The following is a 72,089-nucleotide window of genomic DNA, read 5'->3' as shown; positions in this document are numbered from 1 at the left end:
TAGATCTACTAAATGAATGAATTAAGTTTGTTTCATTGAATCAATGATTGAAGGATTATTCAATGAATGGATGAACGCAGTTTGATTCATTGAATTAATGAACGCAGTTTGATTGAGAATATATAATAATAGTTTCTTTCATTGTATCAAAGAGTAACGGTTGATTCATTGCATCTGGAATTGAATTTTGATTCAATAACGGAATGAATGCAGTTGTTTTCATTGATTGAAAGCGTAAAGCTCGAGACATTGAATAAATGATAGAAGGTCTACTAATTCCATTTAGCAGGTACAGTTTGTTTGATCGAATGAATGAGTTAAGCTAGACGTATTGAATGAATGAAAAAAAGCTCTTGTCATTGTATAAATACGTGCAGTGTGTTTGTGCAATGAATTTGTGCAGTTTTTTTCACTGAATAAATGCTTTAAGCTCATGGCATTCCACGATTGGCAGAACCCATACTGTTTCGATTACACGTGTTTTACTGAATGGATAAGTGCAGTTTGCTTCATTGAATTAATGAACGCAGTTAGATCCACTAAATGAATGAATTAAGTTTGTTTGATTGAAGGATTATTCAATGAATGAATGAACGCAGTTTGAATCATTGAATTAATGAACGCAGTGTGATTGACAAAATAAAAGAATAGTATATTTCATTGAGTCAAAGAGTAACGGATGATTCATTGCATCTGGAATTGAAGTTTGATTCAACAACGGAATGAATGCATTTTGTTTCATTGAGTGAATGCGTTCAACTCGTGGCAAGGAATGAATGATAGAAGCTTGAAGTGAACACTGAAAGTTTGCTTGATTGAAAGAATGAGTTCAAATTGACACATTGAATGAATGAGTGATGTCTATTCTTTGAAATCATGCGTAACATTTATTGAATTGAATGAATGTGTGTAGTTTGTTTCATTGAATAAATGCTTTAATCTCATGGCATTCCACGATTGGCAGAAACCATACTGTTTCGATTACACGTGCAGCGTGTTTTGCTGAATGGATAAGTGCAGTCTGCTTCATTGAAGGAATGAATGCAGTTAGATTCACTAAATGAATGAATTAAGTTTGTTTCATTGAATCAATGATTGAAGGATTATTCAATGAATGAAGGAACGCAGTTTGATTGAGAAAATAAAAGAATAGTTCCTTTCATTGTATCAAAGAGAAACGGTTGATTCATTGCATCTGGAATGGAAGTTTGATTCAATAACGGAATAAATGCAGTGTTTTTCATTGATTGAAAGCGTAAAGCTCGAGACATTGAATAAATGATAGAAGCTCTACTAATTCCATTTAGCAGGTGCAGTTTGTTTGATCGAATGAATGAGTTAAGCTAGACGTATTGAATGAATGAAAAAAAGCTCTAGTCATTGTATAAATACGTGCAGTGTGTTTCAAAGAATGAATGTGTGCAGTTTGTTTCACTGAATAAATGCTTTAAGCTCATGGCATTCCACGATTGGCAGAACCCATACTGTTTCGATTACACGTGTTTTACTGAATGGATAAGTGCAGTTTGCTTCATTGAATGAAAGAATGCAGTTAGCTCTACTAAATGAATGAATTAAGTTTGTTTCATTGAATCAATGATTGAAGGATTATTCAATGAATGAATGAACGCAGTTTGATTCATTGAATTAATGAACGCAGTTAGATTGAGAATATAAAATAATAGTTTCTTTCATTGTATCAAAGAGTAACGGTTAGTTCATTGCATCTAGAATTGAAGTTTGATTCAATAACGGAATGAATGCAGTTGTTTTCATTGATTGAAAGCGTAAAGCTCGAGACATTGAATAAATGATAGAAGCTCTCCTAATTCCATTTAGCAGGTACAGTTTGTTTGATCGAATGAATGAGTTAAGCTAGACGTATTGAATGAATGAAAAAAAGCTCTCGTCATTGTATAAATACGTGCAGTGTGTTTGTGCAATGAATTTGTGCAGTCTTTTTCACTGAATAAATGCTTTAAGCTCATGGCATTCCACGATTGGCAGAACCCATACTGTTTCGATTACACGTGTTTTACTGAATGGATAAGTGCAGTTTGCTTCATTGAATTAATGAACGCAGTTAGATCCACTAAATGAATGAATTAAGTTTGTTTGATTGAAGGATTATTCAATGAATGAATGAACGCAGTTTGAATCATTGAATTAATGAACGCAGTGTGATTGACAAAATAAAAGAATAGTATATTTCATTGAGTCAAAGAGTAACGGTTGATTCATTGCATCTGGAATTGAAGTTTGATTCAACAACGGAATGAATGCAGTTTGTTTCATTGAGTGAATGCGTTCAAATCGTGGCAAGGAATGAATGATAGAAGCTTGAAGTGAACACTTACAGTTTGCTTGATTGAAAGAATGAGTTAAGCTTGACAAATTGAATGAATGAGAGATGTCTACACTTTGAATTGACACGAAACATTTATTTCATTGAATGAATGTGTGTAGTTTGTTTCACTGAATAAATGCTTTAAGCTCATGGCATTCCACGATTGGCAGAATCCATATTTTTTCGATTACACGTGCAACGTGTTTTACTGAATGGATAAGTGCAGTTTGCTTCATTGAATGAAAGAATGCAGTTAGCTCTACTAAATGAATGAATTAAGTTTGTTTCATTGAATCAATGATTGAAGGATTATTCAATGAATGGATGAACGCAGTTTGATTCATTGAATTAATGAACGCAGTTTGATTGAGAATATATAATAATAGTTTCTTTCATTGTATCAAAGAGTAACGGTTGATTCATTGCATCTGGAATTTAATTTTGATTCAATAACGGAATGAATGCAGTTGTTTTCATTGATTGAAAGCGTAAAGCTCGAGACATTGAATAAATGATAGAAGGTCTACTAATTCCATTTAGCAGGTACAGTTTGTTTGATTGAATGAATGAGTTAAGCTAGACGTATTGAATGAATGAAAAAAAGCTCTTGTCATTGTATAAATACGTGCAGTGTGTTTGTGCAATGAATTTGTGCAGTTTTTTTCACTGAATAAATGCTTTAAGCTCATGGCATTCCACGATTGGCAGAACCCATACTGTTTCGATTACACGTGTTTTACTGAATGGATAAGTGCAGTTTGCTTCATTGAATTAATGAACGCAGTTAGATCCTCTAAATGAATGAATTAAGTTTGTTTGATTGAAGGATTATTCAATGAATGAATGAACGCAGTTTGAATCATTGAATTAATGAACGCAGTGTGATTGACAAAATAAAAGAATAGTATATTTCATTGAGTCAAAGAGTAACGGATGATTCATTGCATCTGGAATTGAAGTTTGATTCAACAACGGAATGAATGCATTTTGTTTCATTGAGTGAATGCGTTCAACTCGTGGCAAGGAATGAATGATAGAAGCTTGAAGTGAACACTGAAAGTTTGCTTGATTGAAAGAATGAGTTCAAATTGACACATTGAATGAATGAGTGATGTCTATTCTTTGAAATCATGCGTAACATTTATTGAATTGAATGAATGTGTGTAGTTTGTTTCATTGAATAAATGCTTTAATCTCATGGCATTCCACGATTGGCAGAAACCATACTGTTTCGATTACACGTGCAGCGTGTTTTGCTGAATGGATAAGTGCAGTCTGCTTCATTGAAGGAATGAATGCAGTTAGATTCACTAAATGAATGAATTAAGTTTGTTTCATTGAATCAATGATTGAAGGATTATTCAATGAATGAAGGAACGCAGTTTGATTGAGAAAATAAAAGAATAGTTCCTTTCATTGTATCAAAGAGAAACGGTTGATTCATTGCATCTGGAATGGAAGTTTGATTCAATAACGGAATAAATGCAGTGTTTTTCATTGATTGAAAGCGTAAAGCTCGAGACATTGAATAAATGATAGAAGCTCTACTAATTCCATTTAGCAGGTGCAGTTTGTTTGATCGAATGAATGAGTTAAGCTAGACGTATTGAATGAATGAAAAAAAGCTCTAGTCATTGTATAAATACGTGCAGTGTGTTTCAAAGAATGAATGTGTGCAGTTTGTTTCACTGAATAAATGCTTTAAGCTCATGGCATTCCACGATTGGCAGAAACCATACTGTTTCGATTACACGTGTTTTACTGAATGGATAAGTGCAGTTTGCTTCATTGAATGAAAGAATGCAGTTAGCTCTACTAAATGAATGAATTAAGTTTGTTTCATTGAATCAATGATTGAAGGATTATTCAATGAATGAATGAACGCAGTTTGATTGAGAAAATAAAAGAATAGTTTCTTTCATTGTATCAAAGAGTAAAGGTTGATTCATTGCATCTGGAATTGATGTTTGATTCAATAACGGAATGAATGCAGGTTTCTTCTTTGATTCAAGCGTAAAGCTCGTGACATTGAATAAATGATAGAATCTCTACTAATTCAATTTAGGAGGTGCAGTTTGTTTCTTCGAATGAATGAGTGAAGCTAGACGTATTGAATGAATGAAAATAGCTCTAGTCATTGGATAAATACGTGCAGTCTGTTTCAAAGAATGAATGTGTGCAGTTTCTTTCATTGAGTGAATGCTTTAAACTCGTGGCAAGGAATGACTGATATAAGCATGAAGTGAAATTGTGCAGTTTGTTTCATTGAGTGAATGCGTTAAACTCGTGGCAAGGAATGAATGATAGAAGCTTGAAGTGAACACTGAAAGTTTGCTTGATTGAAAGAATGAGTTAAGCTTGACAAATTGAATGAATGAGAGATGTCTACACTTTGAATTCACACGAAACATTTATTTCATTGAATGAATGTGTGTAGTCTGTTTCACTGAATAAATGCTTTAAGCTCATGGCATTCCACGATTGGCAGAAACCATACTTTTTCGATTACACGTGCAACGTGTTTTACTGAATGGATAAGTGCAGTTTGCTTCATTGAATGAAAGAATGCAGTTAGCTCTACTAAATGAATGAATTAAGTTTGTTTCATTGAATCAATGATTGAAGGATTATTCAATGAATGAATGAACGCAGTTTGATTCATTGAATTAATGAACGCATTTAGATTGAGAATATAAAATAATAGTTTCTTTCATTGTATCAAAGAGTAACGGTTAGTTCATTGCATCTAGAATTGAAGTTTGATTCAATAACGGAATGAATGCAGTTGTTTTCATTGATTGAAAGCGTAAAGCTCGAGACATTGAATAAATGATAGAAGCTCTCCTAATTCCATTTAGCAGGTACAGTTTGTTTGATCGAATGAATGAGTTAAGCTAGACGTATTGAATGAATGAAAAAAAGCTCTCGTCATTGTATAAATACGTGCAGTGTGTTTGTGCAATGAATTTGTGCAGTTTTTTTCACTGAATAAATGCTTTAAGCTCATGGCATTCCACGATTGGCAGAACCCATACTGTTTCGATTACACGTGTTTTACTGAATGGATAAGTGCAGTTTGCTTCATTGAATGAAAGAATGCAGTTAGCTCTACTAAATGAATGAATTAAGTTTGTTTCATTGAATCAATGATTGAAGGATTATTCAATGAATGAATGAACGCAGTTTGAATCATTGAATTAATGAACGCAGTGTGATTGACAAAATAAAAGAATAGTATATTTCATTGAGTCAAAGAGTAACGGTTGATTCATTGCATCTGGAATTGAAGTTTGATTCAACAACGGAATGAATGCAGTTTGTTTCATTGAGTGAATGCGTTCAAATCGTGGCAAGGAATGAATGATAGAAGCTTGAAGTGAACACTTACAGTTTGCTTGATTGAAAGAATGAGTTAAGCTTGACAAATTGAATGAATGAGAGATGTCTACACTTTGAATTGACACGAAACATTTATTTCATTGAATGAATGTGTGTAGTTTGTTTCACTGAATAAATGCTTTAAGCTCATGGCATTCCACGATTGGCAGAATCCATATTTTTTCGATTACACGTGCAACGTGTTTTACTGAATGGATAAGTGCAGTTTGCTTCATTGAATGAATGCATGCAGTTAGATCTACTAAATGAATGAATTAAGTTTGTTTCATTGAATCAATGATTGAAGGATTATTCAATGAATGGATGAACGCAGTTTGATTCATTGAATTAATGAACGCAGTTTGATTGAGAATATATAATAATAGTTTCTTTCATTGTATCAAAGAGTAACGGTTGATTCATTGCATCTGGAATTGAATTTTGATTCAATAACGGAATGAATGCAGTTGTTTTCATTGATTGAAAGCGTAAAGCTCGAGACATTGAATAAATGATAGAAGGTCTACTAATTCCATTTAGCAGGTACAGTTTGTTTGATCGAATGAATGAGTTAAGCTAGACGTATTGAATGAATGAAAAAAAGCTCTTGTCATTGTATAAATACGTGCAGTGTGTTTGTGCAATGAATTTGTGCAGTTTTTTTCACTGAATAAATGCTTTAAGCTCATGGCATTCCACGATTGGCAGAACCCATACTGTTTCGATTACACGTGTTTTACTGAATGGATAAGTGCAGTTTGCTTCATTGAATTAATGAACGCAGTTAGATCCTCTAAATGAATGAATTAAGTTTGTTTGATTGAAGGATTATTCAATGAATGAATGAACGCAGTTTGAATCATTGAATTAATGAACGCAGTGTGATTGACAAAATAAAAGAATAGTATATTTCATTGAGTCAAAGAGTAACGGATGATTCATTGCATCTGGAATTGAAGTTTGATTCAACAACGGAATGAATGCATTTTGTTTCATTGAGTGAATGCGTTCAACTCGTGGCAAGGAATGAATGATAGAAGCTTGAAGTGAACACTGAAAGTTTGCTTGATTGAAAGAATGAGTTCAAATTGACACATTGAATGAATGAGTGATGTCTATTCTTTGAAATCATGCGTAACATTTATTTAATTGAATGAATGTGTGTAGTTTGTTTCATTGAATAAATGCTTTAATCTCATGGCATTCCACGATTGGCAGAAACCATACTGTTTCGATTACACGTGCAGCGTGTTTTGCTGAATGGATAAGTGCAGTCTGCTTCATTGAAGGAATGAATGCAGTTAGATTCACTAAATGAATGAATTAAGTTTGTTTCATTGAATCAATAATTGAAGGATTATTCAATGAATGAAGGAACGCAGTTTGATTGAGAAAATAAAAGAATAGTTCCTTTCATTGTATCAAAGAGAAACGGTTGATTCATTGCATCTGGAATGGAAGTTTGATTCAATAACGGAATAAATGCAGTGTTTTTCATTGATTGAAAGCGTAAAGCTCGAGACATTGAATAAATGATAGAAGCTCGACTAATTCCATTTAGCAGGTGCAGTTTGTTTGATCGAATGAATGAGTTAAGCTAGACGTATTGAATGAATGAAAAAAAGCTCTAGTCATTGTATACATACGTGCAGTGTGTTTCAAAGAATGAATGTGTGCAGTTTGTTTCACTGAATAAATGCTTTAAGCTCATGGCATTCCACGATTGGCAGAACCCATACTGTTTCGATTACACGTGTTTTACTGAATGGATAAGTGCAGTTTGCTTCATTGAATGAAAGAATGCAGTTAGCTCTACTAAATGAATGAATTAAGTTTGTTTCATTGAATCAATGATTGAAGGATTATTCAATGAATGAATGAACGCAGTTTGATTCATTGAATTAATGAACGCAGTTTGATTGAGAAAATAAAAGAATAGTTTCTTTCATTGTATCAAAGAGTAAAGGTTGATTCATTGCATCTGGAATTGATGTTTGATTCAATAACGGAATGAATGCAGGTTTCTTCTTTGATTCAAGCGTAAAGCTCGTGACATTGAATAAATGATAGAATCTCTACTAATTCAATTTAGGAGGTGCAGTTTGTTTCTTCGAATGAATGAGTGAAGCTAGACGTATTGAATGAATCAAAATAGCTCTAGTCATTGGATAAATACGTGCAGTCTGTTTCAAAGAATGAATGTGTGCAGTTTGTTTCATTGAGTGAATGCTTTAAACTCGTGGCAAGGAATGACTGATATAAGCATGAAGTGAAATTGTGCAGTTTGTTTCATTGAGTGAATGCGTTAAACTCGTGGCAAGGAATGAATGATAGAAGCTTGAAGTGAACACTGAAAGTTTGCTTGATTGAAAGAATGAGTTAAGCTTGACAAATTGAATGAATGAGAGATGTCTACACTTTGAATTGACACGAAACATTTATTTCATTGAATGAATGTGTGTAGTTTGTTTCACTGAATAAATGCTTTAAGCTCATGGCATTCCACGATTGGCAGAAACCATACTTTTTCGATTACACGTGCAACGTGTTTTACTGAATGGATAAGTGCAGTTTGCTTCATTGAATGAAAGAATGCAGTTAGCTCTACTAAATGAATGAATTAAGTTTGTTTCATTGAATCAATGATTGAAGGATTATTCAATGAATGGATGAACGCAGTTTGATTCATTGAATTAATGAACGCAGTTAGATTGAGAATATAAAATAATAGTTTCTTTCATTGTATCAAAGAGTAACGGTTAGTTCATTGCATCTAGAATTGAAGTTTGATTCAATAACGGAATGAATGCAGTTGTTTTCATTGATTGAAAGCGTAAAGCTCGAGATATTGAATAAATGATAGAAGCTCTCCTAATTCCATTTAGCAGGTACAGTTTGTTTGATCGAATGAATGAGTTAAGCTAGACGTATTGAATGAATGAAAAAAAGCTCTCGTCATTGTATAAATACGTGCAGTGTGTTTGTGCAATGAATTTGTGCAGTTTTTTTCACTGAATAAATGCTTTAAGCTCATGGCATTCCACGATTGGCAGAACCCATACTGTTTCGATTACACGTGTTTTACTGAATGGATAAGTGCAGTTTGCTAAATTGAATTAATGAACGCAGTTAGATCCACTAAATGAATGAATTAAGTTTGTTTGATTGAAGGATTATTCAATGAATGAATGAACGCAGTTTGAATCATTGAATTAATGAACGCAGTGTGATTGACAAAATAAAAGAATAGTATATTTCATTGAGTCAAAGAGTAACGGTTGATTCATTGCATCTGGAATTGAAGTTTGATTCAACAACGGAATGAATGCAGTTTGTTTCATTGAGTGAATGCGTTCAAATCGTGGCAAGGAATGAATGATAGAAGCTTGAAGTGAACACTGAAAGTTTGCTTGATTGAAAGAATGAGTTCAAATTGACACATTGAATGAATGAGTGATGTCTATTCTTTGAAATCATGCGTAACATTTATTTAATTGAATGAATGTGTGTAGTTTGTTTCATTGAATAAATGCTTTAATCTCATGGCATTCCACGATTGGCAGAAACCATACTGTTTCGATTACACGTGCAGCGTGTTTTGCTGAATGGATAAGTGCAGTCTGCTTCATTGAAGGAATGAATGCAGTTAGATTCACTAAATGAATGAATTAAGTTTGTTTCATTGAATCAATGATTGAAGGATTATTCAATGAATGAAGGAACGCAGTTTGATTGAGAAAATAAAAGAATAGTTCCTTTCATTGTATCAAAGAGAAACGGTTGATTCATTGCATCTGGAATGGAAGTTTGATTCAATAACGGAATAAATGCAGTGTTTTTCATTGATTGAAAGCGTAAAGCTCGAGACATTGAATAAATGATAGAAGCTCGACTAATTCCATTTAGCAGGTGCAGTTTGTTTGATCGAATGAATGAGTTAAGCTAGACGTATTGAATGAATGAAAAAAAGCTCTAGTTATTGTATAAATACGTGCAGTGTGTTTCAAAGAATGAATGTGTGCAGTTTGTTTCACTGAATAAATGCTTTAAGCTCATGGCATTCCACGATTGGCAGAACCCATACTGTTTCGATTACACGTGTTTTACTGAATGGATAAGTGCAGTTTGCTTCATTGAATGAAAGAATGCAGTTAGCTCTACTAAATGAATGAATTAAGTTTGTTTCATTGAATCAATGATTGAAGCATTATTCAATGAATGAATGAACGCAGTTTGATTCATTGAATTAATGAACGCAGTTTGATTGAGAAAATAAAAGAATAGTTTCTTTCATTGTATCAAAGAGTAAAGGTTGATTCATTGCATCTGGAATTGAAGTTTGATTCAATAACGGAATGAATGCAGGTTTCTTCTTTGATTCAAGCGTAAAGCTCGTGACATTGAATAAATGATAGAATCTCTACTAATTCAATTTAGGAGGTTCAGTTTGTTTCTTCGAATGAATAAGTTAAGCTAGACGTATTGAATGAATGAAAAAAGCTCTAGTCATTGTATAAATACGTGCAGTCTGTTTCAAAGAATGAATGTGTGCAGTTTGTTTCATTGAGTGAATGCTTTAAACTCGTGGCAAGGAATGAATGATATAAGCTTGAAGTGAATGTGTGCAGTTTATTTCATTGAGTGAATGCGTTAAACTCGTGGCAAGGAATGAATGATAGAAGCTTGAAGTGAACACTTACAGTTTGCTTGATTGAAAGAATGAGTTAAGCTTGACAAATTGAATGAATGAGAGATGTCTACACTTTGAATTCACACGAAACATTTATTTCATTGAATGAATGTGTGTAGTTTGTTTCACTGAATAAATGCTTTAAGCTCATGGCATTCCACGATTGGCAGAATCCATATTTTTTCGATTACACGTGCAACGTGTTTTACTGAATGGATAAGTGCAGTTTGCTTCATTGAATGAATGCATGCAGTTAGATCCACTAAATGAATGAATTAAGTTTGTTTGATTGAAGGATTATTCAATGAATGAATGAACGCAGTTTGAATCATTGAATTAATGAACGCAGTGTGATTGACAAAATAATAGAATAGTATTTTTCATTGAGTCAAAGAGTAACGGTTGATTCATTGCATCTGGAATTGAAGTTTGATTCAACAACGGAATGAATGCAGTTTGTTTCATTGAGTGAATGCGTTCAACTCGTGGCAAGGAATGAATGATAGAAGCTTGAAGTGAACACTGAAAGTTTGCTTGATTGAAAGAATGAGTTCAAATTGACACATTGAATGAATGAGTGATGTCTATTCTTTGAAATCATGCGTAACATTTATTTAATTGAATGAATGTGTGTAGTTTTTTTCATTGAATAAATGCTTTAATCTCATGGCATTCCACGATTGGCAGAAACCATACTGTTCGATTACACGTGCAGCGTGTTTTGCTGAATGGATAAGTGCAGTCTGCTTCATTGAAGGAATAAATGCAGTTAGATTCACTAAATGAATGAATTAAGTTTGTTTCATTGAATCAATGATTGTAGGTTTATTCAATGAATGAATGAACACAGTTTGATTGAGAAAATAAAAGAATAGTTTCTTGCATTGTATCAAACAGAAACGGTTGATTCATTGCATCTGGAATTGAAGTTTGATTCAATAACGGAATGAATGCAGTGTTTTTCATTGATTGAAAGCGTAAAGCTCGAGACATTGAATACATGATAGAAGCTCTACTAATTCCATTTAGCAGGTGCAGTTTGTTTGATCGAATGAATGAGTTAATCTAGACGTATTGAATGAATGAATAAAAGCTCTAGTCATTGTATAAATACGTGCAGTGTGTTTCAAAGAATGAATGTGTGCAGTTTGTTTCACTGAATAAATGCTTTAAGCTCATGGCATTCCACGATTGGCAGAACCCATACTGTTTCGATTACACGTGTTTTACTGAATGGATAAGTGCAGTTTGCTTCATTGAATGAAAGAATGCAGTTAGCTCTACTAAATGAATGAATTAAGTTTGTTTCATTGAATCAATGATTGAAGGATTATTCAATGAATGAATGAACGCAGTTTGATTCATTGAATTAATGAACGCAGTTTGATTGAGAAAATAAAAGAATAGTTTCTTTCATTGTATCAAAGAGTAAAGGTTGATTCATTGCATCTGGAATTGAAGTTTGATTCAATAACGGAATGAATGCAGGTTTCTTCTTTGATTCAAGCGTAAAGCTCGTGACATTGAATAAATGATAGAATCTCTACAAATTCAATTTAGGAGGTGCAGTTTGTTTCTTCGAATGAATGAGTTAAGCTAGACGTATTGAATGAATGAAAAAAGCTCTAGTCATTGTATAAATACGTGCAGTCTGTTTCAAAGAATGAATGTGTGCAGTTTATTTCATTGAGTGAATGCGTTAAACTCGTGGCAAGGAATGAATGATAGAAGCTTGAAGTAAACACTGAAAGTTTGCTTGATTGAAAGAATGAGTTAAGCTTGACAAATTGAATGAATGAGAGATGTCTACACTTTGAATTCACACGGAACATTTATTTCATTGAATGAATGTGTGTAGTTTGTTTCACTGAATAAATGCTTTAAGCTCATGGCATTCCACGATTTGCAGAAACGATATTTTTTCGATTACACGTGCAACGTGTTTTACTGAATGGATAAGTGCAGTTTGCTTCATTGAATGAATGCATGCAGTTAGATCTACTAAATGAATGAATTAAGTTTGTTTCATTGAATCAATGATTGAAGGATTATTCAATTAATGGATGAACGCAGTTTGATTCATTGAATTAATGAACGCAGTTTGATTGAGAATATAAAATAATAGTTTCTTTCATTGTCTCAAAGAGTAACGGTTGATTCATTGCATCTGGAATTGAAGATTGATTCAATAACGGAATGAATGCAGTTTTTTTCATTGATTGAAAGCGTACAGCTCGAGACATTGAATAAATGATAGAAGGTCTACTAATTCCATTTAGCAGGTACAGTTTGTTTGATTGAATGAATGAATTAAGCTAGACGTATTGAATGAATGAAAAAAAGCTCTTGTCATTGTATAAATACGTGCAGTGTGTTTGTGCAATGAATTTGTGCAGTTTATTTCACTGAATAAATGCTTTAAGCTCATGGCATTCCACGATTGGCAGAACCCATACTGCTTCGATTACACGTGCAGCGTGTTTTGCTGAATGGATAAGTGCAGTCTGCTTCATTGAATTAATGAACGCAGTTAGATCCACTAAATGAATGAATTAAGTTTGTTTGATTGAAGGATTATTCAATGAATGAATGAACGCAGTTTGAATCATTGAATTAATGAACGCAGTGTGATTGACAAAATAAAAGAATAGTATATTTCATTGAGTCAAAGAGTAACGGTTGATTCATTGCATCTGGAATTGAAGTTTGATTCAACAACGGAATGAATGCAGTTTGTTTCATTGAGTGAATGCGTTCAACTCGTGGCAAGGAATGAATGATAGAAGCTTGAAGTGAACACTGAAAGTTTGCTTGATTGAAAGAATGAGTTCAAATTGACACATTGAATGAATGAGTGATGTCTATTCTTTGAAATCATGCGTAACATTTATTTAATTGAATGAATGTGTGTAGTTTGTTTCGTTGAATAAATGCTTTAATCTCATGGCATTCCACGATTGGCAGAAACCATACTGTTTCGATTACACGTGCAGCGTGTTTTGCTGAATGGATAAGTGCATTCTGCTTCATTGAAGGAATGAATGCAGTTAGCTCTACTAAGTGAATGAATTAAGTTTGTTTCATTGAATCAATGATTGAAGGATTATTCAATGAATGAATGAACGCAGTTTGATTCATTGAATTAATGAACGCAGTTTGATTGAGAAAATAAAAGAATAGTTTCTTTCATTGTATCAAAGAGTAAAGGTTGATTCATTGCATCTGGAATTGAAGTTTGATTCAATAACGGAATGAATGCAGGTTTCTTCTTTGATGCAAGCGTAAAGCTCGTGACATTGAATAAATGATAGAATCTCTACTAATTCAATTTAGGATGTGCAGTTTGTTTCTTCGAATGAATGAGTTTAGCTAGACGTATTGAATGAATGAAAAAAGCTCTAGTCATTGTATAAATACGTGCAGTCTGTTTCAAAGAATGAATGTGTGCAGTTTGATTCATTGAGTGAATGCTTTAAACTCGTGGCAAGGAATGAATGATATAAGCTTGAAGTGAATGTGTGCAGTTTATTTCATTGAGTGAATGCGTTAAACTCGTGGCAAGGAATGAATGATAGAAGCTTGAAGTAAACACTGAAAGTGTGCTTGATTGAAAGAATGAGTTAAGCTTGACAAATTGAATGAATGAGAGATGTCTACACTTTGAATTCACACGAAACATTTATTTCAAAGAATGAATGTGTGCAGTTTGTTTCACTGAATAAATGCATTAAGCTCATGGCATTCCACGATTGGCAGAAACCATACTTTTTCGATTACACGTGCAACGTGTTTTACTGAATGGATAAGTGCAGTTAGCTTCATTGAATGAATGCATGCAGTTAGATCTACTAAATGAATGAATTAAGTTTGTTTCATTGAATCAATGATTGAAGGATTATTCAATGAATGAATGAACGCAGTTTGATTGAGAAAATAAAAGAATAGTTTCTTTCATCGTATCAAAGAGAAACGGTTGATTCATTGCATCTGGAATTGAAGTTTGATTCAATATCGGAATGAATGCAGTGTTTTTCATTGATTGAAAGCGTAAAGCTCGAGACATTGAATAAATGATAGAAGCTGTACTAATTCCATTTATCAGGTACAGTTTGTTTGATCGAATGAATGAGTTAAGCTAGACGTATTGAATGAGTGAAGAAAAGCTCTAGTCATTGTATAAATACGTGCAATGTTTTTCAAAGAATGAATGTGTGCAGTTGGTTTCACTGAATAAATGCTTTAAGCTCATGGCATTCCAGGATTGGCAGAAACCATACTGTTTCGATGACACGTGCAGCGTGTTTTGCTGAATGGATAAGTGCAGTCTGCTTCATTGAATGAATGAATGCAGTTAGATCTACTAAATGAATGAATTAAGAATGTTTCATTGAATCAATGATTGAAGTTTTATTCATTAAATGAATGAACGCAGTTTGTTTCGTTGAAAGAATGTGTTACGTTCCTGGCATTGAACGAAGATCAAAAGCTCTACTCATTGAATTAACTGTATTTCAGTAAATGAGTCACTGCAGTTTCATTGTATGAATGAAAGACTGGTTTATTTCATTGAATCAAAGAGTAACGTTTGATTTATTGCATCAGGGATTGAAACTTGATTCAGTAAAGGAATGAATGCAGTTTGTTCATTGAATGAAATCGTTAAGATCGAGACATTGAATAAATGGTAGAAGCTCTAATAATTCAATTAGCATGTGCAGTTTGTTTCATCGGATGAATGCATTAAGCTAGACACATTACATGAATTAAAAAAAAGCTCTACTCATTGAATAAGTACTTGCAGTATGTTTCTAAGAATGACTGTGTGCACTTTGTTTCATTGGGTGAATGCGTTAAGATCGAAACATTGAATTAATGTTTCTAATTAGTTGAGCTCATGGAATTCCATGATTGGCAGAAACCATAATGTTTCGATTACAGGTGCAGCGTGTTTTGCTGAATGGATAAGTGCAGTCTGGTTCATTGAAGGAATGAATGCAGTTAGATCCACTCAATAAATGATTTAAGTTTGTTTCATTGAATCAATGATTGAAGGATTATTCAATGAATGAATGAACGCACTTTGATTCATTGAATTAATGAACGCAGTGTGATTGACAAAATAAAAGAATAGTTTATTTCATTGAGTCAAAGAGTAACGGTTGATTCATTGCATCTGGAATTGAAGTTTGATTCAACAACGGAATGAATGCAGTTTGTTTCATTGAGTGAATGCGTTCAACTCGTGGCAAGGAATGAATGATAGAAGCTTGAAGTGAACACTGAAAGTTTGCTTGATTGAAAGAATGAGTTCAAATTGACACATTGAATGAATGAGTGATGTCTATTCTTTGAAATCATGCGTAACATTTATTTAATTGAATGAATGTGTGTAGTTTGTTTCATTGAATAAATGCTTTAATCTCATGGCATTCCACGATTGGCAGAAAACATACTGTTTCGATTTCACCGTGTTTTGCTGAATGGATAAGTGCAGTCTGCTTCATTGAAGGAATGAATGCAGTTAGATTCACTAAATGAATGAATTAAGTTTGTTTCATTGAATCAATGATTGAAGGACTATTCAATGAATGAATGAACGCAGTTTGATTGAGAAAATAAAAGAATAGTTTCTTTCATTGTATCAAACAGAAACGGTTGATACATTGCATCTGGAATTGACGATTGATTCAATAACGGAATGAATGCAGTGTTTTTCATTGATTGAAAGCGTAAAGCTCGAGACATTGAATAAATGATAGAAGCTCTACTAATTCCATTTATCAGGTACAGTTTGTTTGATCGAATGAATGAGTTAGCTAGAGGTATTGAATGAGTGAAGAAAAGCTCTAGTCATTGTATAAATACGTGCAGTGTGTTTCAAAGAATGAATGTGTGCAGTTGGTTTCACTGAATAAATGCTTTAAGCTCATGGCATTCCACGATTGGCAGAAACCATACTGTTTCGATGACACGTGCAGCGTGTTTTGCTGAATGGATAAGTGCAGTCTGCTTCATTGAATGAATGAATGCAGTTAGATCTACTAAATGAATGAATTAAGAATGTTTCATTGAATCAATGATTGAAGTTTTATTCATTAAATGAATGAACGCAGTTTGTTTCGTTGAAAGAATGTGTTACGTTCCTGGCATTGAACGAAGAGCAAAAGCTCTACTCATTGAATTAACTGTATTTCAGTAAATGAGTCACTGCAGTTTCATTGTATGAATGAAAGACTGGTTTATTTCATTGAATCAAAGAGTAACGTTTGATTTATTGCATCAGGGATTGAAACTTGATTCAGTAAAGGAATGAATGCAGTTTGTTCATTGAATGAAATCGTTAAGATCGAGACATTGAATAAATGGTAGAAGCTCTAATAATTCAATTAGCATGTGCAGTTTGTTTCATCGGATGAATGCATTAAGCTAGACACATTACATGAATTAAAAAAAAGCTCTACTCATTGAATAAGTACTTGCAGTATGTTTCTAAGAATGACTGTGTGCACTTTGTTTCATTGGGTGAATGCGTTAAGATCGAAACATTGAATTAATGTTTCTAATTAGTTGAGCTCATGGAATTCCATGATTGGCAGAAACCATAATGTTTCGATTACAGGTGCAGCGTGTTTTGCTGAATGGATAAGTGCAGTCTGGTTCATTGAAGGAATGAATGCAGTTAGATCCACTCAATAAATGATTTAAGTTTGTTTCATTGAATCAATGATTGAAGGATTATTCAATGAATGAATGAACGCACTTTGATTCATTGAATTAATGAACGCAGTGTGATTGACAAAATAAAAGAATAGTTTATTTCATTGAGTCAAAGAGTAACGGTTGATTCATTGCATCTGGAATTGAAGTTTGATTCAACAACGGAATGAATGCAGTTTGTTTCATTGAGTGAATGCGTTCAACTCGTGGCAAGGAATGAATGATTGAAGCTTGAAGTGAACACTGAAAGTTTGCTTGATTGAAAGAATGAGTTAAGCTTGACAAATTGAATGAATGAGAGATGTCTACACTTTGAATTCACACGAAACATTTATTTCATTGAATGAATGTGTGTAGTTTGTTTCACTGAATAAATGCTTTAAGCTCATGGCATTCCACGATTGGCAGAAACCATACATTTTCGATTACACGTGCAACGTGTTTTACTGAATGGATAAGTGCAGTTTGCTTCATTGAATGAATGCATGCAGTTAGATCTACTAAATGAATGAATTAAGTTTGTTTCATTGAATCAATGATTGAAGGATTATTGAATGAATTAATGAACGCAGTTTGATTCATTGAATTAATGAACGCAGTTTGATTGAGAATATAAAATAAAAGTTTCTTTCATTGTATCAAAGAGTAACGGTTGATTCATTGCATCTGGAATTGAAGTTTGATTCAATAACGGAATGAATGCAGTTTTTTTCATTGAGTGAAAGCGTAAAGCTCGAGACATTGAATAAATGATAGAAGGTCTACTAATTCCTTTTAGCAGGTACAGTTTGTTTGATTGAATGAATGAGTTAAGCTAGACGTATTGAATGAACGAAAAAAAGCTCTTGGCATTGTATAAATACGTGCAGTGTGTTTGTGCAATGAATTTGTGCAGTTTTTTTCACTGAATAAATGCTTTAAGCTCATGGCATTCCACGATTGGCAGAACCCATACTGTTTCGATTACACGTGTTTTACTGAATGGATAAGTGCAGTTTGCTTCATTGAATTAATGAACGCAGTTAGATCCACTAAATGAATGAATTAAGTTTGTTTGATTGAAGGATTATTCAATGAATGAATGAACGCAGTTTGATTCATTGAATTAATGAACGCAGTTTGATTGAGAATATAAAATAATAGGTTCTTTCATTGTATCAAAGAGTAACGGTTGATTCATTGCATCTTGAATTGAAGTTTGATTCAATAACGGAATGAATGCAGTTTTTTTCATTGATTGAAAGCGTAAAGCTCGAGACATTGAATAAATGATAGAAGGTCTACTAATTCCTTTTAGCAGGTACAGTTTGTTTGATTGAATGAATGAGTTAAGCTAGACGTATTGAATGAACGAAAAAAAGCTCTTGTCATTGTATAAATACGTGCAGTGTGATTGTGCAATGAATTTGTGCAGTTTTTTTCACTGAATAAATGCTTTAAGCTCATGGCATTCCACGATTGGCAGAACCCATACTGTTTCGATTACACGTGTTTTACTGAATGGATAAGTGCAGTTTGCTTCATTGAATTAATGAACGCAGTTAGATCCACTAAATGAATGAATTAAGTTTGTTTGATTGAAGGATTATTCAATGAATGAATGAACGCAGTTTGATTCATTGAATTAATGAACGCAGTGTGATTGACAAAATAAAAGAATAGTATATTTCATTGAGTGAAAGAGTAACGGATGATTCATTGCATCTGGAATTGAAGTTTGAGTCAACAACGGAATGAATGCAGTTTGTTTCATTGAGTGAATGCGTTCAACTCGTGGCAAGGAATGAATGATAGAAGCTTGAAATGAACACTGAAAGTTTGCTTGATTGAAAGAATGAGTTCAAATTGACACATTGAATGAATGAGTGATGTCTATTCTTTGAAATCATGCGTAACATTTATTTAATTGAATGAATGTGTGTAGTTTGTTTCATTGAATAAATGCTTTAATCTCATGGCATTCCACGATTGGCAGAAACCATACTGTTTCGATTACACCGTGTTTTGCTGAATGGATAAGTGCAGTCTGCTTCATTGAAGGAATGAATGCAGTTAGATTCACTAAATGAATGAATTAAGAATGTTTCATTGAATCAATGATTGAAGGATTATTCAATGAATGAATGAACGCAGTTTGATTGAGAAAATAAAAGAATAGTTTCTTTCATTGTATCAAACAGAAACGGTTGATTCATTGCATCTGGAATTGAAGTTTGATTCAATAACGGAATGAATGCAGTGTTTTTCATTGATTGAAAGTGTAAAGCTCGAGACATTGAATAAATGATAGAAGCTCTACTAATTCCATTTAGCAGGTACAGTTTGTTTGATCGAATGAATGAGTTAAGCTAGACGTATTGAATGAGTGAAGAAAAGCTCTAGTCATTGTATAAATACGTGCACTGTGTTTCAAAGAATGAATGTGTGCAGTTGGTTTCCCTGAATAAATGCTTTAAGCTCATGGCATTCCACGATTGGCAGAAACCATACTGTTTCGATTACACGTGTTTTACTGAATGGATAAGTGCAGTTTGCTTAATTGAATGAAAGAATGCAGTTAGCTCTACTAAATGAATGAATTAAGTTTGTTTCATTGAATCAATGATTGAAGGATTATTCAATGAATGAATGAGCGCAGTTTGATTCATTGAATTAATGAACGCAGCTAGATTGAGAATATTAAATAATAGTTGCTTTCATTGTATCAAAGAGTAACGGTTGATTCATTGCATCTGGAATTGAATTTTGATTCAATAACGGAATGAATGCAGTTGTTTTCATTGATTGAAAGCGTAAAGCTCGAGACATTGAATAAATGATAGAATCTCTACTAATTCCATTTAGCAGGTACAGTTTGTTTGATTGAATGAATGAGTTAAGCTAGACGTATTGAATGAATGAAAAAAAGCTCTTGTAATTGTATAAATACGTGCAGAGTGTTTGTGCAATGAATTTGTTCATTTTTTTTCACTGAATAAATGCTTTAAGCTCATGGCATTCCACGATTGGCAGAACCCATACTGTTTCGATTACACGTGTTTTACTGAATGGATAAGTGCAGTTTGCTTCATTGAATTAATGAACGCAGTTAGATCCACTAAATGAATGAATTAAGTTTGTTTGATTGAAGGATTATTGAATGAATGAATGAACGCAGTTTGAATCATTGAATTAATGAACGCAGTGTGATTGACAAAATAAAAGAATAGTATATTTCATTGAGTCAAAGAGTAACGGTTGATTCATTGCATCTGGAATTGAAGTTTGAGTCAACAACGGAATGAATGCAGTTTGTTTCATTGAGTGAATGCGTTCAACTCGTGGCAAGGAATGAATGATAGGAGCTTGAAGTGAACACTGAAAGTTTGCTTGATTGAAAGAATGAGTTCAAATTGACACATTGATTCAATGAGTGATGTCTATTCTTTGAAATCATGCGTAACATTTATTTAATTGAATGAATGTGTGTAGTTTGTTTCATTGAATAAATGCTTTAATCTCATGGCATTCCACGATTGGCAGAAACCATACCGTTTCGATTACACCGTGTTTTGCTGAATGGATAAGTGCAGTCTGCTTCATTGAAGGAATGAATGCAGTTAGATCTACTAAATGAATGAATTAAGAATGTTTCATTGAATCAATGATTGTAGTTTTATTCATTAAATGAATGAACGCAGTTTGTTTCGTTGAAAGAATGTGTTACGTTCCTGGCATTGAACGAAGAGCAAAAGCTCTACTCATTGAATTAACTGTATTTCAGTAAATGAGTCACTGCAGTTTCATTGTATGAATGAAAGACTGGTTTATTTCATTGAATCAAAGAGTAACGTTTGATTTATTGCATCAGGGATTGAAACTTGATTCAGTAAAGGAATGAATGCAGTTTGTTCATTGAATGAAATCGTTAAGATCGAGACATTGAATAAATGGTAGAAGCTCTAATAATTCAATTAGCATTTGCAGTTTGTTTCATCGGATGAATGCATTAAGCTAGACACATTACATGAATTAAAAAAAGCTCTACTCATTGAATTAGTACTTGCAGTATGTTTCTAAGAATGACTGTGTGCACTTTGTTTCATTGGGTGAATGCGTTAAGATCGAAACATTGAATTAATGATAGAAGCTCAACTAATTCAATTAGCAGGTGCAGTTTGTTTCATCGAATGAATGAGTTAAGCTAGACACATTGAATGAATGAAAAAGCTCTATTCATTGTGTTAATACGTGCAGTCTGTTTCAAAGAATGAATGTGTGCAGTTTGTTTCATTGAATGAATGCGTTAAACTCGTGGCAAGGAATGAATGATAGAAAGTTGAAGTCAACACTTACAGTTTGCTTGATTGAAAGAGTGATTTCAGCTTGACATATTAAATGAATGAGAAATGTCTACTCTTTGAATTCACACGTAACATTTATTTCATTGAATGAATGTGTGTAGTTTGTTTCACTGAAAAAATGTTTTAAGCTCATGGAATTCCATGATTGGCAGAAACCAGACTGTTTCGATTACAGGTGCAGCGTGTTCTGCTGAAAGGATAAGTGCAGTCTGCTTCATTGAAGGAATGAATGCAGTTAGATCCACTCAATAAATGATTTAAGTTTGTTTCATTGAATCAATGATTGAAGGATTATTCAATGAATGAATGAACGCAGTTTGATTCATTGAATTAATGAACGCAGTGTGATTGACAAAATAAAAGAATAGTATATTTCATTGAGTCAAAGAGTAACGGTTGATTCATTGCATCTGGAATTGAAGTTTGAGTCAACAACGGAATGAATGCAGTTTGTTTCATTGAGTGAATGCGTTCAACTCGTGGCAAGGAATGAATGATAGAAGCTTGAAGTGAACACTGAAAGTTTGCTTGATTGAAAGAATGAGTTCAAATTGACACATTGAATGAATGAGTGATGTCTATTCTTTGAAATCATGCGTAACATTTATTGAATTGAATGAATGTGTGTAGTTTGTTTCATTGAATAAATGCTTTAATCTCATGGCATTCCACGATTGGCAGAAACCATACTGTTTCGATTACACCGTGTTTTGCTGAATGGATAAGTGCAGTCTGCTTCATTGAAGGAATGAATGCAGTTAGATTCACTAAATGAATGAATTAAGTTTGTTTCATTGAATCAATGATTGAAGGATTATTCAATGAATGAATGAACGCAGTTTGATTGAGAAAATAAAAGAATAGTTTCTTTCATTGTATCAAACAGAAACGGTTGATTCATTGCATCTGGAATTGAAGTTTGATTCAATAACGGAATGAATGCAGTTTTTTTCATTGATTGAAAGCGTAAAGCTCGAGAGATTGAATAAATGATAGAAGCTCTTCTAATTCCATTTAGCAGGTACAGTTTGTTTGATCGAATGAATGAGTTAAGCTAGACGTATTGAATGAATGAGAAAAAGCTCTTGTCATTGTATAAATACGTGCAGAGTGTTTGTGCAATGAATTTGTTCAGTTTTTTTCACTGAATATATGCTTTAAGCTCATGGCATTCCACGATTGGCGGAACCCATACTGTTTCGATTACACGTGTTTTACTGAATGGATAAGTGCAGTTTGCTTCATTGAATTAATGAACGCAGTTAGATCCACTAAATGAATGAATTAAGTTTGTTTGATTGAAGGATTATTCAATGAATGAATGAACGCAGTTTGAATCATTGAATTAATGAACGCAGTGTGATTGACAAAATAAAAGAATAGTATATTTCATTGAGTCAAAGAGTAACGGTTGATTCATTGCATCTGGAATTGAAGTTTGATTCAACAACGGAATGAATGCAGTTTGTTTCATTGAGTGAATGCGTTCAACTCGTGGCAAGGAATGAATGATAGAAGCTTGAAGTGAACACTGAAAGTTTGCTAGATTGAAAGAATGAGTTCAAATTGACACATTGAATGAATGAGTGATGTCTATTCTTTGAAATCATGCGTAACATTTATTTAATTGAATGAATGTGTGTAGTTTGTTTCATTGAATAAATGCTTTAATCTCATGGCATTCCACGATTGGCAGAAACCATACTGTTTCGATTACACGTGCAGCGTGTTTTGCTGAATGGATAAGTGCAGTCTGCTCATTGAAGGAATGAATGCAGTTAGATTCACTAAATGAATGAATTAAGTTTGTTTCATTGAATCAATGATTGAAGGATTATTCAATGAATGAATGAACGCAGTTTGATTGAGAAAATAAAAGAATAGTTTCTTTCATTGTATCAAACAGAAACGGTTGATTCATTGCATCTGGAATTGAAGTTTGATTCAATAACGGAATGAATGCAGTGTTTTTCATTGATTGAAAGCGTAAAGCTCGAGACATTGAATAAATGATAGAAGCTCTACTAATTCCATTTATCAGGTACAGTTTGTTTGATCGAATGAATGAGTTAAGCTAGACGTATTGAATGAGTGAAGAAAAGCTCTAGTCATTGTATAAATACGTGCACTGTGTTTCAAAGAATGAATGTGTGCAGTTGGTTTCCCTGAATAAATGCTTTAAGCTCATGGCATTCCACGATTGGCAGAAACCATACTGTTTCGATTACACGTGTTTTACTGAATGGATAAGTGCAGTTTGCTTCATTGAATGAAAGAATGCAGTTAGCTCTACTAAATGAATGAATTTAGTTTGTTTCATTGAATCAATGATTGAAGGATTATTCAATGAATGAATGAACGCAGTTTGATTCATTGAATTAATGAACGCAGTTAGATTGAGAATATTAAATAATAGTTGCTTTCATTGTATCAAAGAGTAACGGTTGATTCATTGCATCTGGAATTGAAGTTTGATTCAATAACGGAATGAATGCAGTTGTTTTCATTGATTGAAAGCGTAAAGCTCGAGACATTGAATAAATGATAGAAGCTCTACTAATTCCATTTAGCAGGTGCAGTTTGTTTGATCGAATGAATGAGTTAAGCTAGACGTATTGAATGAATGAAAAAAAGCTCTAGTCATTGTATAAATACGTGCAGTGTGTTTCAAAGAATGAATGTGTGCAGTTTGTTTCACTGAATAAATGCTTTAAGCTCATGGCATTCCACGATTGGCAGAACCCATACTGTTTCGATTACACGTGTTTTACTGAATGGATAAGTGCAGTTTGCTTCAGTGAATGAAAGAATGCAGTTAGCTCTACTAAATGAATGAATTAAGTTTGTTTCACTGAATAAATGATTGAAGGATTATTCAATGAATGAATGAACGCAGTTTAATTCATTGAATAAATGAACGCAGTTTGATTGAGAAAATAAAAGAATAGTTTCTTTCATTGTATCAAAGAGTAAAGGTTGATTCATTGCATCTGGAATTGAAGTTTGATTCAGTAACGGAATGAATGCAGGTTACTTCTTTGATTCAAGCGTAAAGCTCGTGACATTGAATAAATGATAGAATCTCTACTAATTCAATTTAGGAGGTGCAGTTTGTCTCTTCGAATGAATGAGTTTAGCTAGACGTATTGAATGAATGAAAAAAGCTCTAGTCATTGTATAAATCCGTGCAGTCTGTTTCAAAGAATGAATGTGTGCAGTTTGTTTCATTGAGTGAATGCTTTAAACTCGTGGCAAGGAAGGAATGATATAAGCTTGAAGTGAAATTGTGCAGTATGTTTCATTGACTGAATGCGTTAAACTCGTGGCAAGGAATGAATGATAGAAGCTTGAAGTGAACACTTACAGTTTGCTTGATTGAAAGAATGAGTTAAGCTTGACAAATTGAATGAATGAGAGATGTCTACACTTTGAATTCACACGGAACATTTATTTCATTGAATGAATGTGTGTAGTTTTTTTCACTGAATAAATGCTTTAAGCTCATGGCATTCCACGATTGGCAGAAACCATACTGTTTCGATTACACGTGCAACGTGTTTTACTGAATGGATAAGTGCAGTTTGCTTCATTGAATGAATGCATGCAGTTAGATCTACTAAATGAATGAATTAAGTTTGTTTCATTGAATCAATGATTGAAGGATTATTCAATGAATGCATGAACGCAGTTTGATTCATTGAATTAATAAACGCAGTTAGATTGAGAATATAAAATAATAGTTTCTTTCATTGTATCAAAGAGTAACGGTTGATTCATTGCATTTGGAATTGAAGTTTGATTCAATAACGGAATGAATGCAGTTGTTTTCATTGATTGAAAGCGTAAAGCTCGAGACATTGAATAAATGATAGAAGCTCTACTAATTCCATTTCGCAGGTGCAGTTTGTTTGATTGAATGAATGAGTTAAGCTAGACGTATTGAATGAATGAAAAAAAGCTCTTGTCATTGTATAAATACGTGCAGTGTGTTTGTGCAATGAATGTGTGCAGTTTTTTTCACTGAATAAATGCTTTAAGCTCATGGCATTCCACGATTGGCAGAACCCATACTGTCTCGATTACACGTGTTTTACTGAATGGATAAGTGCAGTTTGCTTCATTGAATTAATGAATGCAGTTAGATCCACTAAATGAATGAATTAAGTTTGTTTGATTGAAGGATTATTCAATGAATGAATGAACGCAGTTTGAATCATTGAATTAATGAACGCAGTGTGATTGACAAAATAAAAGAATAGTATATTTCATTGAGTCAAAGAGTAACGGTTGATTCATTGCATCTGGAATTGAAGTTTGATTCAACAACGGAATGAATGCAGTTTGTTTCATTGAGTGAATGCGTTCAACTCGTGGCAAGGAATGAATGATAGAAGCTTCAAGTGAACACTGAAAGTTTGCTTGATTGAAAGAATGAGTTCAAATTGACACATTGAATGAATGAGTGATGTCTATTCTTCGAAATCATGCGTAACATTTATTTAATTGAATGAATGTGTGTAGTTTGTTTCATTGAATAAATGCTTTAATCTCATGGCATTCCACGATTGGCAGAAACCATACTGTTTCGATTACACGTGCAGCGGGTTTTGCTGAATGGATAAGTGCAGTCTGCTTCATTGAAGGAATGAATGCAGTTAGATTCACTAAATGAATGAATTAAGTTTGTTTCATTGAATCAATGATTGAAGGATTATTCAATGAATAAATGAACGCAGTTTGATTGAGAAAATAAAAGAATAGTTTCTTTCATTGTATCAAAGAGAAACGGTTGATTCATTGCCTCTGGAATTGAAGATTGATTCAATAACGGAATGAATGCAGCTTTTTTCATTGATTGAAAGCGTAAAGCTCGAGACATTGAATACATGATAGAAGCTCTACTAATTCCATTTAGCAGGTGCAGTTTGTTTGATCGAATGAATGAGTTAAGCTAGACGTATTGAATGAATGAAAAAAAGCTCTAGTCATTGTATAAATACGTGCAGTGTGTTTCAAAGAATGAATGTGTGCAGTTTGTTTCACTGAATAAATGCTTTAAGCTCATGGCATTCCACGATTGGCAGAACCCATACTGTTTTGATTACACGTGTTTTACTGAATGGATAAGTGCAGTCTGCTTCATTGAAGGAATGAATGCAGTTAGATTCACTAAATGAATGAATTAAGTTTGTTTCATTGAATCAATGATTGAAGGATTATTCAATGAATGAATGAACGCAGTTTGATTGAGAAAATAAAAGAATAGTTTCTTTCATTGTATCAAAGAGAAAAGGTTGATTCATTGCATCTGGAATTGAAGTTTGATTCAATTACGGAATGAATGCAGGTTACTTCTTTGATTCAAGCGTAAAGCTCGTGACATTGAATAAATGATAGAATCTCTACTAATTCAATTTAGGAGGTGCAGTTTGTTTCTTCGAATGAATGAGTTAAGCTAGACGTATTGAATGAATGAAAAAAGCTCTAGTCATTGTATAAATACGTGCAGTCTGTTTCAAAGAATGAATGTGTGCAGTTTGTTTCATTGAGTGAATGCTTTAAACTCGTGGCAAGGAATGAATGATATAAGCTTGAAGTGAATGTGTGCAGTTTATTTCATTGAGTGAATGCGTTAAACTCGTGGCAAGGAATGAATGATCGAAGCTTGAAGTGAACACTTACAGTTTGCTTGATTGAAAGAATGAGTTAAGCTTGACAAATTGAATGAATGAGAGATGTCTACACTTTGAATTCACACGAAACATTTATTTCATTGAATGAATGTGTGTAGTTTTTTTCTCTGAATGATTGCTTTAAGCTCCTGGCATTCCTCGATTGGCAGAAACCATACTTTTTCGATTACACGTGCAACGTGTTTTACTGAATGGATAAGTGCAGTTTGCTTCATTGAATGAATGCATGCAGTTAGATCTACTAAATGAATGAATTAAGTTTGTTTCACTGAATCAATGATTGAAGGATTATTCAATGAATGAATGAACGCAGTTTAATTCATTGAATTAATGAACGCAGTTTGATTGAGAAAATACAAGAATAGTTTCTTTCATTGTATCAAAGAGTAAAGGTTGATTCATTGCATCTGGAATTGAAGTTTGATTCAATTACGGAATGAATGCAGGTTACTTCTTTGATTCAAGCGTAAAGCTCGTGACATTGAATAAATGATAGAATCTCTACTAATTCAATTTAGGAGGTGCAGTTTGTTTCTTCGAATGAATGAGTTAAGCTAGACGTATTGAATGAATGAAACAAGCTCTAGTCATTGTATAAATACGTGCAGTCTGTTTCAAAGAATGAATGTGTGCAGTTTGTTTCATTGAGTGAATGCTTTAAACTCGTGGCAAGGAATGAATGATATAAGCTTGAAGTGAATGTGTGCAGTTTATTTCATTGAGTGAATGCGTTAAACTCGTGGCAAGGAATGAATGATCGAAGCTTGAAGTGAACACTTACAGTTTGCTTGATTGAAAGAATGAGTTAAGCTTGACAAATTGAATGAATGAGAGATGTCTACACTTTGAATTCACACGAAACATTTATTTCATTGAATGAATGTGTGTAGTTTGTTTCACTGAATAAATGCTTTAAGCTCATGGCATTCCTCGATTGGCAGAAATCATACTTTTTCGATTACACGTGCAACGTGTTTTACTGAATGGATAAGTGCAGTTTGCTTCATTGAATGAATGCATGCAGTTAGATCTACTAAATGAATGAATTAAGTTTGTTTCATTGAATCAATGATTGAAGGATTATTCAATGAATGAATGAACGCAGTTTGATTCATTGAATTAATGAACGCAGTTTGATTGAGAAAATAAAAGAATCGTTTCTTTCATTGTATCAAAGAGTAAAGGTTGATTCATTGCATCTGGAATTGAAGTTTGATTCAATAACGGAATGAATGCAGGTTTCTTCTTTGATTCAAGCGTAAAGCTCGTGACATTGAATAAATGATAGAATCTCTACTAATTCAATTTAGGAGGTGCAGTTTGTTTCTTCGAATGAATGAGTTTAGCTAGACGTATTGAATGAATGAAAAAAGCTCTAGTCATTGTATAAATACGTGCAGTCTGTTTCAAAGAATGAATGTGTGCAGTTTGTTTCATTGAGTGAATGCTTTAAACTCGTGTCAAGGAATGAATGATATAAGCTTGAAGTGAAATTGTGCAGTTTGTTTCATTGAGTGAATGCGTTAAACTCGTGGCAAGGAATGAATGATAGAAGCTTGAAGTGAACACTTACAGTTTGCTTGATTGAAAGAATGAGTTAAGCTTGACAAATTGAATGAATGAGAAATGTCTACACTTTGAATTCACACGGAACATTTATTTCATTGAATGAATGTGTGTAGTTTGTTTCACTGAATAAATGCTTTAAGCTCATGGCATTCCACGATTGGCAGGACCCATACTGTTTCGATTACACGTGTTTTACTGAATGGATAAGTGCAGTTTGCTTCATTGAATTAATGAACGCAGTTAGATCCACTAAATGAATGAATTAAGTTTGTTTGATTGAAGGATTATTCAATGAATGAATGAACGCAGTTTGATTCATTGAATTAATGAACGCAGTGTGATTGACAAAATAAAAGAATAGTATATTTCATTGAGTCAAAGAGTAACGGTTGATTCATTGCATCTGGAATTGAAGTTTGAGTCAACAACGGAATGAATGCAGTTTGTTTCATTGAGTGAATGCGTTCAACTCGTGGCAAGGAATGAATGATAGAAGCTTGAAGTGAACACTGAAAGTTTGCTTGATTGAAAGAATGAGTTCAAATTGACACATTGAATGAATGAGTGATGTCTATTCTTTGAAATCATGCGTAACATTTATTTAATTGAATGAATGTGTGTAGTTTGTTTCATTGAATAAATGCTTTAATCTCATGGCATTCCACGATTGGCAGAAACCATACTGTTTCGATTAGACGTGTTTTACTGAATGGATAAGTGCAGTCTGCTTCATTGAAGGAATGAATGCAGTTAGATTCACTAAATGAATGAATTAAGTTTGTTTCATTGAATCAATGATTGAAGGATTATTCAATGAATAAATGAACGCAGTTTGATTGAGAAAATAAAAGAATAGTTTCTTTCATTGTATCAAAGAGAAACGGTTGATTCATTGCATCTGGAATTGAAGATTGATTCAATAACGGAATGAATGCAGCTTTTTTCATTGATTGAAAGCGTAAAGCTCGAGACATTGAATAAATGATAGAAGCTCTACTAATTCCATTTAGCAGGTGCAGTTTGTTTGATCGAATGAATGAGTTAAGCTAGACGTATTGAATGAATGAAAAAATTCTCTAGTCATTGTATAAATACGTGCAGTGTGTTTGTGCAATGAATTTGTTCAGTTTTTTTCACTGAATAAATGCTTTAAGCTCATGGCATTCCACGATTGGCAGAACCCATACTGTTTCGATTACACGTGTTTTACTGAATGGATAAGTGCAATTTGCTTCATTGAATTAATGAACGCAGTTAGATCCACTAAATGAATGAATTAAGTTTGTTTCATTGAATCAATGATTGAAGGATTATTCAATGAATGAATGAACGCAGTTTAATTCATTGAATTAATGAACGCAGTTTGATAGAGAAAATAAAAGAATAGTTTCATTGTATCAAAGAGTAAAGGTTGATTCATTGCATCTGGAATTGAAGTTTGATTCAATAACGGAATGAATGCAGGTTTCTTCTTTGATTCAAGCGTAAAGCTTGTGACATTGAATAAATGATAGAATCTCTACTAATTCAATTTAGGAGGTGCAGTTTGTTTCTTCGAATAAATGAGTTAAGCTAGACGTATTGAATGAATGAAAAAAGCTCTTGTCATTGAATAAATACGTGCAGTCTGTTTCAAAGAATGAATGTGTGCAGTTTGTTTCATTGAGTGAATGCTTTAAACTCGTGGCAAGGAATGAATGATATAAGCTTGAAGTGAATGTGTGCAGTTTATTTCATTGAGTGAATGCGTTAAACTCGTGGCAAGGAATGAATGATAGAAGCTTGAAGTGAACACTTACAGTTTGCTTGATTGAAAGAATGAGTTAAGCTTGACAAATTGAATGAATGAGAGATGTCTACACTTTGAATTCACACGAAACATTTATTTCATTGAATGAATGTGTGTAGTTTGTTTCACTGAATAAATGCTTTAAGCTCATGGCATTCCAAGATTGGCAGAAACCATACTGTTTCGATTACACGTGCAACGTGTTTTACTGAATGGATAAGTGCAGTTTGCTTCATTGAATGAATGCATGCAGTTAGATCTACTAAATGAATGAATTAAGTTTGTTTCATTGAATCAATGATTGAAGGATTATTCAATGAATGCATGAACGCAGTTTGATTCATTGAATTAATGAACGCAGTTTGATTGAGAATATAAAATAATAGTTTCTTTCATTGTATCAAAGAGTAACGGTTGATTCATTGCATCTGGAATTGAAGTTTGATTCAATAACGGAATGAATGCAATTTTTTTCATTGATTGAAAGCGTAAAGCTCGAGACATTGAATAAATGATAGAAGGTCTACTAATTCCATTTAGCAGGTACAGTTTGTTTGATTGAATGAATGAGTGAAGCTAGACGTATTGAATGAATGAAAAAAAGCTCTTGTCATTGTACAAATAGGTGCAGTGTGTTTGTGCAATGAATTTGTGCAGTTTTTTTCACTGAATAAATGCTTTAAGCTCATGGCATTCCACGATTGGCAGAACCCATACTGTTTCGATTACACGTGTTTTACTGAACGGAGAAGTGCAGTTTGCTTCATTGAATTAATGAACGCAGTTAGATCCACTAAATGAATGAATTAAGTTTGTTTGATTGAAGAATTATTCAATGAATGAATGAACGCAGTTTGAATCATTGAATTAATGAACGCAGTGTGATTGACAAAATAAAAGAATAGTATATTTCATTGAGTCAAAGAGTAACGGTTGATTCATTGCATCTGGAATTGAAGTTTGAGTCAACAACGGAATGAATGCAGTTTGTTTCATTGAGTGAATGCGTTCAACTCGTGGCAAGGAATGAATGATAGAAGCTTGAAGTGAACACTGAAAGTTTGCTTGATTGAAAGAATGAGTTCAAATTGACACATTGAATGAATGAGTGATGTCTATTCTTTGAAATCATGCGTAACATTTATTTAATTGAATGAATGTGTGTAGTTTGTTTCATTGAATAAATGCTTTAATCTCATGGCATTCCACGACTGGCAGAAACCATACTGTTTCGATTACACGTGCAGCGTGTTTTGCTGAATGGAGAAGTGCAGTCTGCTTCATTGAAGGAATGAATGCAGTTAGATTCACTAAATGAATGAATTAAGTTTGTTTCATTGAATCAATGATTGAAGGATTATTCAATGAATGAATGAACGCAGTTTGATTCATTGAATTAATGAACGCAGTTTGATTGAGAAAATAAAAGAATCGTTTCTTTCATTGTATCAAAGAGTAAAGGTTGATTCATTGCATCTGGAATTGAAGTTTGATTCAATAACGGAATGAATGCAGGTTTCTTCTTTGATTCAAGCGTAAAGCTCGTGACATTGAATAAATGATAGAATCTCTACTAATTCAATTTAGGAGGTGCAGTTTGTTTCTTCGAATGAATGAGTTTAGCTCGACGTATTGAATGAATGAAAAAAGCTCTAGTCATTGTATAAATACGTGCAGTCTGTTTCAAAGAATGAATGTGTGCAGTTTGTTTCATTGAGTGAATGCTTTAAACTCGTGGCAAGGAATGAATGATATAAGCTTGAAGTGAAATTGTGCAGTTTGTTTCATTGAGTGAATGCGTTAAACTCGTGGCAAAGAATGAATGATAGAAGCTTGAAGTGAACACTGAAAGTTTGCTTGATTGAAAGAATGAGTTAAGCTTGACAAATTGAATGAATGAGAGATGTCTACACTTTGAATTCACACGGAACATTTATTTCATTGAATGAATGTGTGTAGTTTTTTTCACTGAATAAATGCTTTAAGCTCATGGCATTCCACGATTGGCAGAAACCATACTGTTTCGATTACACGTGCAACGTGTTTTACTGAATGGATAAGGACAGTTTGCTTCATTGAATGAATGCATGCAGTTAGATCTACTAAATGAATGAATTAAGTTTGTTTCATTGAATCAATGATTGAAGGATTATTCAATGAATGGATGAACGGAGTTTGATTCATTGAATTAATGAACGCAGTTAGATTGAGAATATAAAATAATAGTTTCTTTCATTGTATCAAAGAGTAACGGTTGATTCATTGCATCTGGAATTGAAGTTTGATTCAATAACGGAATGAATGCAGTTGTTTTCATTGATTGAAAGCGTAAAGCTCGAGACATTGAATAAATGATACAAGCTCTCCTAATTCCATTTAGCAGGTACAGTTTGTTTGATTGAATGAATGAGTTAAGCTAGACGTATTGAATGAATGAAAAAAAGCTCTTGTCATTGTATAAATACGTGCAGTGTGTTTGTGCAATGAATTTGTGCAGTTTTTTTCACTGAATAAATGCTTTAAGCTCATTGCATTCCACGATTGGCAGAACCCATACTGTTTCGATTACACGTGTTTTACTGAATGGAGAAGTGCAGTTTGCTTCATTGAATTAATGAACGCAGTTAGATCCACTAAATGAATGAATTAAGTTTGTTTGATTGAAGGATTATTCAATGAATGAATGAACGCAGTTTGAATCATCGAATTAATGAACGCAGTGTGATTGACAAAATAAAAGAATAGTATATTTCATTGAGTCAAAGAGTAACGGTTGATTCATTGAATCTGGAATTGAAGTTTGATTCAACAACGGAATGAATGCAGTTTGTTTCATTGAGTGAATGCGTTCAACTCGTGGCAAGGAATGAATGATAGAAGCTTGAAGTGAACACTGAAAGTTTGCTTGATTGAAAGAATGAGTTCAAATTGACACATTGAATGAATGAGTGATGTGTATTCTTTGAAATCATGCGTAACATTTATTTAATTGAATGAATGTGTGTAGTTTGTTTCATTGAATACATGCTTTAATCTCATGGCATTCCACGATTGGCAGAAACCATACTGTTTCGATTACACGTGCAGCGTGTTTTGCTGAATGGATAAGTGCAGTCTCCTTCATTGAAGGAATGAATGCAGTTAGATTCACTAAATGAATGAATTAAGTTTGTTTCATTGAATCAATGATTGAAGGATTATTCAATGAATGAATGAACGCAGTTTGATTGAGAAAATAAAAGAATAGTTTCTTTCATTGTATCAAACAGAAACGGTTGATTCATTGCGTCTGGAATTGAAGTTTGATTCAATAACGGAATGAATGCAGTGTTTTTCATTGATTGAACCCGTAAAGCTCGAGACATTGAATAAATGATAGAAGCTCTACTAATTCCATTTAGCAGGTACAGTTTGTTTGATCGAATGAATGAGTTAAGCTAGACGTATTGAATGAATGAAAAAAAGGTCTAGTCATTGTATAAATACGTGCAGTGTGTTTCAAAGAATGAATGTGTGCAGTTTGTATCACTGAATAAATGCTTCAAAATCATGGCATTCCACGATTGGCAGAAACCCTACTGTTTCGATTACACGTGTTTTACTGAATGGATAAGTGCAGTTTTCTTCATTGAATGAAAGAATGCAGTTAGCTCTACTAAATGAATGAATTAAGTTTGTTTCATTGAATCAATGATTGAAGGATTATTCAATGAATGAATGAACGCAGTTTGATTCATTGAATTAATGAACGCAGTTAGATTGAGAATATTAAATAATAGTTGCTTTCATTGTATCAAAGAGTAACGGTTGATTCATTGCATCTGGAATTGAAGTTTGATTCAATAACGGAATGAATGCAGTTGTTTTCATTGATTGAAAGCGTAAAGCTCGAGACATTGAATAAATGATAGAAGCTCTACTAATTCCATTTAGCAGGTACAGTTTGTTTGATTGAATGAATGAGTTAAGCTAGACGTATTGAATGAATGAAAAAAAGCTCTTGTAATTGTATAAATACGTGCAGAGTGTTTGTGCAATGATTTTGTTCAGTTTTTTTCACTGAATAAATGCTTTAAGCTCATGGCATTCCACGATTGGCAGAACCCATACTGTTTCGATTACACGTGTTTTACTGAATGGATAAGTGCAGTTTGCTTCATTGAATTAATGAACGCAGTTAGATCCACTAAATGAATGAATTAAGTTTGTTTGATTGAAGGATTATTCAATGAATGAATGAACGCAGTTTGAATCATTGAATTAATGAACGCAGTGTGATTGACAAAATAAAAGAATAGTATATTTCATTGAGTCAAAGAGTAACGGTTGATTCATTGCATCTGGAATTGAAGTTTGTTTCAACAACGGAATGAATGCAGTTTGTTTCATTGAGTGAATGCGTTCAACTCGTGGCAAGGAATGAATGATAGAAGCTTGAAGTGAACACTGAAAGTTTGCTTGATTGAAAGAATGAGTTCAAATTGACACATTGAATGAATGAGTGATGTCTATTCTTTGAAATCATGCGTAACATTTATTTAATTGAATGAATGTGTGTAGTTTGTTTCATTGAATAAATGCTTTAATCTCATGGCATTCCACGATTGGCAGAAACCATACTGTTTCGATTACACGTGCAGCGTGTTTTGCTGAATGGATAAGTGCAGTCTGCTCATTGAAGGAATGAATGCAGTTAGATTCACTAAATGAATGAATTACGTTTGTTTCATTGAATCAATGATTGAAGGATTATTCAATGAATGAATGAACGCAGTTTGATTGAGAAAATAAAAGAATCGTTTCTTTCATTGTATCAAACAGAAACGGTTGATTCATTGCATCTGGAATTGAAGATTGATTCAATAACGGAATGAATGCAGCTTTTTTCATTGATTGAAAGCGTAAAGCTCGAGACATTCAATAAATGATAGAAGCTCTACTAATTCCATTTAGCAGGCGCAGTTTGTTTGATCGAATGAATGAGTTAAGCTAGACGTATTGAATGAATGAAAAAAAGCTCTAGTCATTGTATAAATACGTGCAGTGTGTTTCAAAGAATGAATGTGTGCAGTTTGTTTCACTGATTAAATGCTTTAAGCTCATGGCATTCCACGATTGGCAGAACCCATACTGTTTCGATTACACGTGTTTTACTGAATGGATAAGTGCAGTTTGCTTCATTGAATGAAAGAATGCAGTTAGCTCTACAAAATGAATGAATTGAGTTTGTTTCACAGAATCAATGATTGAAGGATTATTCAATGAATGAATGAACGCAGTTTGATTCATTGAATTAATGAACGCAGTTTGATTGAGAAAATACAAGAATAGTTTCTTTCATTGTATCAAAGAGTAAAGGTTGATTCATTGCATCTGGAATTGAAGTTTGATTCAATAACGGAATGAATGCAGGTTACTTCTTTGATTCAAGCGTAAAGCTCGTGACATTGAATAAATGATAGAATCTCTACTAATTCAATTTAGGAGGTGCAGTTTGTTTCTTCGAATGAATGAGTTAAGCTAGACGTATTGAATGAATGAAAAAAGCTCTAGTCATTGTATAAATACGTGCAGTCTGTTTCAAAGAATGAATGTGTGCAGTTTGTTTCATTGAGTGAATGCTTTAAACTCGTGGCAAGGAATGAATGATATAAGCTTGAAGTGAAATTGTGCAGTTTGTTTCATTGAGTGAATGCGTTAAACTCGTGGCAAGGAATGAATGATAGAAGCTTGAAGTGAACACTGAAAGTTTGCTTGATTGAAAGAATGAGTTAAGCTTGACAAATTGAATGAATGAGAGATGTCTACACTTTGAATTCACACGAAATAATTTTTATTTCATTGAATGAATGTGTGTAGTTTGTTTCACTGAATAAATGCTTTAAGCTCATGGCATTCCTCGATTGGCAGAAATCATATTTTTTCGATTACACGTGCAACGTGTTTTACTGAATGGATAAGTGCAGTTTGCTTCATTGAATGAATGCATGCAGTTAGATCTACTAAATAAATGAATTAAGTTGGTTTCATTGAATCAATGATTGAAGGATTATTCAATTAAAGAATGAACGCAGTTTGAATCATTGAATTAATGAACGCAGTTTGATTGAGAAAATAAAAGAATAGTTTCTTTCATTGTATCAAAGAGAAACGGTTGATTCATTGCATCTGGAATTGAAGTTTGATTCAATAACGGAATGAATGCAGATTTCTTCTTTGATTCAAGCGTAAAGCTCGTGACATTGAATAAATGATAGAATCTCTACTAATTCAATTTAGGAGGTGCAGTTTGTTTCTTCGAATGAATGAGTTTAGCTAGACGTATTGAATGAATGAAAAAAGCTCTAGTCATTGTATAAATACGTGCAGTCTGTTTCAAAGAATGAATGTGTGCAGTTTGTTTCATTGAGTGAATGCTTTAAACTCGTGTCAAGGAATGAATGATATAAGCTTGAAGTGAAATTGTGCAGTTTGTTTCATTGAGTGAATGCGTTAAACTCGTGGCAAGGAATGAATGATAGATGCTTGAAGTGAACACTTACAGTTTGCTTGATTGAAAGAATGAGTAAATCTTGACAAATTGAATGAATGAGAGATGTCTACACTTTGAATTCACACGGAACATTTATTTCATTGAATGAATGTGTGTAGTTTGTTTCACTGAATAAATGCTTTAAGCTCATGGCATTCCACGATTGGCAGAAACCATACATTTTCGATTACACGTGCAACGTGTTTTACTGAATGGATAAGTGCAGTTTGCTTCATTGAATGAATGCATGCACTTAGATCGACTAAATGAATGAATTAAGTTTGTTTCATTGAATCAATGATTGAAGGATTATTCAATGAATGGATGAACGCAGTTTGATTCATTGAATTAATGAACGCAGTTTGATTGAGAATATAAAATAATAGTTTCTTTCATTGTATCAAAGAGTAACGTTTGATTCATTGCATCTGGAATTGAAGTTTGATTCAATAACGGAATGAATGCAGTTTTTTTCATTGATTGAAAGCGTAAAGCTCGAGACATTGAATAAATGATAGAAGGTCTACTAATTCCATTTAGCAGGTACAGTTTGTTTGATGGAATGAATGAGTTAAGCTAGACGTATTGAAAAAAAGCTCTTGTCATTGTATAAATACGTGCAGTGTGTTTGTGCAATGAATGTGTACAGTTTTTTTCACTGAATAAATGCTTTAAGCTCATGGCATTCCACGATTGGCAGAACCCATACTGTTTCGATTACACGTGTTTTACTGAATGGATAAGTGCAGTTTGCTTCATTGAATTAATGAACGCAGTTAGATCCACTAAATGTATGAATTAAGTTTGTTTGATTGAAGGATTATTCAATGAATGAATGAACGCAGTTTGAATCATTGAATTAATGAACGCAGTGTGATTGACAAAATAAAAGAATAGTATATTTCATTGAGTCAAAGAGTAACGGTTGATTCATTGCATCTGGAATTGAAGTTTGATTCAATAACGGAATGAATGCAGTTGTTTTCATTGATTGAAAGCGTAAAGCTCGAGACATTGAATAAATGATAGAAGCTCTACTAATTCCATTTGGCAGGTACAGTTTGTTTGATTGAATGAATGAGTTAAGCTAGACGTATTGAATGAATGAAAAAAAGCTCTTGTAATTGTATAAATACGTGCAGAGTGTTTGTGCAATGAATTTGTTCAGTTTTTTTCACTGAATAAATGCTTTAAGCTCATGGCATTCCACGATTGGCAGAACCCATACTGTTTCGATTACACGTGTTTTACTGAATGGAGAAGTGCAGTTTGCTTCATTGAATTAATGAACGCAGTTAGATCCACTAAATGAATGAATTAAGTTTGTTTGATTGAAGGATTATTCAATGAATGAATGAACGCAGTTTGATTCATTGAATTAATGAACGCAGTGTGATTGACAAAATAAAAGAATAGTATATTTCATTGAGTCAAAGAGTAACGGTTGATTCATTGCATCTGGAATTGAAGTTTGAGTCAACAACGGAATGAATGCAGTTTGTTTCATTGAGTGAATGCGTTCAACTCGTGGCAAGGAATGAATGATAGAAGCTTGAAGTGAACACTGAAAGTTTGCTTGATTGAAAGAATGAGTTCAAATTGACACATTGAATGAATGAGTGATGTCTATTCTTTGAAATCATGCGTAACATTTATTTAATTGAATGAATGTGTGTAGTTTGTTTCATTGAATAAATGCTTTAATCTCATGGCATTCCACGATTGGCAGAAACCATACTGTTTCGATTACACGTGTTTTACTGAATGGATAAGTGCAGTCTGCTTCATTGAAGGAATGAATGCAGTTAGATTCACTAAATGAATGAATTAAGTTTGTTTCATTGAATCAATGATTGAAGGATTATTCAATGAATAAATGAACGCAGTTTGATTGAGAAAATAAAAGAATAGTTCCTTTCATTGTATCAAAGAGAAACGGTTGATTCATTGCATCTGGAATTGAAGATTGATTCAATAACGGAATGAATGCAGCTTTTTTCATTGATTGAAAGCGTAAAGCTCGAGACATTGAATAAATGATAGAAGCTCTACTAATTCCATTTTGCAGGTGCAGTTTGTTTCATCGAATGAATGAGTTAAGCTAGACGTATTGAATGAATGAAAAAAAGCTCTAGTCATTGTATAAATACGTGCAGTGTGTTTGTGCAATGAATTTGTTCAGTTTTTTTCACTGAATAAATGCTTTAAGCTCATGGCATTCCACGATTGGCAGAACCCATACTGTTTCGATTACACGTGTTTTACTGAATGGATAAGTGCAGTTTGCTTCATTGAATTAATGAACGCAGTTAGATCCACTAAATGAATGAATTAAGTTTGTTTCATTGAATCAATGATTGAAGGATTATTCAATGAATGAATGAACGCAGTTTAATTCATTGAATTAATGAACGCAGTTTGATAGAGAAAATAAAAGAATAGTTTCTTTCATTGTATCAAAGAGTAAAGGTTGATTCATTGCATCTGGAATTGAAGTTTGATTCAATAACGGAATGAATGCAGGTTTCTTCTTTGATTCAAGCGTAAAGCTCGTGACATTGAATAAATGATAGAATCTCTACTAATTCAATTTAGGAGGTGCAGTTTGTTTCTTCGAATAACTGAGTTAAGCTAGACGTATTGAATGAATGAAAAAAGCTCTAGTCATTGAATAAATACGTGCAGTCTGTTTCAAAGAATGAATGTGTGCAGTTTGTTTCATTGAGTGAATGCTTTAAACTCGTGGCAAGGAATGAATGATATAAGCTTGAAGTGAATGTGTGCAGTTATTTCATTGAGTGAATGCGTTAAACTCGTGGCAAGGAATGAATGATAGAAGCTTGAAGTGAACACTTACAGTTTGCTTGATTGAAAGAATGACTTAAGCTTGACAAATTGAATGAATGAGAGATGTCTACACTTTGAATTCACACGAAACATTTATTTCATTGAATGAATGTGTGTAGTTTGTTTCACTGAATAAATGCTTTAAGCTCATGGCATTCCACGATTGGCAGAAACCATACTGTTTCGATTACACGTGCAACGTGTTTTACTGAATGGATAAGTGCAGTTTGCTTCATTGAATGAATGCATGCAGTTAGATCTACTAAATGAATGAATTAAGTTTGTTTCATTGAATCAATGATTGAAGGATTATTCAATGAATGGATGAACGCAGTTTGATTCATTGAATTAATGAACGCAGTTTGATTGAGAATATAAAATAATAGTTTCTTTCATTGTATCAAAGAGTAACGGTTGATTCATTGCATCTGGAATTGAAGTTTGATTCAATAACGGAATGAATGCAGTTTTTTTCATTGATTGAAAGCGTAAAGCTCGAGACATTGAATAAATAATAGAAGGTCTACTAATTCCATTTAGCAGGTACAGTTTGTTTGATTGAATGAATGAGTGAAGCTAGACGTATTGAATGAATGATAAAAAGCTCTTGTCTTTGTACAAATAGGTGCAGTGTGTTTGTGCAATGAATTTGTGCAGTTTTTTTCACTGAATAAATGCTTTAAGCTCATGGCATTCCACGATTGGCAGAACCCATACTGTTTCGATAACACGTGTTTTACTGAATGGAGAAGTGCAGTTTGCTTCATTGAATTAATGAACGCAGTTAGATCCACTAAATGAATGAATTAAGTTTGTTTGATTGAAGGATTATTCAATGAATGAATGAACGCAGTTTGAATCATTGAATTAATGAACGCAGTGTGATTGACAAAATAAAAGAATAGTATATTTCATTGAGTCAAAGAGTAACGGTTGATTCATTGCATCTGGAATTGAAGTTTGAGTCAACAACGGAATGAATGCAGTTTGTTTCATTGAGTGAATGCGCTCAACTCGTGGCAAGGAATGAATGATAGAAGCTTGAAGTGAACACTGAAAGTTTGCTTGATTGAAAGAATGAGTTCAAATTGACACATTGAATGAATGAGTGATGTCTATTCTTTGAAATCATGCGTAACATTTATTTAATTGAATGAATGTGTGTAATTTGTTTCATTGAATAAATGCTTTAATCTCATGGCATTCCACGACTGGCAGAAACCATACTGTTTCGATTACACGTGCAGCGTGTTTTGCTGAATGGAGAAGTGCAGTCTGCTTCATTGAAGGAATGAATGCAGTTAGATTCACTAAATGAATGAATTAAGTTTGTTTCATTGAATCAATGATTGAAGGATTATTCAATGAATGAATGAACGCAGTTTGATTGAGAAAATAAAAGAATCGTTTCTTTCATTGTATCAAAGAGTAAAGGTTGATTCATTGCATCTGGAATTGAAGTTTGATTCAATAACGTAATGAATGCAGGTTTCTTCTTTGATTCAAGCGTAAAGCTCGTGACATTGAATAAATGATAGAATCTCTACTAATTCAATTTAGGAGGTGCAGTTTGTTTCTTCGAATGAATGAGTTTAGCTCGACGTATTGAATGAATGAAAAAAGCTCTAGTCATTGTATAAATACGTGCAGTCTGTTTCAAAGAATGAATGTGTGCAGTTTGTTTCATTGAGTGAATGCTTTAAACTCGTGTCAAGGAATGAATGATATAAGCTTGAAGTGAAATTGTGCAGTTTGTTTCATTGAGTGAATGCGTTAAACTCGTGGCAAGGAATGAATGATAGAAGCTTGAAGTGAACACTTACAGTTTGAATATTGAAAGAATGACTTAAGCTTGACAAATTGAATGAATGAGAGATGTCTACACTTTGAATTCACACGAAACATTTATTTCATTGAATGAATGTGTGTAGTTTGTTTCACTGAATAAATGCTTTAAGCTCATGGCATTCCACGATTGGCAGAAACCATACTGTTTCGATTACACGTGCAACGTGTTTTACTGAATGGATAAGTGCAGTTTGCTTCATTGAATGATTGCATGCAGTTAGATCTACTAAATGAATGAATTAAGTTTGTTTCATTGAATCAATGATTGAAGGATTATTCAATGAATGAATGAACGCAGTTTGATTCATTGAATTAATGAACGCAGTTTGATTGAGAATATAAAATAATAGTTTCTTTCATTGTATCAAAGAGTAACGGTTGATTCATTGCATCTGGAATTGAAGTTTGATTCAATAACGGAATGAATGCAGTTTTTTTCATTGATTGAAAGCGCAAAGCTCGAGACATTGAATAAATGATAGAAGGTCTACTAATTCCATTTAGCAGGTACAGTTTGTTTGCTTGAATGAATGAGTGAAGCTAGACGTATTGAATGAATGAAAAAATGCTCTTGTCATTGTACAAATAGGTGCAGTGTGTTTGTGCAATGAATTTGTGCAGTTTTTTTTCACTGAATAAATGCTTTAAGCTCATGGCATTCCACGATTGGCAGAACCCATACTGTTTCGATTACACGTGTTTTACTGAATGGAGAAGTGCAGTTTGCTTCATTGAATTAATGAACGCAGTTAGATCCACTAAATGAATGAATTAAGTTTGTTTGATTGAAGGATTATTCAATGAATGAATGAACGCAGTTTGAATCATTGAATTAATGAACGCAGTGTGATTGACAAAATAAAAGAATAGTATATTTCATTGAGTCAAAGAGTAACGGTTGATTCATTGCATCTGGAATTGAAGTTTGAGTCAACAACGGAATGAATGCAGTTTGTTTCATTGAGTGAATGCGTTCAACTCGTGGCAAGGAATGAATGATAGAAGCTTGAAGTGAACACTGAAAGTTTGCTTGATTGAAAGAATGAGTTCAAATTGACACATTGAATGAATGAGTGATGTCTATTCTTTGAAATCATGCGTAACATTTATTTAATTGAATGAATGTGTGTAGTTTGTTTCATTGAATAAATGCTTTAATCTCATGGCATTCCACGACTGGCAGAAACCATACTGTTTCGATTACACGTGCAGCGTGTTTTGCTGAATGGAGAAGTGCAGTCTGCTTCATTGAAGGAATGAATGCAGTTAGATTCACTAAATGAATGAATTAAGTTTGTTTCATTGAATCAATGATTGAAGGATTATTCAATGAATGAATCAACGCAGTTTGATTGAGAAAATAAAAGAATCGTTTCTTTCATTGTATCAAAGAGTAAAGGTTGAATCATTGCATCTGGAATTGAAGTTTGATTCAATAACGGAATGAATGCAGGTTTCTTCTTTGATTCAAGCGTAAAGCTCGTGACATTGAATAAATGATAGAATCTCTACTAATTCAATTTAGGAGGTGCAGTTTGTTTCTTCGAATGAATGAGTTTAGCTCGACGTATTGAATGAATGAAAAAAGCTCTAGTCATTGTATAAATACGTGCAGTCTGTTTCAAAGAATGAATGTGTGCAGTTTGTTTCATTGAGTGAATGCTTTAAACTCGTGGCAAGGAATGAATGATATAAGCTTGAAGTGAAATTGTGCAGTTTGTTTCATTGAGTGAATGCGTTAAACTCGTGGCAAGGAATGAATGATAGAAGCTTGAAGTGAACACTGAAAGTTTGCTTGATTGAAAGAATGAGTTAAGCTTGACAAATTGAATGAATGAGAGATGTCTACACTTTGAATTCACACGGAACATTTATTTCATTGAATGAATGTGTGTAGTTTTTTTCACTGAATAAATGCTTTAAGCTCATGGCGTTCCACGATTGGCAGAAACCATACTGTTTCGATTACACGTGCAACGTGTTTTACTGAATGGATAAGGACAGTTTGCTTCATTGAATGAATGCATGCAGTTAGATCTACTAAATGAATGAATTAAGTTTGTTTCATTGAATCAATGATTGAAGGATTATTCAATGAATGCATGAACGCAGTTTGATTCATTGAATTAATAAACGCACTTAGATTGAGAATATAAAATAATAGTTTCTTTCATTGTATCAAAGAGTAACGGTTGATTCATTGCATCTGGAATTGAAGTTTGATTCAATAACGGAATGAATGCAGGTTTCTTCTTTGATTCAAGCGTAAAGCTCGTGACATTGAATAAATGATAGAATCTCTACTAATTCAATTTAGGAGGTGCAGTTTGTTTCTTCGAATGAATGAGTTAAGCTAGACGTATTGAATGAATGAAAAAAAGCTCTTGTCATTGTATAAATACGTGCAGAGTGTTTGTGCAATGAATTTGTTCATTTTTTTCACTGAATAAATGCTTTAAGCTCATGGCATTCCACGATTGGCAGAACCCATACTGTTTCGATTACACGTGTTTTACTGAATGGATAAGTGCAGTTTGCTTCATTGAATGAAAGAATGCAGTTAGCTCTACTAAATGAATGAATTAAGTTTGTTTCATTGAATCAATGATTGAAGGATTATTCAATGAATGAATGAACGCAGTTTGATTCATTGAATTAATGAACGCAGTTTGATTGAGAAAATAAAAGAATCGTTTCTTTCATTGTATCAAAGAGTAAAGGTTGATTCATTGCATCTGGAATTGAAGATTGATTCAATAACGGAATGAATGCAGGTTTCTTCTTTGAAACAAGCGTAAAGCTCGTGACATTGAATAAATGATAGAATCTCTACTAATTCAATTTAGGAGGTGCAGTTTGTTTCTTCGAATGAATGAGTTAAGCTAGACGTATTGAATGAATGAAAAAAGCTCTAGTCAGTGGATAAATACTTGCAGTCTGTTTCAAAGAATGAATGTGTGCAGTTTGTTTCATTGAGTGAATGCTTTAAACTCGTGGCAAGGAATTCATGATATAAGCTTGAAGTGAATGTGTGCAGTTTATTTCATTGAGTGAATGCGTTAAACTCGTGGCAAGGAATGAATGATAGAAGCTTGAAGTGAACACTGAAAGTTTGCTTGATTGAAAGAATGACTTAAGCTTGACAAATTGAATGAATGAGAGATGTCTACACTTTGAATTCACACGAAACATTTATTTCATTGAATGAATGTGTGTAGTTTGTTTCACTGAATAAATGCTTTAAGCTCATGGCATTCCAAGATTGGCAGAAACCATACTGTTTCGATTACACGTGCAACGTGTTTTACTGAATGGATAAGTGCAGTTTGCTTCATTGAATGAATGCATGCAGTTAGATCTACTAAATGAATGAATTAAGTTTGTTTCATTGAATCAATGATTGAAGGATTATTCAATGAATGCATGAACGCAGTTTGATTCATTGAATTAATAAACGCACTTAGATTGAGAATATAAAATAATAGTTTCTTTCATTGTATCAAAGAGTAACGGTTGATTCATTGCATCTGGAATTGAAGTTTGATTCAATAACGGAATGAATGCAGTTGTTTTCATTGATTGAAAGCGTAAAGCTCGAGACATTGAATAAATGATAGAAGCTCTACTAATTCCATTTCGCAGGTACAGTTTGTTTGATTGAATGAATGAGTGAAGCTAGACGTATTGAATGAATGAAAAAAAGCTCTTGTCATTGTATAAATACGTGCAGTGTGTTCGTGCAATGAATGTGTGCAGTTTTTTTCACTGAATAAATGCTTTAAGCTCATGGCATTCCACGATTGGCAGAACCCATACTGTTTCGATTACACGTGTTTTACTGAATGGATAAGTGCAGTCTGCTTCATTGAAGGAATGAATGCAGTTAGATTCACTAAATGAATGAATTAAGTTTGTTTCATTGAATCAATGATTGAAGGATTATTCAATGAATGAATGAACGCAGTTTGATTGAGGAAATAAAAGAATAGTTTCTTTCATTGTATCAAAGAGAAACGGTTGATTCATTGCATCTGGAATTGAAGATTGATTCAATAACGGAATGAATGCAGCTTTTTTCATTGATTGAAAGCGTAAAGCTCGAGACATTGAATAAATGATAGAAGCTCTACTAATTCCATTTAGCAGGTGCAGTTTGTTTGATCGAATGAATGAGTTAAGCTAGACGTATTGAATGAATGAAAAAAAGCTCTAGTCATTGTATACATACGTGCAGTGTGTTTCAAAGAATGAATGTGTGCAGTTTTTTTCTCTGAATAAATGCTTTAAGCTCATGGCATTCCACGATTGGCAGAACCCATACTGTTTCGATTACACGTGTTTTACTGAATGGATAAGTGCAGTTTGCTTCATTGAATGAAAGAATGCAGTTAGCTCTACTAAATGAATGAATTAAGTTTGTTTCACTGAATCAATGATTGAAGGATTATTCAATGAATGAATGAACGCAGTTTAATTCATTGAATTAATGAACGCAGTTTGATTGAGAAAATACAAGAATAGTTTCTTTCATTGTATCAAAGAGTAAAGGTTGATTCATTGCATCTGGAATTGAAGTTTGATTCAATTACGGAATGAATGCAGGTTACTTCTTTGATTCAAGCGTAAAGCTCGTGACATTGAATAAATGATAGAATCTCTACTAATTCAATTTAGGAGGTGCAGTTTGTTTCTTCGAATGAATGAGTTAAGCTAGACGTATTGAATGAATGAAACAAGCTCTAGTCATTGTATAAATACGTGCAGTCTGTTTCAAAGAATGAATGTGTGCAGTTTGTTTCATTGAGTGAATGCTTTAAACTCGTGGCAAGGAATGAATGATATAAGCTTGAAGTGAATGTGTGCAGTTTATTTTATTGAGTGAATGCGTTAAACTCGTGGCAAGGAATGAATGATCGAAGCTTGAAGTGAACACTTACAGTTTGCTTGATTGAAAGAATGAGTTAAGCTTGACAAATTGAATGAATGAGAGATGTCTACACTTTGAATTCACACGAAACATTTATTTCATTGAATGAATGTGTGTAGTTTGTTTCACTGAATAAATGCTTTAAGCTCATGGCATTCCTCGATTGGCAGAAATCATACTTTTTCGATTACACGTGCAACGTGTTTTACTGAATGGATAAGTGCAGTTTGCTTCATTGAATGAATGCATGCAGTTAGATCTACTAAATGAATGAATTAAGTTTGTTTCATTGAATCAATGATTGAAGGATTATTCAATGAATGAATGAACGCAGTTTGATTCATTGAATTAATGAACGCAGTTTGATTGAGAAAATAAAAGAATCGTTTCTTTCATTGTATCAAAGAGTAAAGGTTGATTCATTGCATCTGGAATTGAAGTTTGATTCAATAACGGAATGAATGCAGGTTTCTTCTTTGATTCAAGCGTAAAGCTCGTGACATTGAATAAATGATAGAATCTCTACTAATTCAATTTAGGAGGTGCAGTTTGTTTCTTCGAATGAATGAGTTTAGCTAGACGTATTGAATGAATGAAAAAAGCTCTTGTCATTGAATAAATACGTGCAGTCTGTTTCAAAGAATGAATGTGTGCAGTTTGTTTCATTGAGTGAATGCTTTAAACTCGTGGCAAGGAATTCATGATATAAGCTTGAAGTGAATGTGTGCAGTTTATTTCATTGAGTGAATGCGTTAAACTCGTGGCAAGGAATGAATGATAGAAGCTTGAAGTGAACACTTACAGTTTGCTTGATTGAAAGAATGAGTTAAGCTTGACAAATTGAATGAATGAGAGATGTCTACACTTTGAATTCACACGAAACATTTATTTCATTGAATGAATGTGTGTAGTTTGTTTCACTGAATAAATGCTTTAAGCTCATGGCATTCCAAGATTGGCAGAAACCATACTGTTTCGATTACACGTGCAACGTGTTTTACTGAATGGATAAGTGCAGTTTGCTTCATTGAATGAATGCATGCAGTTAGATCTACTAAATGAATGAATTAAGTTTGTTTCATTGAATCAATGATTGAAGGATTATTCAATGAATGGATGAACGCAGTTTGATTCATTGAATTAATGAACGCAGTTTGATTGAGAATATAAAATAATAGTTTCTTTCATTGTATCAAAGAGTAACGGTTGATTCATTGCATCTGGAATTGAAGTTTGATTCAATAACGGAATGAATGCAATTTTTTTCATTGATTGAAAGCGTAAAGCTCGAGACATTGAATAAATGATAGAAGGTCTACTAATTCCATTTAGCAGGTACAGTTTGTTTGATTGAATGAATGAGTGAAGCTAGACGTATTGAATGAATGAAAAAAAGCTCTTGTCATTGTACAAATAGGTGCAGTGTGTTTGTGCAATGAATTTGTGCAGTTTTTTTCACTGAATAAATGCTTTAAGCTCATGGCATTCCACGATTGGCAGAACCCATACTGTTTCGATTACACGTGTTTTACTGAACGGAGAAGTGCAGTTTGCTTCATTGAATTAATGAACGCAGTTAGATCCACTAAATGAATGAATTAAGTTTGTTTGATTGAAGAACTATTCAATGAATGAATGAACGCAGTTTGAATCATTGAATTAATGAACGCAGTGTGATTGACAAAATAAAAGAATAGTATATTTCATTGAGTCAAAGAGTAACGGTTGATTCATTGCATCTGGAATTGAAGTTTGAGTCAACAACGGAATGAATGCAGTTTGTTTCATTGAGTGAATGCGTTCAACTCGTGGCAAGGAATGAATGATAGAAGCTTGAAGTGAACACTGAAAGTTTGCTTGATTGAAAGAATGAGTTCAAATTGACACATTGAATGAATGAGTGATGTCTATTCTTTGAAATCATGCGTAACATTTATTTAATTGAATGAATGTGTGTAGTTTGTTTCATTGAATAAATGCTTTAATCTCATGGCATTCCACGACTGGCAGAAACCATACTGTTTCGATTACACGTGCAGCGTGTTTTGCTGAATGGAGAAGTGCAGTCTGCTTCATTGAAGGAATGAATGCAGTTAGATTCACTAAATGAATGAATTAAGTTTGTTTCATTGAATCAATGATTGAAGGATTATTCAATGAATGAATGAACGCAGTTTGATTCATTGAATTAATGAACGTAGTTTGATTGAGAAAATAAAAGAATCGTTTCTTTCATTGTATCAAAGAGTAAAGGTTGATTCATTGCATCTGGAATTGAAGTTTGATTCAATAACGGAATGAATGCAGGTTTCTTCTTTGATTCAAGCGTAAAGCTCGTGACATTGAATAAATGATAGAATCTCTACTAATTCAATTTAGGAGGTGCAGTTTGTTTCTTCGAATGAATGAGTTTAGCTCGACGTATTGAATGAATGAAAAAAGCTCTAGTCATTGTATAAATACGTGCAGTCTGTTTCAAAGAATGAATGTGTGCAGTTTGTTTCATTGAGTGAATGCTTTAAACTCGTGGCAAGGAATGAATGATATAAGCTTGAAGTGAAATTGTGCAGTTTGTTTCATTGAGTGAATGCGTTAAACTCGTGGCAAGGAATGAATGATAGAAGCTTGAAGTGAACACTGAAAGTTTGCTTGATTGAAAGAATGAGTTAAGCTTGACAAATTGAATGAATGAGAGATGTCTACACTTTGAATTCACACGGAACATTTATTTCATTGAATGAATGTGTGTAGTTTTTTTCACTGAATAAATGCTTTAAGCTCATGGCATTCCACGATTGGCAGAAACCATACTGTTTCGATTACACGTGCAACGTGTTTTACTGAATGGATAAGGACAGTTTGCTTCATTGAATGAATGCATGCAGTTAGATCTACTAAATGAATGAATTAAGTTTGTTTCATTGAATCAATGATTGAAGGATTATTCAATGAATGGATGAACGGAGTTTGATTCATTGAATTAATGAACGCAGTTAGATTGAGAATATAAAATAATAGTTTCTTTCATTGTATCAAAGAGTAACGGTTGATTCATTGCATCTGGAATTGAAGTTTGATTCAATAACGGAATGAATGCAGTTGTTTTCATTGATTGAAAGCGTAAAGCTCGAGACATTGAATAAATGATACAAGCTCTCCTAATTCCATTTAGCAGGTACAGTTTGTTTGATTGAATGAATGAGTTAAGCTAGACGTATTGAATGAATGAAAAAAAGCTCTTGTCATTGTATAAATACGTGCAGTGTGTTTGTGCAATGAATTTGTGCAGTTTTTTTCACTGAATAAATGCTTTAAGCTCATTGCATTCCACGATTGGCAGAACCCATACTGTTTCGATTACACGTGTTTTACTGAATGGAGAAGTGCAGTTTGCTTCATTGAATTAATGAACGCAGTTAGATCCACTAAATGAATGAATTAAGTTTGTTTGATTGAAGGATTATTCAATGAATGAATGAACGCAGTTTGAATCATCGAATTAATGAACGCAGTGTGATTGACAAAATAAAAGAATAGTATATTTCATTGAGTCAAAGAGTAACGGTTGATTCATTGAATCTGGAATTGAAGTTTGATTCAACAACGGAATGAATGCAGTTTGTTTCATTGAGTGAATGCGTTCAACTCGTGGCAAGGAATGAATGATAGAAGCTTGAAGTGAACACTGAAAGTTTGCTTGATTGAAAGAATGAGTTCAAATTGACACATTGAATGAATGAGTGATGTGTATTCTTTGAAATCATGCGTAACATTTATTTAATTGAATGAATGTGTGTAGTTTGTTTCATTGAATACATGCTTTAATCTCATGGCATTCCACGATTGGCAGAAACCATACTGTTTCGATTACACGTGCAGCGTGTTTTGCTGAATGGATAAGTGCAGTCTCCTTCATTGAAGGAATGAATGCAGTTAGATTCACTAAATGAATGAATTAAGTTTGTTTCATTGAATCAATGATTGAAGGATTATTCAATGAATGAATGAACGCAGTTTGATTGAGAAAATAAAAGAATAGTTTCTTTCATTGTATCAAACAGAAACGGTTGATTCATTGCGTCTGGAATTGAAGTTTGATTCAATAACGGAATGAATGCAGTGTTTTTCATTGTTTGAACCCGTAAAGCTCGAGACATTGAATAAATGATCGAAGCTCTACTAATTCCATTTAGCAGGTACAGTTTGTTTGATCGAATGAATGAGTTAAGCTAGACGTATTGAATGAATGAAAAAAAGGTCTAGTCATTGTATAAATACGTGCAGTGTGTTTCAAAGAATGAATGTGTGCAGTTTGTATCACTGAATAAATGCTTTAAAATCATGGCATTCCACGATTGGCAGAAACCATACTGTTTCGATTACACGTGTTTTACTGAATGGATAAGTGCAGTTTTCTTCATTGAATGAAAGAATGCAGTTAGCTCTACTAAATGAATGAATTAAGTTTGTTTCATTGAATCAATGATTGAAGGATTATTCAATGAATGAATGAACGCAGTTTGATTCATTGAATTAATGAACGCAGTTAGATTGAGAATATTAAATAATAGTTGCTTTCATTGTATCAAAGAGTAACGGTTGATTCATTGCATCTGGAATTGAAGTTTGATTCAATAACGGAATGAATGCAGTTGTTTTCATTGATTGAAAGCGTAAAGCTCGAGACATTGAATAAATGATAGAAGCTCTACTAATTCCATTTAGCAGGTACAGTTTGTTTGATTGAATGAATGAGTTAAGCTAGACGTATTGAATGAATGAAAAAAGCTCTTGTAATTGTATAAATACGTGCAGAGTGTTTGTGCAATGATTTTGTTCAGTTTTTTTCACTGAATAAATGCTTTAAGCTCATGGCATTCCACGATTGGCAGAACCCATACTGTTTCGATTACACGTGTTTTACTGAATGGATAAGTGCAGTTTGCTTCATTGAATTAATGAACGCAGTTAGATCCACTAAATGAATGAATTAAGTTTGTTTGATTGAAGGATTATTCAATGAATGAATGAACGCAGTTTGAATCATTGAATTAATGAACGCAGTGTGATTGACAAAATAAAAGAATAGTATATTTCATTGAGTCAAAGAGTAACGGTTGATTCATTGCATCTGGAATTGAAGTTTGTTTCAACACCGGAATGAATGCAGTTTGTTTCATTGAGTGAATGCGTTCAACTCGTGGCAAGGAATGAATGATAGAAGCTTGAAGTGAACACTGAAAGTTTGCTTGATTGAAAGAATGAGTTCAAATTGACACATTGAATGAATGAGTGATGTCTATTCTTTGAAATCATGCGTAACATTTATTTAATTGAATGAATGTGTGTAGTTTGTTTCATTGAATAAATGCTTTAATCTCATGGCATTCCACGATTGGCAGAAACCATACTGTTTCGATTACACGTGCAGCGTGTTTTGCTGAATGGATAAGTGCAGTCTGCTCATTGAAGGAATGAATGCAGTTAGATTCACTAAATGAATGAATTACGTTTGTTTCATTGAATCAATGATTGAAGGATTATTCAATGAATGAATGAACGCAGTTTGATTGAGAAAATAAAAGAATCGTTTCTTTCATTGTATCAAACAGAAACGGTTGATTCATTGCATCTGGAATTGAAGATTGATTCAATAACGGAATGAATGCAGCTTTTTTCATTGATTGAAAGCGTAAAGCTCGAGACATTCAATAAATGATAGAAGCTCTACTAATTCCATTTAGCAGGCGCAGTTTGTTTGATCGAATGAATGAGTTAAGCTAGACGTATTGAATGAATGAAAAAAAGCTCTAGTCATTGTATAAATACGTGCAGTGTGTTTCAAAGAATGAATGTGTGCAGTTTGTTTCACTGATTAAATGCTTTAAGCTCATGGCATTCCACGATTGGCAGAACCCATACTGTTTCGATTACACGTGTTTTACTGAATGGATAAGTGCAGTTTGCTTCATTGAATGAAAGAATGCAGTTAGCTCTACAAAATGAATGAATTGAGTTTGTTTCACAGAATCAATGATTGAAGGATTATTCAATGAATGAATGAACGCAGTTTGATTCATTGAATTAATGAACGCAGTTTGATTGAGAAAATACAAGAATAGTTTCTTTCATTGTATCAAAGAGTAAAGGTTGATTCATTGCATCTGGAATTGAAGTTTGATTCAATAACGGAATGAATGCAGGTTACTTCTTTGATTCAAGCGTAAAGCTCGTGACATTGAATAAATGATAGAATCTCTACTAATTCAATTTAGGAGGTGCAGTTTGTTTCTTCGAATGAATGAGTTAAGCTAGACGTATTGAATGAATGAAAAAAGCTCTAGTCATTGTATAAATACGTGCAGTCTGTTTCAAAGAATGAATGTGTGCAGTTTGTTTCATTGAGTGAATGCTTTAAACTCGTGGCAAGGAATGAATGATATAAGCTTGAAGTGAAATTGTGCAGTTTGTTTCATTGAGTGAATGCGTTAAACTCGTGGCAAGGAATGAATGATAGAAGCTTGAAGTGAACACTGAAAGTTTGCTTGATTGAAAGAATGAGTTAAGCTTGACAAATTGAATGAATGAGAGATGTCTACACTTTGAATTCACACGAAATAATTTTTATTTCATTGAATGAATGTGTGTAGTTTGTTTCACTGAATAAATGCTTTAAGCTCATGGCATTCCTCGATTGGCAGAAATCATATTTTTTCGATTACACGTGCAACGTGTTTTACTGAATGGATAAGTGCAGTTTGCTTCATTGAATGAATGCATGCAGTTAGATCTACTAAATAAATGAATTAAGTTGGTTTCATTGAATCAATGATTGAAGGATTATTCAATTAAAGAATGAACGCAGTTTGAATCATTGAATTAATGAACGCAGTTTGATTGAGAAAATAAAAGAATAGTTTCTTTCATTGTATCAAAGAGAAACGGTTGATTCATTGTATCTGGAATTGAAGTTTGATTCAATAACGGAATGAATGCAGATTTCTTCTTTGATTCAAGCGTAAAGCTCGTGACATTGAATAAATGATAGAATCTCTACTAATTCAATTTAGGAGGTGCAGTTTGTTTCTTCGAATGAATGAGTTTAGCTAGACGTATTGAATGAATGAAAAAAGCTCTAGTCATTGTATAAATACGTGCAGTCTGTTTCAAAGAATGAATGTGTGCAGTTTGTTTCATTGAGTGAATGCTTTAAACTCGTGTCAAGGAATGAATGATATAAGCTTGAAGTGAAATTGTGCAGTTTGTTTCACTGAGTGAATGCGTTAAACTCGTGGCAAGGAATGAATGATAGATGCTTGAAGTGAACACTTACAGTTTGCTTGATTGAAAGAATGAGTAAATCTTGACAAATTGAATGAATGAGAGATGTCTACACTTTGAATTCACACGGAACATTTATTTCATTGAATGAATGTGTGTAGTTTGTTTCACTGAATAAATGCTTTAAGCTCATGGCATTCCACGATTGGCAGAAACCATACATTTTCGATTACACGTGCAACGTGTTTTACTGAATGGATAAGTGCAGTTTGCTTCATTGAATGAATGCATGCACTTAGATCTACTAAATGAATGAATTAAGTTTGTTTCATTGAATCAATGATTGAAGGATTATTCAATGAATGGATGAACGCAGTTTGATTCATTGAATTAATGAATTCAATGAAACAGTTTGATTGAGAATATAAAATAATAGTTTCTTTCATTGTATCAAAGAGTAACGGTTGATTCATTGCATCTGGAATTGAAGTTTGATTCAATAACGGAATGAATGCAGTTGTTTTCATTGATTGAAAGCGTAAAGCTCGAGACATTGAATAAATGATAGAAGCTCTACTAATTCCATTTGGCAGGTACAGTTTGTTTGATTGAATGAATGAGTTAAGCTAGACGTATTGAATGAATGAAAAAAAGCTCTTGTAATTGTATAAATACGTGCAGAGTGTTTGTGCAATGAATTTGTTCAGTTTTTTTCACTGAATAAATGCTTTAAGCTCATGGCATTCCACGATTGGCAGAACCCATACTGTTTCGATTACACGTGTTTTACTGAATGGAGAAGTGCAGTTTGCTTCATTGAATTAATGAACGCAGTTAGATCCACTAAATGAATGAATTAAGTTTGTTTGATTGAAGGATTATTCAATGAATGAATGAACGCAGTTTGATTCATTGAATTAATGAACGCAGTGTGATTGACAAAATAAAAGAATAGTATATTTCATTGAGTCAAAGAGTAACGGTTGATTCATTGCATCTGGAATTGAAGTTTGAGTCAACAACGGAATGAATGCAGTTTGTTTCATTGAGTGAATGCGTTCAACTCGTGGCAAGGAATGAATGATAGAAGCTTGAAGTGAACACTGAAAGTTTGCTTGATTGAAAGAATGAGTTCAAATTGACACATTGAATGAATGAGTGATGTCTATTCTTTGAAATCATGCGTAACATTTATTTAATTGAATGAATGTGTGTAGTTTGTTTCATTGAATAAATGCTTTAATCTCATGGCATTCCACGATTGGCAGAAACCATACTGTTTCGATTACACGTGTTTTACTGAATGGATAAGTGCAGTCTGCTTCATTGAAGGAATGAATGCAGTTAGATTCACTAAATGAATGAATTAAGTTTGTTTCATTGAATCAATGATTGAAGGATTATTCAATGAATAAATGAACGCAGTTTGATTGAGAAAATAAAAGAATAGTTCCTTTCATTGTATCAAAGAGAAACGGTTGATTCATTGCATCTGGAATTGAAGATTGATTCAATAACGGAATGAATGCAGCTTTTTTCATTGATTGAAAGCGTAAAGCTCGAGACATTGAATAAATGATAGAAGCTCTACTAATTCCATTTAGCAGGTGCAGTTTGTTTGATCGAATGAATGAGTTAAGCTAGACGTATTGAATGAATGAAAAAAAGCTCTAGTCATTGTATAAATACGTGCAGTGTGTTTGTGCAATGAATTTGTTCAGTTTTTTTCACTGAATAAATGCTTTAAGCTCATGGCATTCCACGATTGGCAGAACCCATACTGTTTCGATTACACGTGTTTTACTGAATGGATAAGTGCAGTTTGCTTCATTGAATTAATGAACGCAGTTAGATCCACTAAATGAATGAATTAAGTTTGTTTCATTGAATCAATGATTGAAGGATTATTCAATGAATGAATGAACGCAGTTTAATTCATTGAATTAATGAACGCAGTTAGATAGAGAAAATAAAAGAATAGTTTCTTTCATTGTATCAAAGAGTAAAGGTTGATTCATTGCATCTGGAATTGAAGTTTGATTCAATAACGGAATGAATGCAGGTTTCTTCTTTGATTCAAGCGTAAAGCTCGTGACATTGAATAAATGATAGAATCTCTACTAATTCAATTTAGGAGGTGCAGTTTGTTTCTTCGAATAACTGAGTTAAGCTAGACGTATTGAATGAATGAAAAAAGCTCTAGTCATTGAATAAATACGTGCAGTCTGTTTCAAAGAATGAATGTGTGCAGTTTGTTTCATTGAGTGAATGCTTTAAACTCGTGGCAAGGAATGAATGATATAAGCTTGAAGTGAATGTGTGCAGTTATTTCATTGAGTGAATGCGTTAAACTCGTGGCAAGGAATGAATGATAGAAGCTTGAAGTGAACACTTACAGTTTGCTTGATTGAAAGAATGACTTAAGCTTGACAAATTGAATGAATGAGAGATGTCTACACTTTGAATTCACACGAAACATTTATTTCATTGAATGAATGTGTGTAGTTTGTTTCACTGAATAAATGCTTTAAGCTCATGGCATTCCACGATTGGCAGAAACCATACTGTTTCGATTACACGTGCAACGTGTTTTACTGAATGGATAAGTGCAGTTTGCTTCATTGAATGAATGCATGCAGTTAGCTCTACTAAATGAATGAATTAAGTTTGTTTCATTGAATCAATGATTGAAGGATTATTCAATGAATGGATGAACGCAGTTTGATTCATTGAATTAATGAACGCAGTTTGATTGAGAATATAAAATAATAGTTTCTTTCATTGTATCAAAGAGTAACGGTTGATTCATTGCATCTGGAATTGAAGTTTGATTCAATAACGGAATGAATGCAGTTTTTTTCATTGATTGAAAGCGTAAAGCTCGAGACATTGAATAAATGATAGAAGGTCTACTAATTCCATTTAGCAGGTACAGTTTGTTTGATTGAATGAATGAGTGAAGCTAGACGTATTGAATGAATGATAAAAAGCTCTTGTCATTGTACAAATAGGTGCAGTGTGTTTGTGCAATGAATTTGTGCAGTTTTTTTCACTGAATAAATGCTTTAAGCTCATGGCATTCCACGATTGGCAGAACCCATACTGTTTCGATAACACGTGTTTTACTGAATGGAGAAGTGCAGTTTGCTTCATTGAATTAATGAACGCAGTTAGATCCACTAAATGAATGAATTAAGTTTGTTTGATTGAAGGATTATTCAATGAATGAATGAACGCAGTTTGAATCATTGAATTAATGAACGCAGTGTGATTGACAAAATAAAAGAATAGTATATTTCATTGAGTCAAAGAGTAACGGTTGATTCATTGCATCTGGAATTGAAGTTTGAGTCAACAACGGAATGAATGCAGTTTGTTTCATTGAGTGAATGCGTTCAACTCGTGGCAAGGAATGAATGATAGAAGCTTGAAGTGAACACTGAAAGTTTGCTTGATTGAAAGAATGAGTTCAAATTGACCCATTGAATGAATGAGTGATGTCTATTCTTTGAAATCATGCGTAACATTTATTTAATTGAATGAATGTGTGTAGTTTGTTTCATTGAATAAATGCTTTAATCTCATGGCATTCCACGATTGGCAGAAACCATACTGTTTCGATTACACGTGCAGCGTGTTTTGCTGAATGGAGAAGTGCAGTCTGCTTCATTGAAGGAATGAATGCAGTTAGATTCACTAAATGAATGAATTAAGTTTGTTTCATTGAATCAATGATTGAAGGATTATTCAATGAATGAATGAACGCAGTTTGATTGAGAAAATAAAAGAATCGTTTCTTTCATTGTATCAAAGAGTAAAGGTTGATTCATTGCATCTGGAATTGAAGTTTGATTCAATAACGTAATGAATGCAGGTTTCTTCTTTGATTCAAGCGTAAAGCTCGTGACATTGAATAAATGATAGAATCTCTACTAATTCAATTTAGGAGGTGCAGTTTGTTTCTTCGAATGAATGAGTTTAGCTCGACGTATTGAATGAATGAAAAAAGCTCTAGTCATTGTATAAATACGTGCAGTCTGTTTCAAAGAATGAATGTGTGCAGTTTGTTTCATTGAGTGAATGCTTTAAACTCGTGGCAAGGAATGAATGATATAAGCTTGAAGTGAAATTGTGCAGTTTGTTTCATTGAGTGAATGCGTTAAACTCGTGGCAAGGAATGAATGATAGAAGCTTGAAGTGAACACTGAAAGTTTGCTTGATTGAAAGAATGAGTTAAGCTTGACAAATTGAATGAATGAGAGATGTCTACACTTTGAATTCACACGGAACATTTATTTCATTGAATGAATGTGTGTAGTTTTTTTCACTGAATAAATGCTTTAAGCTCATGGCATTCCACGATTGGCAGAAACCATACTGTTTCGATTACACGTGCAACGTGTTTTACTGAATGGATAAGGACAGTTTGCTTCATTGAATGAATGCATGCAGTTAGATCTACTAAATGAATGAATTAAGTTTGTTTCATTGAATCAATGATTGAAGGATTATTCAATGAATGGATGAACGGAGTTTGATTCATTGAATTAATGAACGCAGTTAGATTGAGAATATAAAATAATAGTTTCTTTCATTGTATCAAAGAGTAACGGTTGATTCATTGCATCTGGAATTGAAGTTTGATTCAATAACGGAATGAATGCAGTTGTTTTCATTGATTGAAAGCGGAAAGCTCGAGACATTGAATAAATGATACAAGCTCTCCTAATTCCATTTAGCAGGTACAGTTTGTTTGATTGAATGAATGAGTTAAGCTAGACGTATTGAATGAATGAAAAAAAGCTCTTGTCATTGTATAAATACGTGCAGTGTGTTTGTGCAATGAATTTGTGCAGTTTTTTTCACTGAATAAATGCTTTAAGCTCATGGCATTCCACGATTGGCAGAACCCATACTGTTTCGATTACACGTGTTTTACTGAATGGATAAGTGCAGTTTCCTTCATTGAATTAATGAACGCAGTTAGATCCACTAAATGAATGAATTAAGTTTGTTTGATTGAAGGATTATTCAATGAATGAATGAACGCAGTTTGAATCATCGAATTAATGAACGCAGTGTGATTGACAAAATAAAAGAATAGTATATTTCATTGAGTCAAAGAGTAACGGTTGATTCATTGCATCTGGAATTGAAGTTTGTTTCAACAACGGAATGAATGCAGTTTGTTTCATTGAGTGAATGCGTTCAACTCGTGGCAAGGAATGAATGATAGAAGCTTGAAGTGAACACTGAAAGTTTGCTTGATTGAAAGAATGAATTCAAATTGACACATTGAATGAATGAGTGATGTGTATTCCATGAAATCATGCGTAACATTTATTTAATTGAATGAATGTGTGTAGTTTGTTTCATTGAATACATGCTTTAATCTCATGGCATTCCACGATTGGCAGAAACCATACTGTTTCGATTACACGTGCAGCGTGTTTTGCTGAATGGATAAGTGCAGTCTCCTTCATTGAAGGAATGAATGCAGTTAGATTCACTAAATGAATGAATTAAGTTTGTTTCATTGAATCAATGATTGAAGGATTATTCAATGAATGAATGAACGCAGTTTGATTGAGAAAATAAAAGAATAGTTTCTTTCATTGTATCAAACAGAAACGGTTGATTCATTGCATCTGGAATTGAAGATTGATTCAATAACGGAATGAATGCAGTTTTTTTCATTGATTGAACCCGTAAAGCTCGAGACATTGAATAAATGATAGAAGCTCTACTAATTCCATTTAGCAGGTGCAGTTTGTTTGATCGAATGAATGAGTTAAGCTAGACGTATTGAATGAATGAAAAAAAGGTCTAGTCATTGTATAAATACGTGCAGTGTGTTTCAAAGAATGAATGTGTGCAGTTTGTATCACTGAATAAATGCTTTAAAATCATGTCATTCCCCGATTGGCAGAAACCATACTGTTTCGATTACACGTGTTTTACTGAATGGATAAGTGCAGTTTGCTTCATTGAATGAAAGAATGCAGTTAGCTCTACTAAATGAATGAATTAAGTTTGTTTGATTGAAGGATTATTCAATGAATGAATGAACGCAGTTTGATTCATTGAATTAATGAACGCAGTTAGATTGAGAATATTAAATAATAGTTGCTTTCATTGTATCAAAGAGTAACGGTTGATTCATTGCATCTGGAATTGAAGTTTGATTCAATAACGGAATGAATGCAGTTGTTTTCATTGATTGAAAGCGTAAAGCTCGAGACATTGAATAAATGATAGAAGCTCTACTAATTCCATTTAGCAGGTACAGTTTGTTTGATTGAATGAATGAGTTAAGCTAGACGTATTGAATGAATGAAAAAAAGCTCTTGTAATTGTATAAATACGTGCAGAGTGTTTGTGCAATGATTTTGTTCAGTTTTTTTCACTGAATAAATGCTTTAAGCTCATGGCATTCCACGATTGGCAGAACCCATACTGTTTCGATTACACGTGTTTTACTGAATGGATAAGTGCAGTTTGCTTCATTGAATTAATGAACGCAGTTAGATCCACTAAATGAATGAATTAAGTTTGTTTGATTGAAGGATTATTCAATGAATGAATGAACGCAGTTTGAATCATTGAATTAATGAACGCAGTGTGATTGACAAAATAAAAGAATAGTATATTTCATTGAGTCAAAGAGTAACGGTTGATTCATTGCATCTGGAATTGAAGTTTGTTTCAACACCGGAATGAATGCAGTTTGTTTCATTGAGTGAATGCGTTCAACTCGTGGCAAGGAATGAATGATAGAAGCTTGAAGTGAACACTGAAAGTTTGCTTGATTGAAAGAATGAGTTCAAATTGACACATTGAATGAATGAGTGATGTCTATTCTTTGAAATCATGCGTAACATTTATTTAATTGAATGAATGTGTGTAGTTTGTTTCATTGAATAAATGCTTTAATCTCATGGCATTCCACGATTGGCAGAAACCATACTGTTTCGATTACACGTGCAGCGTGTTTTGCTGAATGGATAAGTGCAGTCTGCTCATTGAAGGAATGAATGCAGTTAGATTCACTAAATGAATGAATTACGTTTGTTTCATTGAATCAATGATTGAAGGATTATTCAATGAATGAATGAACGCAGTTTGATTGAGAAAATAAAAGAATAGTTTCTTTCATTGTATCAAACAGAAACGGTTGATTCATTGCATCTGGAATTGAAGATTGATTCAATAACGGAATGAATGCAGCTTTTTTCATTGATTGAAAGCGTAAAGCTCGAGACATTCAATAAATGATAGAAGCTCTACTAATTCCATTTAGCAGGCGCAGTTTGTTTGATCGAATGAATGAGTTAAGCTAGACGTATTGAATGAATGAAAAAAAGCTCTAGTCATTGTATAAATACGTGCAGTGTGTTTCAAAGAATGAATGTGTGCAGTTTGTTTCACTGAATAAATGCTTTAAGCTCATGGCATTCCACGATTGGCAGAACCCATACTGTTTCGATTACACGTGTTTTACTGAATGGATAAATGCAGTTTGCTTCATTGAATGAAAGAATGCAGTTAGCTCTACAAAATGAATGAATTAAGTTTGTTTCACAGAATCAATGATTGAAGGATTATTCAATGAATGAATGAACGCAGTTTGATTCATTGAATTAATAAACGCAGTTTGATTGAGAAAATACAAGAATAGTTTCTTTCATTGTATCAAAGAGTAAAGGTTGATTCATTGCATCTGGAATTGAAGTTTGATTCAATAACGGAATGAATGCAGGTTACTTCTTTGATTCAAGCGTAAAGCTCGTGACATTGAATAAATGATAGAATCTCTACTAATTCAATTTAGGAGGTGCAGTTTGTTTCTTCGAATGAATGAGTTAAGCTAGACGTATTGAATGAATGAAAAAAGCTCTAGTCATTGTATAAATACGTGCAGTCTGTTTCAAAGAATGAATGTGTGCAGTTTGTTTCATTGAGTGAATGCTTTAAACTCGTGGCAAGGAATGAATGATAGAAGCTTGAAGTGAACACTTACAGTTTGCTTGATTGAAAGAATGACTTAAGCTTGACAAATTGAATGAATGAGAGATGTCTACACTTTGAATTCACACGAAACATTTATTTCATTGAATGAATGTGTGTAGTTTGTTTCACTGAATAAATGCTTTAAGCTCATGGCATTCCACGATTGGCAGAAACCATACTGTTTCGATTACACGTGCAACGTGTTTTACTGAATGGATAAGTGCAGTTTGCTTCATTGAATGAATGCATGCAGTTAGCTCTACTAAATGAATGAATTAAGTTTGTTTCATTGAATCAATGATTGAAGGATTATTCAATGAATGGATGAACGCAGTTTGATTCATTGAATTAATGAACGCAGTTTGATTGAGAATATAAAATAATAGTTTCTTTCATTGTATCAAAGAGTAACGGTTGATTCATTGCATCTGGAATTGAAGTTTGATTCAATAACGGAATGAATGCAGTTTTTTTCATTGATTGAAAGCGTAAAGCTCGAGACATTGAATAAATGATAGAAGGTCTACTAATTCCATTTAGCAGGTACAGTTTGTTTGATTGAATGAATGAGTGAAGCTAGACGTATTGAATGAATGATAAAAAGCTCTTGTCATTGTACAAATAGGTGCAGTGTGTTTGTGCAATGAATTTGTGCAGTTTTTTTCACTGAATAAATGCTTTAAGCTCATGGCATTCCACGATTGGCAGAACCCATACTGTTTCGATAACACGTGTTTTACTGAATGGAGAAGTGCAGTTTGCTTCATTGAATTAATGAACGCAGTTAGATCCACTAAATGAATGAATTAAGTTTGTTTGATTGAAGGATTATTCAATGAATGAATGAACGCAGTTTGAATCATTGAATTAATGAACGCAGTGTGATTGACAAAATAAAAGAATAGTATATTTCATTGAGTCAAAGAGTAACGGTTGATTCATTGCATCTGGAATTGAAGTTTGAGTCAACAACGGAATGAATGCAGTTTGTTTCATTGAGTGAATGCGTTCAACTCGTGGCAAGGAATGAATGATAGAAGCTTGAAGTGAACACTGAAAGTTTGCTTGATTGAAAGAATGAGTTCAAATTGACACATTGAATGAATGAGTGATGTCTATTCTTTGAAATCATGCGTAACATTTATTTAATTGAATGAATGTGTGTAGTTTGTTTCATTGAATAAATGCTTTAATCTCATGGCATTCCACGATTGGCAGAAACCATACTGTTTCGATTACACGTGCAGCGTGTTTTGCTGAATGGAGAAGTGCAGTCTGCTTCATTGAAGGAATGAATGCAGTTAGATTCACTAAATGAATGAATTAAGTTTGTTTCATTGAATCAATGATTGAAGGATTATTCAATGAATGAATGAACGCAGTTTGATTGAGAAAATAAAAGAATCGTTTCTTTCATTGTATCAAAGAGTAAAGGTTGATTCATTGCATCTGGAATTGAAGTTTGATTCAATAACGTAATGAATGCAGGTTTCTTCTTTGATTCAAGCGTAAAGCTCGTGACATTGAATAAATGATAGAATCTCTACTAATTCAATTTAGGAGGTGCAGTTTGTTTCTTCGAATGAATGAGTTTAGCTCGACGTATTGAATGAATGAAAAAAGCTCTAGTCATTGTATAAATACGTGCAGTCTGTTTCAAAGAATGAATGTGTGCAGTTTGTTTCATTGAGTGAATGCTTTAAACTCGTGGCAAGGAATGAATGATATAAGCTTGAAGTGAAATTGTGCAGTTTGTTTCATTGAGTGAATGCGTTAAACTCGTGGCAAGGAATGAATGATAGAAGCTTGAAGTGAACACTGAAAGTTTGCTTGATTGAAAGAATGAGTTAAGCTTGACAAATTGAATGAATGAGAGATGTCTACACTTTGAATTCACACGGAACATTTATTTCATTGAATGAATGTGTGTAGTTTTTTTCACTGAATAAATGCTTTAAGCTCATGGCATTCCACGATTGGCAGAAACCATACTGTTTCGATTACACGTGCAACGTGTTTTACTGAATGGATAAGGACAGTTTGCTTCATTGAATGAATGCATGCAGTTAGATCTACTAAATGAATGAATTAAGTTTGTTTCATTGAATCAATGATTGAAGGATTATTCAATGAATGGATGAACGGAGTTTGATTCATTGAATTAATGAACGCAGTTAGATTGAGAATATAAAATAATAGTTTCTTTCATTGTATCAAAGAGTAACGGTTGATTCATTGCATCTGGAATTGAAGTTTGATTCAATAACGGAATGAATGCAGTTGTTTTCATTGATTGAAAGCGGAAAGCTCGAGACATTGAATAAATGATACAAGCTCTCCTAATTCCATTTAGCAGGTACAGTTTGTTTGATTGAATGAATGAGTTAAGCTAGACGTATTGAATGAATGAAAAAAAGCTCTTGTCATTGTATAAATACGTGCAGTGTGTTTGTGCAATGAATTTGTGCAGTTTTTTTCACTGAATAAATGCTTTAAGCTCATGGCATTCCACGATTGGCAGAACCCATACTGTTTCGATTACACGTGTTTTACTGAATGGATAAGTGCAGTTTCCTTCATTGAATTAATGAACGCAGTTAGATCCACTAAATGAATGAATTAAGTTTGTTTGATTGAAGGATTATTCAATGAATGAATGAACGCAGTTTGAATCATCGAATTAATGAACGCAGTGTGATTGACAAAATAAAAGAATAGTATATTTCATTGAGTCAAAGAGTAACGGTTGATTCATTGCATCTGGAATTGAAGTTTGTTTCAACAACGGAATGAATGCAGTTTGTTTCATTGAGTGAATGCGTTCAACTCGTGGCAAGGAATGAATGATAGAAGCTTGAAGTGAACACTGAAAGTTTGCTTGATTGAAAGAATGAATTCAAATTGACACATTGAATGAATGAGTGATGTGTATTCCATGAAATCATGCGTAACATTTATTTAATTGAATGAATGTGTGTAGTTTGTTTCATTGAATACATGCTTTAATCTCATGGCATTCCACGATTGGCAGAAACCATACTGTTTCGATTACACGTGCAGCGTGTTTTGCTGAATGGATAAGTGCAGTCTCCTTCATTGAAGGAATGAATGCAGTTAGATTCACTAAATGAATGAATTAAGTTTGTTTCATTGAATCAATGATTGAAGGATTATTCAATGAATGAATGAACGCAGTTTGATTGAGAAAATAAAAGAATAGTTTCTTTCATTGTATCAAACAGAAACGGTTGATTCATTGCATCTGGAATTGAAGATTGATTCAATAACGGAATGAATGCAGTTTTTTTCATTGATTGAACCCGTAAAGCTCGAGACATTGAATAAATGATAGAAGCTCTACTAATTCCATTTAGCAGGTGCAGTTTGTTTGATCGAATGAATGAGTTAAGCTAGACGTATTGAATGAATGAAAAAAAGGTCTAGTCATTGTATAAATACGTGCAGTGTGTTTCAAAGAATGAATGTGTGCAGTTTGTATCACTGAATAAATGCTTTAAAATCATGTCATTCCCCGATTGGCAGAAACCATACTGTTTCGATTACACGTGTTTTACTGAATGGATAAGTGCAGTTTGCTTCATTGAATGAAAGAATGCAGTTAGCTCTACTAAATGAATGAATTAAGTTTGTTTCATTGAATCAATGATTGAAGGATTATTCAATGAATGAATGAACGCAGTTTGATTCATTGAATTAATGAACGCAGTTAGATTGAGAATATTAAATAATAGTTGCTTTCATTGTATCAAAGAGTAACGGTTGATTCATTGCATCTGGAATTGAAGTTTGATTCAATAACGGAATGAATGCAGTTGTTTTCATTGATTGAAAGCGTAAAGCTCGAGACATTGAATAAATGATAGAAGCTCTACTAATTCCATTTAGCAGGTACAGTTTGTTTGATTGAATGAATGAGTTAAGCTAGACGTATTGAATGAATGAAAAAAAGCTCTTGTAATTGTATAAATACGTGCAGAGTGTTTGTGCAATGATTTTGTTCAGTTTTTTTCACTGAATAAATGCTTTAAGCTCATGGCATTCCACGATTGGCAGAACCCATACTGTTTCGATTACACGTGTTTTACTGAATGGATAAGTGCAGTTTGCTTCATTGAATTAATGAACGCAGTTAGATCCACTAAATGAATGAATTAAGTTTGTTTGATTGAAGGATTATTCAATGAATGAATGAACGCAGTTTGAATCATTGAATTAATGAACGCAGTGTGATTGACAAAATAAAAGAATAGTATATTTCATTGAGTCAAAGAGTAACGGTTGATTCATTGCATCTGGAATTGAAGTTTGTTTCAACACCGGAATGAATGCAGTTTGTTTCATTGAGTGAATGCGTTCAACTCGTGGCAAGGAATGAATGATAGAAGCTTGAAGTGAACACTGAAAGTTTGCTTGATTGAAAGAATGAGTTCAAATTGACACATTGAATGAATGAGTGATGTCTATTCTTTGAAATCATGCGTAACATTTATTTAATTGAATGAATGTGTGTAGTTTGTTTCATTGAATAAATGCTTTAATCTCATGGCATTCCACGATTGGCAGAAACCATACTGTTTCGATTACACGTGCAGCGTGTTTTGCTGAATGGATAAGTGCAGTCTGCTCATTGAAGGAATGAATGCAGTTAGATTCACTAAATGAATGAATTACGTTTGTTTCATTGAATCAATGATTGAAGGATTATTCAATGAATGAATGAACGCAGTTTGATTGAGAAAATAAAAGAATAGTTTCTTTCATTGTATCAAACAGAAACGGTTGATTCATTGCATCTGGAATTGAAGATTGATTCAATAACGGAATGAATGCAGCTTTTTTCATTGATTGAAAGCGTAAAGCTCGAGACATTCAATAAATGATAGAAGCTCTACTAATTCCATTTAGCAGGCGCAGTTTGTTTGATCGAATGAATGAGTTAAGCTAGACGTATTGAATGAATGAAAAAAAGCTCTAGTCATTGTATAAATACGTGCAGTGTGTTTCAAAGAATGAATGTGTGCAGTTTGTTTCACTGAATAAATGCTTTAAGCTCATGGCATTCCACGATTGGCAGAACCCATACTGTTTCGATTACACGTGTTTTACTGAATGGATAAATGCAGTTTGCTTCATTGAATGAAAGAATGCAGTTAGCTCTACAAAATGAATGAATTAAGTTTGTTTCACAGAATCAATGATTGAAGGATTATTCAATGAATGAATGAACGCAGTTTGATTCATTGAATTAATAAACGCAGTTTGATTGAGAAAATACAAGAATAGTTTCTTTCATTGTATCAAAGAGTAAAGGTTGATTCATTGCATCTGGAATTGAAGTTTGATTCAATAACGGAATGAATGCAGGTTACTTCTTTGATTCAAGCGTAAAGCTCGTGACATTGAATAAATGATAGAATCTCTACTAATTCAATTTAGGAGGTGCAGTTTGTTTCTTCGAATGAATGAGTTAAGCTAGACGTATTGAATGAATGAAAAAAGCTCTAGTCATTGTATAAATACGTGCAGTCTGTTTCAAAGAATGAATGTGTGCAGTTTGTTTCATTGAGTGAATGCTTTAAACTCGTGGCAAGGAATGAATGATATAAGCTTGAAGTGAATGTGTGCAGTTTATTTCATTGAGTGAATGCGTTAAACTCGTGGCAAGGAATGAATGATAGAAGCTTGAAGTGAACACTGAAAGTTTGCTTGATTGAAAGAATGAGTTAAGCTTGACAAATTGAATGAATGAGAGATGTCTACACTTTGAATTCACACGAAACATTTATTTCATTGAATGAATGTGTGTAGTTTGTTTCACTGAATAAATGCTTTAAGCTCATGGCATTCCTCGATTGGCAGAAATCATATTTTTTCGATTACGCGTGCAACGTGTTTTACTGAATGGATAAGTGCAGTTTGCTTCATTGAATGAATGCATGCAGTTAGATCTACTAAATAAATGAATTAAGTTGGTTTCATTGAATCAATGATTGAAGGATTATTCAATTAAAGAATGAACGCAGTTTGAATCATTGAATTAATGAACGCAGTTTGATTGAGAAAATAAAAGAATAGTTTCTTTCATTGTATCAAAGAGAAACGGTTGATTCATTGCATCTGGAATTGAAGTTTGATTCAATAACGGAATGAATGCAGATTTCTTCTTTGATTCAAGCGTAAAGCTCGTGACATTGAATAAATGATAGAATCTCTACTAATTCAATTTAGGAGGTGCAGTTTGTTTCTTCGAATGAATGAGTTTAGCTCGACGTATTGAATGAATGAAAAAAGCTCTAGTCATTGTATAAATACGTGCAGTCTGTTTCAAAGAATGAATGTGTGCAGTTTGTTTCATTGAGTGAATGCTTTAAACTCGTGGCAAGGAATGAATGATATAAGCTTGAAGTGAAATTGTGCAGTTTGTTTCATTGAGTGAATGCGTTAAACTCGTGGCAAGGAATGAATGATAGAAGCTTGAAGTGAACACTGAAAGTTTGCTTGATTGAAAGAATGACTTAAGCTTGACAAATTGAATGAATGAGAGATGTCTACACTTTGAATTCACACGAAACATTTATTTCATTGAATGAATGTGTGTAGTTTGTTTCACTGAATAAATGCTTTAAGCTCATGGCATTCCACGATTGGCAGAACCCATACTGTTTCGATTACACGTGCAGCGTGTTTTGCTGAATGGATAAGTGCAGTCTGCTTCATTGAATGAATGCATGCAGTTAGATCTACTAAATGAATGAATTAAGTTTGTTTCATTGAATCAATCATTGAAGGATTATTCAATGAATGAATGAACGCAGTTTGATTCATTGAATTAATGAACGCAGTTTGATTGAGAATATAAAATAATAGTTTCTTTCATTGTATCAAAGAGTAACGGTTGATTCATTGCATCTGGAATTGAAGTTTGATTCAATAACGGAATGAATGCAGTGTTTTTCATTTATTGAAAGCGTAAAGCTCGAAACATTGAATAAATGAAAGAAGCTCTACTCATTCCATTTAGCAGGTACAGTTTGATTGATTGAATGAATGAGTTAAGCTAGACGTATTGAATGAATGAAAAAAGCTCTAGTCATTGTATAAATACGTGCAGTCTGTTTCAAAGAATGAATGTGTGCAGTTTGTTTCATTGAGTGAATGCGTTAAACTCGTGGCAAGGAATGAATGATAGAAGCTTGAAGTGAACACTTACAGTTTGCTTGATTGAAAGAGTGATTTCAGCTTGACACATAAAAAGAACGAGAAATGTCTACTCTTTGAATTCACACGTAACATTTATTTCATTGAATGAATGTGTGTAGTTTGTTTCACTGAATAAATGTTTTAACCTCATGGCATTCCATGATTGGCATAAACCCCACTGTTTCGATTACACGTGCAGCGTGTTTTACTGAATGGATAAGTGCAATCTGCTTCATTGAATGAATGAATGCAGTTAGTTTCACTAAATGAATGAATTAAGTTTGTTTCATTGAATCAATGATTGAAGGATTATTCAATGAATGAAGGAACGCAGTTTGATTGCGAAAATAAAAGAATAGTTTCTTTCATTGTATCAAAGAGAAACGGTTGATTCATTGCATCTGGAATTGAAGTTTGATACAATAACGGAATGAATGCAGTGTTTTTCATTGATTGAAAGCGTAAAGCTCGAGACATTGAATAAATGAGAGAAGCTCTACTAATTCCATTTAGCAGGTACAGTTTGTTTGATCGAATGAATGAGTTAAGCTAGACGTATTGAATGAGTGAAAAAAAGCTCTAGTCATTGTATGAATACGTGCACTGTGTTTCAAAGAATGAATGTGTGCAGTTGGTTTCACTGAATAAATGCTTTAAGCTCATGGCATTCCACGATTGGCAGAAACCATACTGTTTCGATTACACGTGCAGCGTGTTTTGCTGAATGGATAAGTGCAGTCTGCTTAATTGAATGAATGAATGCAGTTAGATCTACAAAATGAATGAATTAAGAATGTTTCATTGAATCAATGATTGAAGTTTTATTCATTAAATGAATGAACGCAGTTTGTTTCGTTGAAAGAATGTGTTACGTTCCTGGCATTGAACGAAGAGCAAAAGCTCTACTCATTGAATTAACTGTATTTCAGTAAATGAGTCACTGCAGTTTCATTGTATGAATGAAAGACTGGTTTATTTCATTGAACCAAAGAGTAACGTTTGATTTATTGCATCAGGGATTGAAACTTGATTCAGTAAAGGAATGAATGCAGTTTGTTCATTGAATGAAATCGTTAAGATCGAGACATTGAATAAATGGTAGAAGCTCTAATAATTCAATTAGCATGTGCAGTTTGTTTCATCGGATGAATGCGTTAAGCGAGACACATTACATGAATTTAAAAAAGCTGTACTCATTGAATAAGTACGTGCAGTATTTTTCTAAGAATGACTGTGTGCAGTTTGTTTCATTGAATAAATGCGTTAAACTCGTGGCAAGGAATGAATGATAGAAGCTTGAAGTGAACACTTACAGTTTGCTTGATTGAAAGAATGATTTCAGCTTGACACATTAAATAAATGAGAAATGTCTACTCTTTGAATTCACACGTAACATTTATTTCATTGAATGAATGTGTGTAGTTTGTTTCACTGAATAAATGCTTTAAGCTCATGGCATTCCACGATTGGCAGAAACCATACTGTTTCGATTACACGTGCAGCGTGTTTTACTGAATGGATAAGTGCAGTTTGCTTCTTTGAATGGATGAATGCAGTTAGATCTACTAAATAAATGAATTAAGTTGGTTTCATTGAATCAATGATTGAAGGATTATTCAATTAAAGAATGAACGCAGTTTGATTCATTGAATTAATGAACGCAGTTTGATTGAGAAAATAAAAGAATAGTTTCTTTCATTGTATCAAAGAGAAACGGTTGATTCATTGCATCTGGAAGTGAAGTTTGATTCAATAACGGAATGAATGCAGTTTTTTTCATTGATTGAAAGCGTAAAGCTCGAGACATTGAATAAATGATAGAAGCTCTACTAATTCCATTTAGCAGGTGCAGTTTGTTTGATCGAATGAATGAGTTAAGCTAGACGTATTGAATGAATGAAAAAAGCTCTAGTCATTGTATAAATACGTGCAGTCTGTTTCAAAGAATGAATGTGTGCAGTTTGTTTCATTGAGTGAATGCGTTAAACTCGTGGCAAGGAATGAATGATAGAAGCTTGAAGTGAACACTTACAGTTTGCTTGATTGAAAGAGTGATTTCAGCTTGACACATAAAAAGAACGAGAAATGTCTACTCTTTGAATTCACACGTAACATTTATTTCATTGAATGAATGTGCGTAGTTTGTTTCACTGAATAAATGTTTTAACCTCATGGCATTCCATGATTGGCATAAACCCCACTGTTTCGATTACACGTGCAGCGTGTTTTACTGAATGGATAAGTGCAATCTGCTTCATTGAATGAATGAATGCAGTTAGTTTCACTAAATGAATGAATTAAGTTTGTTTCATTGAATCAATGATTGAAGGATTATTCAATTAAAGAATGAACGCAGTTTGATTCATTGAATTAATGAACGCAGTTGGATTGTGAAAATAAAAGAATAGTTTCTTTCATTGTATCAAAGATAAACGGTGGATTCATTGCATCTGGAATTGAAGTTTGATACAATAACGGAATGAATGCAGTGTTTTTCATTGATTGAAAGCGTAAAGCTCGAGACATTGAATAAATGAGAGAAGCTCTACTAATTCCATTTAGCAGGTACAGTTTGTTTGATCGAATGAATGAGTTAAGCTAGACGTATTGAATGAGTGAAAAAAAGCTCTAGTCATTGTATAAATACGTGCACTGTGTTTCAAAGAATGAATGTGTGCAGTTGGTTTCACTGAATAAATGCTTTAAGCTCATGGCATTCCACGATTGGCAGAAACCATACTGTTTCGATTACACGTGCAGCGTGTTTTGCTGAATGGATAAGTGCAGTCTGCTTAATTGAATGAATGAATGCAGTTAGATCTACAAAATGAATGAATTAAGAATGTTTCATTGAATCAATGATTGAAGTTTTATTCATTAAATGAATGAACGCAGTT

This window comes from Chiloscyllium punctatum, chromosome 28 (genome assembly GCF_047496795.1).
Source record: "Chiloscyllium punctatum isolate Juve2018m chromosome 28, sChiPun1.3, whole genome shotgun sequence".
In the NCBI taxonomy this organism is placed as follows: domain Eukaryota; kingdom Metazoa; phylum Chordata; class Chondrichthyes; order Orectolobiformes; family Hemiscylliidae; genus Chiloscyllium; species Chiloscyllium punctatum.
Note: the sequence above shows the minus strand (reverse complement) of the source record.